This window comes from Polypterus senegalus, chromosome 14 (genome assembly GCF_016835505.1).
Source record: "Polypterus senegalus isolate Bchr_013 chromosome 14, ASM1683550v1, whole genome shotgun sequence".
NCBI classification, from domain to species: Eukaryota; Metazoa; Chordata; class Cladistia; order Polypteriformes; family Polypteridae; genus Polypterus; species Polypterus senegalus.
Genome location: NC_053167.1, coordinates 103,675,041 through 103,747,129, shown reverse-complemented (window position 1 = coordinate 103,747,129; position 72,089 = coordinate 103,675,041). Strand labels below are relative to the sequence as shown.

The following is a 72,089-nucleotide window of genomic DNA, read 5'->3' as shown; positions in this document are numbered from 1 at the left end:
GCACCAGTGCAACTTGCCCCACTTTCCCTGTTGCCAAGTAATGTTAAACCAAGTCGTCACTACGGTGTTCCCAAATCGCACTTTGCTGATAAACTGGCGCACTGAGTTTGCACGGCGCTTTGGTGACTTTGAAGAACAAAAAGTCCGTCTACATGCGGCTCGAACCTTGTGCATGTTTGGTAGCACATATCTGTGTGAGAAGCTCTTCTCAGTGATAAAGACTAACAAAACAGCACACAGGAGTCGCCTCACTGATGAGCACCTGCAATCCATCCTGAGAATCTCCACAACACAGAACCTCACACCAAACATAAAGAACTTGTTGCCAAAAAAAGATGCCAGGCGTCCAGCTCTAAAATGACATATGAGCAAAGACAACTGAATGATTTGATTTGTTATTGCTGAAAGGAACACATTTTATTTATATTTCCAGGTTTTGTTATGCAGCATGTTCATATTTGAATTTGTATAATTTTGACAGGATATATTTTTATGGAGAGCAAAATCTTTTGGGATATTTAAAATCTAAGTTTATTTTTTATATAAAATTACATAAGAGTAAAGAAATTTGAATGTTTGTTCTTTTAACGTTTACTTTATTTCTAACTTGTATAATTTAGACAGGATATATTTTTATGGAGAGCAAAATATTATAAGTTGTTTAAGGTTTGAGTTGATTTATTCACGAATAATATTCCTGTCTGTTTTACCATTCCTACCAAAGATATTTCTGTCGACTAAATAAAAATTCCTTCTATTTAAAATTTAAATAGAACTTGAACAAATCGATAGTTCATAATATCCACGCAGACTTGCACGTAAGAGCGGAGTTATCCGTTTTAACAAGCAGCGTATTGCACTGATCTGAAATAGCTGTGTGTGTATATATGTAGATATGTATGTATATGTATATATATGTTTATATATGTGTGTGTGTATGTATGTAGATATATATATGTATATGTATATATGTGTGTGTGTATATATATGTGTATATTTATAGATATGTATATATATATATATATGTTTATGTGTGTGTGTGTAAATATATATATATATATATATATATGACAGCAACACTCATCACTCACAACAGTGACAAAACAATTACATTGACAATCATGTTACGTTATTTTCAAAATGTTTCCTTTTCTTTTTCATTGCTTCTTTAACACACTACTTCTCCGCTGCGAAGCGCGGGTATTTTGCTAGTATATATATAAAGCAGCAGCCCTCAGCACTGACCCCAGTGGGACTCTTAAGTTTACCCAATTCTGATATGTTTCCTCACACCATCACACTCTGCTTCCTGTACCTGAGCCAATTTTTCACCCATCTACAGACAACACCCTGAACTCCCAATTCTTTTAATTTGATGCCCAACCTCTCATGTGGCACCTTATCAAATGCTTTCTGAAAGTCAAGATAAATAATATCATATACTTGACTTATCATAATATCATATGCCCTACTCCAGAACATAATCAAGTAACATCAATCTTGGGACTGTGGTGGGCTGGCTCCCTGCCCAGGGTTTGTTTCCTGTCTTGCCCCATGTTGGCTGGGATTGGGTCCAGCAGACCACCATGACCCTGTAGATAGGATATAGTGGGTTGGATGATGGATGGATGGATGGATCAATCTTGGGAATGTTTGGGAACAAGTATAATAAGACAAGGCTACAAAGTTGATCATCATGAGACAACAGCTCAGGGCAAAATACAAGCATGTTACAATTCCTAGGTTATAAAGTGTCACAGCTGATATCTATTAAGACAGAAATCTACCAAACAAGAAACTCTTCAAAGACTTCTTAATCACTTTGAAGCAGTCAGAATTTTAAATGGAGGTGGGCAGCTCATTTCACCAGCTACAAACTACACATGAAAAGAGTCTGGACTGAGATTTCAACAGACATTGTTCATCCGTAGACCTGAGTGGGCGAGAAGGAGCACGGGAACTCACAAGTGTCTCCCTATATAGGTGCTGACCCACTGGCTACTCTGTAGGCAAGCATCAAGGATATGATTTTAATATTGTAGTGCTACAAGGAGTCACTGTAGTGACCTTGTCTCCTCCGCTTCCACAAAAATAGAACAATCAGGAACAGGTTTTCTTTTCCTCTGCAAGCAGTTCCCTTGGAAAAATGAGCATCACAACCACACAGATCACACAACCTCAGATGCTACAAGCCATAACTCCAAAATACACAATTACCATTAGAGGATCAATGCAAACTGTAAACACTTAATTTGTTTTTCTTTTAATTTTACTTTCACATTGCGTATGAACGCATTTTCAAACATCAGTCTAAGCAGCTTCAGATGCATGTGTGGTTTTGTGCTATTTTATTTCCTTAGTTAAATGAAAACACCACCCATGACGTCTATTCTGAACAGACAAGTAAAAAGGAATGCATCCTTACCTCAGGAAAAACAGCTCGCTGCTTCAAAGTGGACATTTTCAACAAGTTTTAAGCCTTTTGTTTCCATGTTTGGAACGATGCCCTTTAGATCTCATTTTAAACTGCAAGAACAGAAATGGTATTTTTTTTATTTTTAATTTTTAGTAACTTAACTTTCTATAGCAACTTTCTCTATATGATGATTAGGGAAAAAAACTAACTTGAAAAAATAGCAAACACTTTCATTAACTTTTTCTTTAAGCAAGAATTTGTGTCATGGCTCCAAGTCAGGAGTTTGTTACTGCAATTCGGGGTCTTTACAGAAGGAAAAACAAGAATATTATGTAGAAAGAAACTTTCCAATACTAAAAACAGTTATCTATTTAATGCAACAAGTTTAAGGGTAATAAAGTTTGGCAATATCTATCCGTTTTCATAACCCACTTATCCAGGAGAAGTTCACAGGATTGCTGAAGCCTATATCAGAAATCATAAGGCACAAGGCAGAAACAACACCAAGCCAGGGTGCCAGTCAGTCCATCAAAGCGAGAACACACACATGTAGGACAATATAGCAGTGCAGATTCACCTAACCTGCATGTCTTTTGAGTATGAAAGGAAAGTGGAGAACCTGAAGAAAACCCACACAGGCACAGGGAGAACAAACTCCATGCAGGGAGCACCTGGGATGTGAACCTTTGTTTCAAGGCAGCAGTGCTACCACTGTGCCACTGTGCTGTCCAGTGTGGTAATATATCATTTGCAATTACTTTTTACCTTTACACTCTTTATTCTGATCAACTTGACTATTTACTACTAAATTAGTCGTAAAAAGAAAAATTTAGAGCATTGCTGGAAACTAAGTAAACTTCATCATTTTGGATAGTTGATTGAGAGTTGTTTATGATACAAACACATTATATTGGGATAAGCAATTCTCAGGCATACTTTAAAGTTATAATGATTGAGTGGTGTGTGTGTTTGAAAAGTACATTGACAAGAAATGACACAGATGGACCTTGCTTTGTACTTGATAGCTGTCGTAATAGCCATTTTACCCTGTAATAGAAAAGGTGGCTCAGAAAAATGCATGAATTTTGCCATTACAGGACTATTATACAGTACATGTCATTGTGATGATGTGGGTTCGCTGCATGCTTCCATCTTTCGACCGGGAGCCCTTTAACCCTTCACCATCACAGTCATTTAAATTTTCAAAACCCACTATTTTTGAAGAGCTAGAGCATACTCTGGTAGCCTCAGGGACAAGACAAGAACTAATGCTGGGGAAACATTTCAGCTTGATATACAGTATAATAAGTCAAGTGGCTCAAATGTTACAAAAGAAGATGATAATATATAAAGTTGTAAATCTTTTTTCATAAACCCATGCACTTTTTCTATTAAATTATTAACTGAGAAAATCACTGATCATATGCAATATTTGGGGTACCAACCTGACCACAAACCCACTTAATAATTAACATTAGGACACAAAACAAAACAAATAATCGAGTGCTCATTGTATGTCTCTTTGGTAGGCAGTACAGAAAGCATTGTCTCACTGTGTTGCTTGGGTCAAAAATATGACCTCCATTTCTTGGCTTGCTATTTATATCGTCCCATTCCCGCAATATGCAGGGCTAGGCGTCATCTCCTGGTGACTGCTCTGTGCAGTGCAGGTGGTATTACTCAGCTTATCTGAGGTATCTGAATGGTTGGTCTTGGAACTATACAAGTCCTCTTGTGACAGACCACCTGGATGCAATGAAGTTTGCCTATTGGACAAAGACTGGAGTGGAGTGAATGATGCAATTATCTGTCTGCTCAACAAGGCACAAATCGGGCAGCACTGTGAGGATTATGTTTTTTGATTTCTCCAGTGCCTTCTATACGATACAACCATCCCTGATAAGTGGCTATGTGTCTTGGAGAATGGACTATTTGTCAGGCAGATGGCAGTTTGTGAAACTCAAGGGTTGTGGTTCTGATATGGATGTGAGCAACACAAGGAACAATCCTGTCTCCTTTGCTCTTCATTCTGTACACACCAGACTATAAATATAACACCAGGTCTTGTCAGTTGCAGAAATATTCAGATGATTCTACACTTATGGGGTGTATCGATAAAGGGGATCAGACAGAGAAGTTGGACTGGTCTCGTATTACAGAAGAACTATAAAAGAAAGGGCAGAGCAGACTCTTTTTTATTAGCAGATTGTGTTCCTTTATTGTGAGTAGTGACATCCTTTACATGTTTTACAACTCTGTTTCATTTTGAGAAATTGTTTTTGACAGTTGCTATGCCGTTGTTAGGCAAGGTCAACCAGTAGTGAGCGGGACATAATTTCACCTGGTCAAAGTTATTAAAGGCTGCGTCACATACTTTCTGGTTGTCAGAGATGGCAGAAGATTTGTCAGTGTGTTTTTTCTTTACTTATTCTTCTGGTTAAGGATTCTTAAGAATTTTGGTTTAATGTTTGAGGTTAGACTTCTTAGTTTGTTTTTCTTTTGGTGGTATTGAACTTGGCCTGGCTTTTTGACTACATTTCTGGTTTTCAAGATGTACAAAAATGTGTCTTCACCTTCTGGTGGTGGAACACATCAACACAGATACAGAATAGAAAACAAATTTATGATTTAAAACCAAATCTGTGCCACATAAATGCATCCACTACATGAAAATGAAAATACATATTTAATTTAGCTTTTAAAACTGTGCAAACCAACAAATGTAATGGCTACTCATATTATAAACTTGTTCGAGTTCAAAAGAAAATTAGGATAGTATATTAAATTGTTAAACAGCAATACGCCTGTATAATGCCTCACTGTGACTGTGACTGTGACAGCCAAGTAAGGAGTTTTCTTTCTTTTTAAATTTTTCTTTCCTTTTCAGTCATTCTGGTGTGTGTTCAGACCATAGTGTGTGTAGATAGTACTATATAATACATTAGATAGATAGATAGATAGATAGATAGATAGATAGATAGATAGATAGATAGATAGATAGATGTTCTTTTTATTACTGTCCAGTAATTGGTTGTTTTGGTATACACATACACTGTTTTATTATCATTATCTGAATACTTTTTAGCTTTCTATTGTTAGTAAAACTTCAATATTTGCCCCTGTAAATGCTTATTAGTTATTAATGTTCTCTGGTTTAACTCTGAGAAAGTTTTACTTAGACATTATAGCTATTATGGTTGACAGAAGAAAAATAGGGAAACTTTTTGCAGATCAGGCAGCCAGCACTCAGCAATATGTCTTCAGGCTGGAAAACTGCCATGATGGAGTCTCTAGTTTTCCAGCTCACTCACATTGATTGAACTGTTTCCATAACACGCCAACATTAACACACACTGCTTCCAGGATTCATGTCAAGACTTTAAAGCACCATTAGTTTCCATCTTGCAGTTTAACATACAGCACCTTAACTTTAGGCCTTGGTGCATCAAAAATGGAAAGTTTTTAAATGAAGCAAAATTTGGCATACAGACAATCGTTACTTTTTTTTTTTTGCCGAGATATTTGTTTGGTTTGAAAAAGTAGTAATATCATTCAAACAAAAATCTCAATTACTTATTTGTAGTGTTAAGGTGATAAATGAAATGTTTTTAACACAAATCTGTTTTCATTTGAATGCAAAAAACTAATGTATTTACTTTGATCAAAGATAAGTTAGTTTTTTCGAATCATTAAGAGACATTTCATGAAACAATTTCCCTCTGTCACAAAACTACTAACAGTTTCAAAACTGCAAACCTCAAATGTCCATGTCAAATGTATACACTGTTATCATAAATATATAAAGTACTTTTGGATTAAAATCAGACCTGGCATTCAAACAGCACACACAAGAAATCAAAAGCTCAGAAAATGTATATTAACCAAGACACAGTAGACAGACAAATTAAAACACTACAATAAAAAACTTTTATACCAGTTAAGTCTTGAAATGTATGCCTATTTTTAGATTTATTTACACAGATTTTGATCTAACAAATACATTTGCAGGTATAGTAAAATACTGCAAGTATATTTTCCAAATACTTTATTTGCAACAAAAAAAAGTGATGCTGAGTAGAAATAAGTATATGTAATTGTTTGGTCAAATCCAACTCTTCATGACCTCATGGACTTTAACATGCCAGATCGTTCAATCCAAAACTGCTCCTCAAAGTTCAAAGATCATATGCACAGTCCCAATAATGCTATCTACTTTAAGGAATAAAAGACAACGGTGAGATGATTAAAGATTGTGGCCAACCTTGTATATTTGATTCAAAAATTACAAAACCAGCTAACGTGTAATTGATACTGCTTTTCAGATGCAACAGACTGTCATAAAATGGTGGTGGAAACCTTCAATAGGAAGCCAAGGTGGAAACGGAGGGTTCAGGTCAGAAGTGGCATCAGTTGTCATCACATTGCTGGTTGTCAGATCTGCTGAAGAAAAGGGAGGAAAAGCATTAGACAACAGTACCAACCCTTGACCCAGAGAAGTATTACCATTCGATGAACCTGAAGCTGTCTCCCAAGTGCACATATATGACACTATCTATCTTAGTCTCTGTTGTCCTCTTCTCCTTTTGCTTTCAATTTTCCCCAACATGAGATTCATCTCGAAGGAATCCTGTCTTCTCACTATGCGGCAAAGGTAGCTGAAGTTTTTAAGTACTGATTTGTTGGATCTTCTTGTTATCCAAGGAACTCTCAGTAATCTTCTTCAGAACCAAACCTCAGAAGCATTGATTCTTTTGTGTTCATCTTTAGTGATAGTTCGGCTCTCACAGCCATACATGACTACTGGAAACACCATAGCTTTAACAATACAGACCTTTGATGACAATGTGATGTTTTGGCTCTTTGGTGTCTCGCCTAAATTTGCCATAGCTCTCCAAACGAAAAACAAGCTTCATTTACTTTAATGGCTGCAGTCTCCATCTACAGAAATCTTGGAGCTAAGGAAAACAAAATCTGTTACTGCTTTCACTTCCTCTTTATTAGCAAAGAATCGACAGAGCTGGTTTGACATAATTTTGGTTTTCTTGATGTTGAGCAGAAAGCCATCTGTTGCACTTATAAAGCTGCTTCAAATCCTACTCGTTTTCAACCATTAGTATAGAACCATTTGCATATCTAAAGATGTTTTTTCTTCCAGTAACTTTGATTCCTTTATCCAAGTCTTCTAGACCAGTATTTCACATAATATATTCAAGTATAGGTTAAATGAGTAGGGTGAGAGTGTACAGCCTTGTTGTGCTCTTTTTCCCATCTTGAAAAGGTTTGTTGTTACATGTTCAGTTCTAACAGTTGCTTCTTGATCTGTGTATAGGTTTCTCATGAGGCAGATGAGATGACCTGGTATGCCTGTTGCTTTAATGACGTGCCATAGTTTGTTATGATCCACCCAGTCAAACACTTTAGAGTAGTCAATAAAGAAAAAACTATATAGTATTGTAAACACAATACAATATAACAGTAAAAAAAAATAGCACTGTAACGCTACAGAAATATGGAGTACAGTGTCGGCTATAACTCAAATTACTTTGCATCCTCGGCTTTTATCACCGTCTTGTCTTTGGTCAGGACCAGGCCACAAAAGTTCCTCCATATCACCCTTGTAAGACAGCGAAGGAAATATGCTCGGTTGTGTGTTTAAACAACCCTTCAATTGACTGAAGTGAATTATCCCCATGTGCATCATCCATTGCTTGCAAGAGGTTTTAACAGTCACAGTGGCTCTTGTCATACACCTTTCACTGCCACGCAAAGAAAAATTCCTCAATGGTGTTGAGGAATGGAGAGTCTGCTGGTATAAATCCTAATACACATCTAGGGTGGTCAGTGATCAATTCTCAAACCAGAGCGGCACAGTGAAAAGTAATGTTGTCTTAGATAAAGACATTGCAGGCCTACTCCAGTCACCCTGGCTCTCCTTATTCCTGTTTAATGATGAATTATTCAGGAAATCCAGCAAATGCGTTGTATTGTAGGGGTGTACTGTTGTATGGTGGTGGAGGATGCCATGATGACTGATGGTCGCACACAGCATCACATTGCCTATTTGCTGTCTAGAGACCTGAGCAAATGTACATTGGCAAATTATGTTTTGCTCTTTTTGTCTGCTTTTTGTAATGTTAAACCACATCTCATCAATCAAGATGCATTGTGTGGCTGAACCATGACATCAAGCTCAACAATTTCCTACACAACCAGATACTGTATTTGAATAATCTACTATAAAATAAAACTCTACTGCTTGTGTGTCTCCAATCCTCCAAAGGAATCTGAATGGTCAGTTTGGCTTTTTGGCTTTTGTTGCTCAGTGGTGGGGATGATGACAGGATACCATTGGGGTGTGAAGTTCAATTCAGTTCAATGACAATTTTTTATTTTTACAAAAATGAGTTAAAATGGAGCATATTTCTGCAACAACAGTATTATTAACTTTCCAAGCAACACTAGGTCGCTAAATGCTAACAAAGCACAACACAAGTCACCTTCAAAGGCAGGAAGAATTTGCAAGAATACAAATTATATTTTCACAGCGGCTAATGGAGGCCCATCTACCATTAGTGGAAGTCAAAAGTGCTAGGTGTCTTAAAATGACAGAGTCTGAGAAGCAGGCTTTACCAAAATGCGATAAATAGTGGAAGCACCGGGCAAGAGAGGTTGTGACATACAGAATACCAAGGAAAGCTGTAGAAGGAATGCCAAGAGTAAATGTACAGGTTAGGCAAAATATATCAAATATTTTAAAAATTATTCTTTTACCTGTTTTAGTGCAGTACAAATACTATAATATAAGTATTACTGTACACAAAATGTACTGCAATGAAAAATTTGCTTTGCACTAGAGTACTGTGAAAACACACAATCATATTGTACTCTTGTATTGTACAGTTAGTCCACTACAGAAGTCATTCTCAAACAAGGGGGAGCTGCCCACTAGAGGGCCTCAGTAAACTTCCAGGGGCTGCAAGATGACTGAAAATAATTATAAAATTGTAGCAAAATACCTCATATCATTAAGCTACAGCAGGGATGTCAAACGTATTTGTTCAAAACAGATCTCTTCATCAATATCCAAAATATGTTACATACACCATGTGATGATTGGTGTTTTACTCAAAGACCCATTTTTAACATTTCATAGATTTTATCTGCATATAAATCAGTCAGAATACATTTTCACTTGTTATTAAAATGTTTCTCCAGTACCTGCTTGCATTTACTTGCATAGCACAGCGCACTGCAGCTGGAAACAGGCTGCTCACAATGATCCAAAACAAAAAGGTAAAAAGGAGGTGACACGTCACCTTAGCATAAAAGAATTTAGTGTTTTGGCGTAATCCTAAAGGGGTGATAATCTCACGAAGCACATAGTAGATTGACTTTGCACATGCCATTCCAGCCACTCTGCTCATATTTGTCTTTTCAAGAAGGTCTTCAGCAGAGGTTCTTGGGTGTGTTCTGCTGACTTAATTGTTGTATGTAAAGAGAAAACGATTCACATTTCCACTTGTATTACATGTCACTGTCACTAATGGAAACACTCCAGAGTACAACACACTTACTTCTGTATTAAGCTATGAAAAAAAATACTTTTGATTTTTTTGTTGTCAGAAATATATAATCATTTAATGTTTAGTTTAAAAAGTAATACTTAAGCCAAGTGAGCAGCTTTAGTTATTGAAAATATCTAGAGTGGCAAATTTTGTATTTTGGTAATTACTGGTAAATACTGTATTCTAGATTAGACAGGGATCTCTGTGGAGTATGATGTTTGCTAATGACATTGTGATCTGTAGCGAGAGTAGGGAGCAGGTTAAGGAGACCCTGGAGAGATGGAGATATGCTCTAGAGAGGAGAGGGATTAAAGTCAGTAATAACAAGACAGAATACACGTGTGTGAATGAGAGGGAGGTCAGTGAAATGGTGAGGATGCAAGTAGAGTTGGCGAAGGTGGATGAGTTTAAATACCTAATGTGAATGGTACAAACTAATGGGGAGTGTAGAAGAGAGGTGAAGAGGAGAGTGCAGGCAGGGTGGAATGGGTGGGGAGGAGTTTCAGGAGTAATTTGTGACAGACGGGTATCAGCAAGAGTGAAAGGGAAGGTCTACAGGACGGTAGTGAGACCAGCTATGTTATATGGGTTGGAGATGGTGGCACCGACCAGAAAGCAGGAGACAGAGCTGGAAGTGGCAGAGTTAAAAGATGCTAAGATTTGCATTGGGTTTGGCGAGAATTGATAGGATTAGAAATGAGTACATTAGAGGGTCAGCTCAGGTTGGACGGTTGGGAGACAAAGTCAGAGAGGTGAGATTGCATTGGTTTGGACATGTGCAGAGGAGAGATGCTGGGTATATTGGGAAAAGGATGCTAAGGATAGAGCTGCCAGGGAAGAGGAAGGTTTATGGATGTGGTGAGAGAGGACATGCAGGTGGTGGGTGTAACAGAGCAAGATGTAGAGGACAGGAAGATATGGAAAAGATGATCCGCTGTGGCAACCCGTAACAGGAGCAGCCGAAAGAAGTAGAAGAAGACTGGTAATTACTGTATTCTGTATTTTGGTAGGGTGGCACGGTGGCGCAGTGGTGGCCCTGCTGCCTCGCAGTTAGGAGACCTGGGATCACTTCCCGGGTCCTCCCTGCGTGGAGTTTGCATGTTCTCCACGTGTCTGTGTGGGTTTCCTCTGGGGGCTCCGGTTTCCTTCCACAGTCCAAATACATGCAGGTTAGGTTCATTGGCGATCCTAAATTGTCCCTAGTGTGTGCTTTGTGTGTGTGTGTGTGTGTGTGTGCCCTGCAGTGGGCTGGCGCCCTGCCTGGAGTTTGTTCCTGCCTTGTGCCCTGTGTTGGCTGGGATTGGCTCCAGCAGACCCCCGTGACCCTGTGTTAGGATATAGCGGGTTGGATAATGAATGGATGTATTTTGGTAATTACTGCTCATTATTTAAAAAAAGGCAACTCATTTTATGTTATAATTAAGAAATTGAGTCAGTATTAAAAATAACTTATTTTTTTAATAAAAACACACAGGCTGTTTTTGAAATGTCTTCCTAATTTTGCATTATGCTTTAAAATACACGGGCAGTGTAATAGCATAGCAGCAAATATGATTTTGTTAATAAATGTAAAGGTTTAAAAAAGTACTTTTGTCAAGACTGCAGCAAACGTACTACAGGGCAAAAATCATGTAGGGGGACTTTACATATTCTTATGGTATACTGGGGGGCCTTGAAGGAATAAATCTTAGAACCACTCTATTATAATACACATGTGTAAAAAACTAGAGTGCGTAAGAGTTACTGACCTGCACATACTGAAAGCGCTAGTTTTTAACTTCACTGAACTTCCTTCACAATTGAGCAAGGATTGAATTGTTGACATGGAGATATGATGATCTTCAATGATTCACCTCTGAATTTTATGCAAACGAACTGAAACACTGGCAATGAATATGTGCACCAGGGCTGCCTCTTGGCCATCTGTCAATAGCCATATCCTGCCTCCTGCAGGGAGTCACCTCTGAGTTCTGCAAAAACGATTTGACAGTAGTACTGTAAGCATTCAGCAGCACAGGCTTACAGTAAAGAACATATACAGTCAAGAGTAGAGAAGAATACCTATAATATTACACTTCAGTACAAGGACAGCATGACCCTTCACGGTAGTACTGCAAGCACAAAATGTAACAGTTTCTTGTCTGAAAGCACAGACAATAGATGCAGACGTGTAGTAGCTCATGTCTGTCTAGACTCACCATCCACCTTCTGCCATTGTAAACCCTTGGCCTTATTCTGCAGTCAACCCTCTGGCTTTCACTGGTGGTAACTATTGATCTAAAAAGCATGGACATACCTATGGCCCTATTCATCTCCTTACGTTCTGATTAGTGCGTGAACAATTTTGGTGCTTAGTGTTTACAAATGGAGAAAGGTGTGGTATTGGAGTTCAGGTTGTGATAACTTGAGTTTATTGTATTGATTGCTAGTGATTGCTTGTGCCACCAGTAATACACGAGAACATTTGTTTATAGTGTTTTGAAAGAGATGTTCAACACTTTGTTTTTTGCTTTGAGAATATTGTTGGTTGCACGAGAGCTGAAATAATGATTTAGGGGATTTTGTTAATAGAACCAGTTTTAGTTTGTTAGGAAGTCAAAAAAATTAAATCTCAGGAAAATTAACAATGACTTAGAACATCAAAATATAAGAAATTTGACAAACAAAATGAAAACATTAAGTTCATAAGGCTTGCTTGCTTAGCTAATAACTAAGCTGTCCCCATATGTCATCCAGATACTCCTTAAGGTTGACAAGGTTTCTGCTTCAACTTCATGACTCAGTAGTTTGTTTCAGATTCCCACAACTATTTGTTTAAAGAATTGCTTTCTGGCTGTAGTACCGAAAGCACTTCCACTTAATTTCCAGTGGTGTCCTCAAATACAGGATTCACCGTTTAGTTGAATCTGCTGGATCTACTTTACCCATATGTTTGAGTACTTTGAAGACCTAGATTAAGACTCCACATGGTCTTCTCTGCTTGAGACAAAAAAAGTTTTAATTCTCTGAGCCTGTCAGAGTAGGACATGTCCTTAAGTCCTGGGTTACACCAGGTTACCCTCCTCTGCAAAGCTTTAAGTGCTGTTATGTCTTTCTTGTAACATGGTGACCAGAACTGCACACAGTAGTCCAGATGCAGTCTAACTAATATATTATATAGACGGAACATAATGTTCCTCAATGTAAATTCAACAGATTTTATAATATAGCCTGGCATTTTTATTTGCCTTTTTAAGTGTTTCTGCACATTGCTTAGAGTAGATGATGAAAATGTTGTACCAACATAAACCCCTAAATCCTTTTTGAAGGTTGTTTCCTATATAATAGTATTGCCCATCTTGTACTTAGAACTGAAGTTCCTGTTGCCCACATCTAGCACTTTGCACTCTTCTGCATTAAGCTACATTTTCCAAGTGTTCGCCCAGTTATGAAGAATGTCCATGTCTTCTTGAATTGTTTTTGCTGCCTGCTCAGTGTCTACTATTCCTCTTATTTTTGTGTCATCTGTAAATTTCACAAGTTTACTAACAATACTGAAATCATTGTCATTATAATATAAATCAGAAAAATAACGGTCCAAGGACAGACCCTGAGAGACTCCACAGATGACCTTCCGCCATGTGGAGCGGTCTCCTCTTATCTGTACTCTTTGTCTTCCACTGGTTAACCAGATTGACATATAAAATTAGATTAAATGGAAATTTCATAAAGACAAATAAAAAAAACTACCTTTATTTACCTTCATGAGGCATTTAAGGTCAAACTGGAAATGGATGAAACACAAAATGCTGCAGATTTGTAAATGACTATGGCAGTGAGCACTTTCAATTTCGAGAAGTAGTTCATGGTAAATTATTTGTGGTATGGCAGCCACTTGCAAAGTAATATAAAAAGTATACTAGCTTATTCTACTCTCTCTCCCAAGTCATGTTTTACCAATTAAAAATGTTCAACCATTTTTTTTTCTTTGATCCAATTGGTGCACATTTTGTCAGGAAAAATATCTGCATACCTTTTCAGACCTTGAGTGTACAATGCTCTGTTTTTATTGGTGTGAACTGTGTTGCTCCAGCTTATTTAATCTGATATATCTGGAACTCTGCAGTCGACTAACAGGAAACACAGCTGCAAAAGAAAAAAAAAATAACACTGGAAGGTTTGTGTCCTGAATAAATTCACAACAGACACTGCCTGCTGAGAGGCACTTATCATTTCCTTTGTATCAAACTACCACAAAACAGCTACAGCACACCAAACTAGCAGCAACATGTGACAACAATCCATAATATTTTTGGTGTAACTGTAAATTCCTTTTGCTAATTTTACCTTTGATCTATGCATTTCTTCTGAAAAACTTTAAACAATATGCCCAAATTATGCTCGTTTAGTATGCATGATACTTACAGCTGCCCAGAGATGTAGAACTTAACACATCAACTTACACAAATATAAAACTGAAATTTTCTGTCTTCTAATAGACAGGGCTAAAGAATTTACATTATTACCATCAATAGATAAGCAGTGTGGCATAGTGGCTAGGGCACTGTTTCTTTCATTTACAGCACGTAAAAAAGTATTCACCTCTTGGAATTTTTCACATTTTATTGTTATACAATATAGAGTTGTAGTGGACTTAAATAGAACAGAAACAAATCTTTAATGTCAAAGCAAACACAGATCTCTGTAAAGCAGCTTAAACTAATTACAAATATAAAACACAAAATAACTGATTACATAAGTATTCATTTACCACTTTTACTATGACACCTAAATCATCAGTGGTGAACGCAACTGGTTTTAGAAGCCCTATAAATAACTCAATGCAGATCACCTATCTGGGATTTTAGTTGATTACTGTATAAATGCACCTTATCTGTAGCTCAAGGTCCAGCTTAATTAACATAGTGGTGAGTCAATATGATGGTGAGTCAATATGAAGGACTAACCAACATAAAGAAGACAAAAACAGCAATCCAAGCAACTCCATAAAAAGCATGTCAGGAGTTGGACACAAAAAAATCTCCAAGTCACTGAGTAACCCTTGGAGTCCAGTTAAATCAATCATTTGGAAATGAAAAGGGTACATCAGCACTGTAAATCTATCTAGAATAGTCCATCCGCAAGAACTGAGTGATTCTGCAAGAAGGCCAGTGAGGGAGGCCACCAAGAGACCTAAGATAACTTTGAAGGAGATATAAGTTACATAGGCTGAAACTGGACAGATAGTTCAGAACATGTGCTTTACAAGTTGCTGCCTTAAAAACCCCATGCAACATCTCGGCTAGAGTTTGCAAGAAGGCACATGGGAGACTTTGATGTCAGCTGGAAGAAGACTTTATAGTCTAATGAGACCACAACTGAGCATTTTGGTCATCAGACTAAACACCATATTTGGCGTAAGTCAAGTGCTGCAAATTATCAAAAACATACCATCTCTAACATGCATGGTGGTGGCAGCATGTGAGGATGCTTTTCTATGAAAGGCCATGGAAGGCTTATAAAGTTAAAGTGAATGCAGCAAAATACAGGAAAATCCTAGAGGAAAATCTGATGCAGTCTGCAAGAAACCTGTGTCTTGGGAGAGGATTTGCGTTCAAGAAATACAGTGACCCCAAGCACACAGCCACAGCTACAGAGGAGTGACTAAAGAAGGACACTGTTAATGTCTTGAAGGGTGTAGATCACAATCCGATTGGAATTTGTGGCAGGACATGAAAAAGAATTTTGACTCACGATCCCCAAGCAATCTAAGCTTTAGCAGATTTGTAAAGAATATGAAAAAGTGCAGAGTCCAGATGTACAAATCTGATAGACAGAGACCTGTGCACACAGATCTAAGGTGCAGCTGCTAAACATTGACTTGCTGTGGTGAATACTTGTGTCTTTTAATCACCTTTCATGGAGTTGCTTGGAGTATTCTTTTGTTTTCAGTGTGTAGGTTAATCCACCATACTGACTCACAATAAGTTGGCCCTTCCAGACAGGGAGCATTTAGACTACAATCAATGGAAAGAGCTGACAGGTGATCTCCATTGAACTACTGTAATACCATGACACACAAAAGTAACAAGCTGCACCAGGGATTACACATTATACGTGTGTCATATTAATGGGGGTGAATATTTTTAGGAGATCAGTTATTTAGTGTTTTGTATTTGGAATTTATTTAGACAACTTTGCAGTGATCTGTTTTGTTTTGGCATAAAGAGTCTTTTTGTTGATCAGTGTCAAAAAAGCAAATTAAACCTATATTCAATGATATATCTCTCTATTATAAAAAAAAATCTTGGGGAAGCAGAGTAGGGAGACGAGACATGATCTTCTCAGAAGATGATTTAAAGTCCTGCGAGAGACACTTTAACTTGCTCCCAGCTCTTAAAACAATGACAAGCAACAAGCAAAACACGCAGCTCGCAGCAGATGATCCGACCACTTCTCCTTGCGTGCATTCAGTCACCCTAACCCCCCCCTTTTCACAATGCGAGCAGCAGAAACACGAAATGGCAAAAAGTACAGGCTTTAAAATGATTGACAGGTGGCACAACAGCAGCTGCCCCACCTTTCACAACGCGAGCAGCGTTATACGTCCTGCAAGAAAGAGATTTAACCACGCCCGGGGCTGGAAATAAAGGACAAGTATTGTTCTTACAACATCACGTTAGACAAGGCAGTGAGCCATCATTTAAAGCAAGTCCACGGACATCTAACCTAGCAGTTGTTGGATTGGTTTTGGCAGACACGCATCATGTGCTCCCAGCTCTTAAAACAACGACATGCGACAAGCAGAACAGGCAGCTCGCCAGCAGCAGAAAGACAGCAGATGATCCAACGGCATCTCCTTAGCATGAGTTCAGCCACCCCCCTTCACAATGTGAGCAGCGTTATATGTCCTGCAAGAAAGAGATGTAACCATGCCCAGGGCCGGAAATGAAAGACAAGTATTGTTTTTACAAGTTTTTAAAGCCAAAGTGAAAATAATGCATAGGTAACAATTCCCATGAAAAATAACAATCTCTTTAAAGTGTATATCCGGTAAACCAAACACAGGGGTTGGCGAGCGAGGTTCACTGACAAAAGCGCGATAGACATATGCGCCCCGACAAAACCGCGACGGACAAATGAGCGACGACAAACCCGCTAACTGGTTTTCGACAAATGCGCGCCGACAAAATCGCGAGAGAGGCCAAGAGAGTGGGACGCCCTTGCTGCAATTCTTCCTACATATGCAGGTTGTGATCTTAAGGACTATCTGTGTGCCGTGCTGATGGCATGCTGTGTCTCATAATATTGACTTCTAAAATAAACATTATTATATATGCTTTAAACTAGTAATTAATATTTAATGAAACTTTCGCGATTTTGTCGGGGCGATTTAATCGGCGCGCATATGTCTATTGCGCAAATGTCAGGTCACAGTGAATGAAGCAAGCAGGGGGCAGAGCCCCTAGTAACAATAAAATATGAAATAAATTCAATAGGCACTGCACCATGTTACAAAGAGTATGTCAGTTGACCCATCTTTTCAGTAATTGGAGAAAAAAAGGTAAAAAAAAAAACTTTGTAAGAGAGTAGTACTATGTTGTGATCTTGCAAATCTCCTTGGGTAAATGCATCTAATTAATACACAATAGTATATACTTGTACATGACAAGAGAAAATATATTTTTTACTGATTTTAAAAACAAACTATGTAATTATGCTTCTATTAGTAAAATAATTTGGGAATGTTTGATTATAGATAGCTACCTATTTGGAAAACATGCAAGAAGGAGATTTAAGTTAACAACTGTGAATTTTTAAAGCTTTATAAAAACTGTTTTAAGTACAATCTCAGTTGCATGCATACCTTTCCATGAAATGGAATTCAGGGAATGGTACTGCATTAAATTAGGAGTGGCCTTCAAGTATGGCCCTAACATTGTAACCATTTTCAGATCATTAGGCCTTTAAGTGGCCCTCAGGAGAATTGCCAACTCAAAAAAAAAAAACAAACAAAAAAAAAAACCCTAAAGCTTGTAATACTTTCTCTTTTCAACACAGTAAATTTTCCTTAGCCCAAAAACATTTAAGAATCTTAGTTGGATCTAAATATTTAATTAAAACAAAAGTAAGGACAGCTTTGTACTATCCGTATTTTAGATTAATGTACTCTGCTGGCAAAAAAACATGTGCACTCTTTATAGGTTTTGAAGTTCTCTCACGCATCACAACTAAAATCATTTCCATGATAGTGGCCTTTCATTTATGTCTGCCTGCTCACAGTAATTCACCCAGCTTGTAAATTCCTGTGGGTGCCGAGTTCAAATCCTTAGAAAACTGAGTCAGACATTTGTTTTTTACATAAAAAAAAAAACAATGGTACATATTCCTGTTTCCGTTGTCTGGTTTTACATAATTCTTTTCTTTCTGATTATTTTTTATATAGATTATATTATATATATATATACACACTCATTAATCCCTATGATAAAATGGCGTCTCTGTCTAAGGTTTGTTTGTGGCTTGCAGTACCACACAGTGTGGTTCTCTCAGACTGAACTGGAATAAGCATGTTCAGAAAACAGATGTATAATGGACATATTTATTCAAAGAGATGTAAATGATACCACATGACGGTATGAGTTTCAATAATCTGGTTGAATCAATTACCTTTAAATGCATTTACTATTATGGATATACACAAAAATATAACAAAAACATTCTAATAAAATAGTTTTATTTAAATTCACATGAATTAAATCATGAGCCACATAATCTATTACATAATTTCAAAATAAATACACATGGCAAACAAAGAAACAATTTTCTTCATACTACTCTACCAAGGTAAATGGATCTAGGATATTTCTCCTTTAGGTTAGGCCACTGAACTAAGAAATAATCTGACAAATAATATAATATTTTTCCAGAAAGAGACAGCTTTTCAACTCGACAGATGCTTTCCACATAGACAATCAGAATTCTCTTGATTCCCAAGACTCCAAGAAGAAGAGCTGAAATACACAGTGGGACACACGTTCCAGGTCCATTGCATAAAATCTAAATGGAATAAACACAAAGAAACCAAAGTCAGCAGCTGAAATTAAATATATCAGTAGTTGAATTTAAATATACCACACCATATAACCTTAAACAAAATTCAAAAGAAATTAGACCATATTATCTTCCCATTTTCATATCATTGCATTAGGTTTTCTAAACTATAGCAATTTATTTACAAGGTATGCTTTAACTTATTACACTTACATTTTGTCGCCTGAAGCTAATAAAGAAATAATGGCAAAGACAAGAAGATGGATCTTCTGTTACAGTTTCCAAAGCTCAAAACAAATCAAAACTATTCATACTGTTTAATTAATTGTTGAGATGCATCAGATTTCAGATTATTAAAATTTAACTAAACTAATTCATATCTCTAGGCAACAAATGAGACAGTTTCTAATGTAGTAATTTTCCCTAGGAAATAACACATTTGTATTTGCATGCGAGGCAAGTCTAAAACACATCCTAAAACTCAAGACTGATGAATGCTACTAGTCATAACTGGCAGACAGAAATGCACAAAGGAGCCAGATCTCTATATGAAAACTTTGTGTATTCCTATTATCTGAATGTATGAAACTGATTTCATTTACTTTTAGAAGCTGAAAATGTACATTATATATTTACAAACAGATAAAATAGCAAAAACCAACAATAGCAACCTGAAATATGATTCACTGGGAGATATTTGAGCTAAAAATAATTGATTATTAATTTTAAAGCATTAAAGTTACAAAAAGCAACAATTACTAAAGTGATATTTCCATACTCACTTGACTCTAAAGTTACACAATAGGTCACCATTCAAAAAATAATGAAAATTATTTTTTTTGATATTTCTGCTTTCTGTCTAATAATGATTAATTGCTTCAGTGGGACGGTAAAAAAGATTTTCTGCTTTGTCAGATGGTCAGACACCTATAGACTCTGATCCCTGGAACACACAGAAAAACAGACAGAGCATGGCTCATGTCCAAAGTGTCTGCTCTATTAATTATCAAACTGTTACTTAGGGAACAGCTTTGGCAGACTAAATCCACAGCACAAAACTGTGAGACAACCCAGACATCTGCTTTCAGTCATCTATTTTAATGAATTAAATATATATACCGGTATATATATATTTTTTTTTTTCATAAAAATATTCCAATTGTCTTTCAATGTTGCTTATTACAGGATCTGGAAGTGAAGAAAGGTCTAATATGATTTCCCTTGACTTCAGTCTTTATATCATGATATAACTGAATTTCCAATGGCAGCACTTAGCCTTTTGACATTCATTATATGCATATACTGTACTGTATAATAAATACTTACTTGCATTGAAATATATATAGAAATCCATATGTGTAGGTGTATTACAAAGTGAATAATTTAACCCATATGTTTTGTAAATTGGTATACATGTAAATATGTGCATCTTCTAGCATTTTGATTAATATAATACCAACTATTCACATATAATTTTAATTACCTTAACTCATTAATTTATCCTAACTACAGTATATAATTAACAAAAATGAAACTAAAGTTTCAGTTTTCAATATTGGCATTAGACGAGTGGTAAAGAACCTCAACTTAATTAATTCCAAAGCACATGTTCAACACACAGTCTCTAAAAAATTGCTATAGAATTTAAATTTAATTTGTCACTTGGACTGTTCTGTCTGTTTGTAAAAACCACAATAGCTATCTCATTCAAACACTGCAGACCACCCTAGGACCCAAAGGAAAAGGGGATGATCTAACATTGGAACATTTTACCCACAAGAGTTGAGTATGTGTATATTTTTGATTAACTGTTACAAAATCATTTTTATCTGCTATGAAGCACAATGACTTTGCTTTAAAACTTCACCAGTAATGTAGAAAGAAATGTACAGGCATTTTCTGTTCATGATGTGCTCATTCCCAAATCTGTAGAATGGCACTTTGTTGCAAATTACATTACTACCATGAATAATTTTTTTTTTAATTCTTGATACACCAGTGTCTGAGTTTCAGGTTAAAATATACCACTGCATCATGTTAGCCACTGAACTAAAACTGAAAACCTACAAATATTCTCCTCTTGGTGTTCTACAATTGATGCTGATGAGAACTCATTTAATATTGTACTTTGGTGGCTAGATTCTGTTGCAAAATAATACTGTATACTAATAGATGAGTGATGTTGTTTTATGACATTATTCAGCTGACATTATGTCATCACTGGTGCTGGTAGTCCTATACAATGTGCAATGCAGCGTTTCTCCAACACTCCGTCACACAAGGTTTCCTGGAGGCTAGTGTTGGGAAACATTACTTTTAAAAGTAACTTAGTTACATTATTCATTACATACAGAAAAGCTAACTACATATACTATATAATTACCTGTTAGAAAATATTCTGCATTAAAAATTGTTTGTTATATTATGTTTTCTTCTTTTTTATGAAAACAGCATATTGCACAGTCCAGCATTTGATTTTAAATCTTACACCCAATATGAACCTTCAAGAAACTTGACCAGAAACACAGCCAAATTTGATAATTTTCTTGTGTTTTATAAATATTTGTGGTCTCTCATGTGTTATTAAGTAAATAACATCCATCTCCTTTTTCCATTCCCAAGCGAGCACCAGAAGAATCATGGTATGAACACTGGCTGCTGCACAACCCGATCACACTATTTCAACATATGATGATAATTCTTTGCATTTATATAGTGCTTTTCTCACTACTGAAAGCGCTCAGAAATTGCAGGTTAAGGGCCTTGCTCAAGGGCCCAACAGAGCAGAGTCACTTTTGGCATTTACGGGATCTATAGCTAATAGGTGGGTCAAAACTAAACGGACACTTTATTTACAGGTGTCTGTTTACTAGATGGCCCACAGTACACTGTTCTGCTTGGCTGTGCAATTAAGCCAAGCAAAGGACCAACATACAGTCCACATTTGCTTATTGCCTTACACATAGGTTGTGCTGCGATGATCAATCTTTCCTTGTAACCCTCAACTGGGAAGATTAAATTGATCCCTCGGCACAAGCAAAATGTGAACTTATAATTTAGTTCAATTTTTTTCCATTGATTTAATGCTATGCCTGTGCTTAACCTCTTCCTAACTAGCCCAGATGGCCCGAGCACACAAGTGTGCAATGTTACCGAAAAAACTTTGCAATACTTCTGTAAAATAGCACAGTCTTATTTTTTTTAATTTTTTTTAGAAGTGTCAGGAATAAGCTTTGGTAGCAATGTATGTCTGTATTTATTAAGTAACACAAGTATTTTTATTTCAATAAAACAGGTGCTGCATTAGATTACTCATCTCTCTATTATAAAAAAAAATCCTGGAGAGAAACACAAGGGCGTCGAGACGTGATCTTCACGTTAAGATCACGGACGACATTTAAAAGAAACCACAAGATGAAAGAGATTGGCCACAGAGTGTCTCGCGGGAACCTTAAACATGAGACTTTGTGCCAAGAGACTGACCCAGGACTATCTCACGAGGACATGGAAAATGAGATTCTTGCAAGACATGCCCTACTTACAATCAATATCAAATAAGCCAAGAGGCAGCAAAACATTCAGTCGTCTAAAAGATTTGAGCACACACAGATCCAGGGCTCTCAGCACATATAAAACGTATAAGGACAGTACATTAAAAATGAAACGTCAACGACTAAGCGAAGAATAAAGCAGTGCAGAGAAAAGAGACTCAAAAGCATTGGAGAGAAAAAAGAGCAAAAAAGAAAAAGAATAATCTAGGTGCAAATTCAGAAAATAAGGAAAGTAATTATCAGCCCGGAACAAATGGAACTGAAAAAAAAGCATGTGCAATCCGGCTCAGAATTAAAAGACAAAGTAGAACTTCATAAAGACGTTCACAAACAGCACTAAACACATGCAGAGCAGGTTAGAGATTATGAAAGCAGTGGAATTCAAAAGGCTAAAAAAAAAAAAAAGCGGCGCAATATACATGTGGAGAAAGTTAAAGGATATGAATGTAGAAAAATTAGAAAGTGTAAAAAAAAAAGAAAGTAAAGATCGCAGTAGTGCAAACAAACAAACTGCCTCAATTTAACTATGCACCTGTCTAACTTTGGTTTGGCACAATAATCACTGCACTATTGCACTTTAACACTTAATTCTACTTTATTCACATAATTTTACTTGTTTATTATGTTCTACTATACTGTTATCTTTCAATCTATAACTTTTTGTTAATCTAACTGATATTCTTCTAACTTTGCACAGTTTTTGATAAGTGGATCAGGATGCATTTCACTATGTGTTGTCCTGTATAACTATGCATGTGACAAATAAAGAATCTTGAATCTTGAGAATTTCAAAAACTGAGGTTACCGCGCATGCATTTATTGGTTACTTTGTAAAACATATTATTAACTGTTGATCATGTAGATCATTTTGTCTGTGCTGAAATTCCAAACAGAGAAACCTATCCTGAATTAAGGTACAAAGTCATTAAACACATGTCTCACTGACCTCATTAAAAAGAATCAGCATATTGGGACTCGCAAGATTCCAAATATTGTTTTTACAGAAGTTGTGAAATAAAAGTGAAACTAATGAAACAGCAACAATTCAAAGAAAAAAAAAATCTTAAAAGTGTGTATCTGGAAAACCAAACACGGGGGTTGGCGAGCAAAGCGAGCAGGGGACGAAGCCCGCTAGTTATTTTAAAAACTGAACTAACTACATAACACTTTACTTCTAAATACAACTTTTAACTTGTTATCCCAAACACTGCTGGAGTCTAAATCCTTTCACAGCTAACCTCCAATTCTGTTGTTGCTGCTCTGTCCTTCCAAGAACTACATGGAGTTAGCCTTTAAGGACTAAACAGACTCTCCCATAGATTACTACTTAATTGACATTTTCTTTGTCACAGCCACTGCCTGCACATTCAATTTGGTAATTTCTCATTATACCACTCACTGGAGTCAGAGGCAATAAATCTGCCTTTTAATTTTAATACTACAGTTACAATTTAACTGTACTCACTGATATAATGTACTATGTCTCGTTTCACCATTAGAGGTACACTGTTTCAGATTGTGACAATATACAGTATGAAGTAAAAAGTCCAGATTTTTAATAGCATAAACTCAGATTGGGATGTTATGGATTCCATCTCAACAACCCAGACTTGTAAATTCATTGTTGCGTCACCTGGCACAAGATGTAAAATGAATCACTTTCAAGATTAAATATTTACGATATTTAATAAAGATATTGGCCAGTCATTCTTTCTTAATAAATTGCATTAGAAAAAATAGTTCTTGGGAACACCTTTTCTTTTTTTCTTTTATGTGCGTGCAATGACTAAAATCATTACAGGTGTAGCAACTAGACATCTGTGTCACCATTTCTACTTACTTGTTAAACAATGGGGAAGGCATCCTAATTCATGACTATTCATGTCTCTCCATGAAAATGAGGAGTCTTACTGCTATCTTGCAATGCCAAAGTATAAAAAGGTTATACATTAAAATGCACAAACACTGGGTATGTATGAATATACTTTTAAATGCATGGAAGAGTTTGGAATTGGACATATCACTCACCACCTTATGACATGAATATAAAAATAGCCAATAATCACTATAATTTTCACCTTATTAGCTGGGTATATCATACCCAGCCTCTAGTGGAATAAGAAGATTCAGAAAAACAATACATCAATGCAAGTTAATATGTACTTTTTAAATTGCACAATCACTATATCACACCATTTCAACATATCTGTAACTTCTGAGTATTGTTACATTGATTAGAGAACTTTTCCAAATTTAACACAGGATTAGTATCCCCCATTATTAGTAAAAAATAACTTATTTACTTATTTCCATAACAATGTCCAATGAATGGAATGTGGTTTGGTGCAGCTCTTACGTACAAACGGTACATTAATGCAAACATGCAGCTTTAAGACAATAGTAATTATAATTGCCAAAAAGCTTATAAGCAACAAGTTTAACAAAAAACACACTTAGATATGTTTATTGGATTACTGTAGATAACTTTCAAGGTCAAGAGTTAAATCTTCTTATAGAATGAAGGTAAAATCTTAATAGTCTTCACAGAAGAAAACTAGAAAAATGGAAAGTGAACAGAGAGTGGTGCTGTTGAAGTATTCCCGAAATGATCATAGTTGCTTTACTTTCAGTCTGGATGCACAGTGATGTGGTGACAAGTAATTATTTAAGCACTGTACACCACCCTCTTAAGTCGATTCCAGTCCTAAGCAAACATACTCCCATAGCAAACTAAGATGGACAAGGTCAAAATGTACTCAGTAACAAACAAGATAAGGGTCATCACTGCCTGTCTCATTGTGAACTTCTTTAACTGTCTTGGAAAGAACAGCTTTTTGACAAATACTAAATAACAGATATCTCCTGTGTTAAAGTTCTGGAAATAGTGGTGTCTAGGAAATTCAAATTCTTCAGTAACTCTAAAAGAGTGGCCCTTTGACTCAAAGTTCAGTATCAATATTTTGCTTTCCAATTTATTTTTATATTATTTACGCTATACCATTTGAACAAGTACTTTTGTCTGGGCTATACAAAGATTCATTATAGTTTGCAATGAGACCCACAAAAGAGACCGTGTCTCTAGATATAGGTATACAATCTATATGTGTACAAGGAGTACAAGAATGATAATTAGATGCAATTCTGAGGGTCACCCATACTCAAGCTGAGGGGCTTAAAGCCAACTTTTACCTTCACCACTTACTTTCCCCCAGAAAGAAAATCTAATAGCCGAAAACAGAAGGACTAATTGATATGCCCTGTCTAGCAATTTGTTAAAAAGCTTGACATAATTGCGTACAATATGATTCTAGATGCTGAACAAACTCATGAAGGCACAAGGACATTATGTCCTCCACTGACACTTTAGAAAGGAAGTTGGGTGTGCATTGTTCAAATACCTTCATTATGACCTTTTTATTTCAATTTTCCAAACTTTGTAAGCAGGAAAGAAAATGCTCAACTTTTAGAGGAAAGTGTTGCGCCACCCAATTATTCCTAACACAGTTTAACCAATACTCTACTCTGTTCGTTCAATGAAATCACAGTCAAAGTCTAAATTGGAAATCAGGAAATGCTGGGACTACTACTTCCTCCACAGCAGTGCGGGTGATTTCCTCTTTGCTTTATTAATACAATGGGGGAGCTTTTAACTCAGTTCCCTAGTAATATACCCGTGGTCCTCCACCAAAGTTTTGCTGTCAAAATTGATAAAAACTTGTGAAATGGGGAAAGGGATTTACTTTAAATGCATCAGTCCCAGGATGCATTTTCCATTTACTCTAGTTGCCCTTTGAACCTAACCACTGATTATTCTTTCAGATAATGCATCTGCATTCAGTGACTAATACAGGAAATGTGGAAAAGAATAATCTTCCTCAGGCAGTAAGACAGCATTTTTAAATTTCACGACAAATTTATGACTTCACACCCAGGAACATTTAAATAATTTGAATAACTCCCCATGACGAATTAAAAAATAAAGTTTAATTAATGCCATATTAGAAAAATGGTTTAGTATTATAATGGATTGAGAAGTCACCCTTCACTTCCATTTGTGTACATGACTAAATCAACTTTCTAAGGTACTTTAATATATCTGTATGCACTTTTTTTTTTAAACTGATAGGTTGGTTTTTCTTGTGTTTACAGGTACTTAAATCTGTATACTGTAATTTATACAATTAAGTAACAAAAATAGCTAATATGATTACAAAAATTAAGTACTAATAAGATGCAATAAGATACTAGGATAAATACTGAGAAATTTTAACAGAAATTCACCAAAAACATTTAGCAGATCAAATAGTAAAACTATTAGGAAAAGTGTTGGACAAACAAAGTATGATTAATGAATACATTTAGGACTGTGCTCCCACAGCTTACAGTTCATATTAGTGCACACTAGAACATTGTTACCTCTGTAACTGTGAAACAATACTTATCAAACATTTAAAAAGCCAGAGAGCACAGATACTACTTTACTTATATAAAGTATACTTTTATATATATATATATATACTGCTCAAAAAAAGTTAAAGGAACACTTTTTAATCAGAGTATAGTGAAACTTGTGGGCTATTGATCTGGTCAGTTAAGTAGCAGATGAGGTTATTAATCAGTTTCAGCTGCTTTGGTGTTAATGAAATTAATAACAGGTGCACTAGAGGGGCAACAATGGGACCACCCTCAACACAGGAATGGTTTACCAGGTGGAGGCCACTAACATTTTTCCGTCCTCATCTTTTCTAACTATTTTTTCAATAGTTTTGCATTTGGCTACGGTTAGTGTCACTACTGGTTGCATGAGGCGATACCTGGACCCTGCAGAGGTTGCACAGGTCCAACTTCTCCAGGATGGCACATCAATATGTTCCATTGCCAGAAGGTTTGCTGTATCTCCCAGCACAGTCTCAAAGATATGGAAGAGATTCCAGAAGACAGGCAGTTACTCTAGGAGAGCTGGACAGGGCCATAGAAGGTCCTTAACCCATCAGTAGGACCGGTATCTGCGCCTTTGGGCAAGGAGGAACAGGATGAGTACTGCCAGAGCCCTGCAAAGTGACCTCCAGCAGGCCACTGGTGTAAATGTCTCTGACCAAACAATCAGAAACAGACTTCATGAAGGTGGCCTGAGGGCCCGACATCTTCTGGTGGGCCCTGTGCTCACTGTCTGGCACCGTAGAGCTCGACTGGCATTTGCCATAGAATACCAGTATTGGCAAGTCCACCACTGGTGCCCTGTGCTTTTCACAGATGAGAGCAGGTTCATCCTGAGCACATGTGACAGATATGAAAGGGTTTGGAGAAGCCGTGGAGAATGTTATGCTGCCCGTAACATTGTTCATCATGACCGGTTTGGTGGTGGCTCTGTGATGGTCTGGGGAGAAATATCCATGGAGGGAAGCACTGACCTCTACAGGCTAGACAGCGGCACCTTGACTGCCATTAGGTATTGGGATGAAATCCTTGGACCTACTGTCAGACCCTATGCTGGTGCAGTGGGTCCTGGATTCCTCCTGGTGCACGACAATGCCCGGCCTCATGTGGTGGAAGTATGCAGGCAGTTCCTGGAGGATGAAGAAATTGATACCACTGACTGGCTCCCACACTCACCTGACTTAAATCCAATAGAACAGCTCTGGGAAATTATGTTTTGGTCCATCTGATGCCACCAGGTTGTACCTCAAACTGTCCAGGAGCTCAGTGAAGCCCTGGTCCAGATCCCCAGGACACCATCTGTCATCTCATGAGGAGCATGCCCCGACATCAGGCATGCATACAAGCACGTGGGGGCCATACATACTACTGAGTGCGATTTTGAGTTGCTGCAATGAAATTTCGGCAAAATGGACTAGCCTGCCGCATCATTTATTCACCAAGATTTTCAGGGTGTCTTTAAATTCAGCCCTCTGTAGGTTAATAATTATCATTCCCATCAAACAATGTGGCATCCTTTCATTCCTAACACATTACCCAGTCCATATCAGTATAGATATCCAGCACGTTTTTTTCCCATTGAGATCTGATGTGTTTTCAAAGTGTTCCTTTAATTTTTTGAGCAGTTTAAAAATTTACAAAATAAATAATTGTATTTTTTTCTCCATGGGCTTAGAAGGAATGATTTCCCTATTTCAAAATTCTAATTCACTTTTGCCAAGCAAAAAGATTTAAATTCATACTTAAAGACAAGGCACATACTATAGTATATGGCATTAAGAAAGCAGAGCGAGTAACAGAACATGGATAGTGATATTTTCACTCTAATCTTTTCATCAGTATGTAATAAAATGATAGACAGTTTTACTTTAAAGCAAATTCACCCATCTCCATGCAACTATCTTATACACCAAGCCTATCCCTGACACTGACTTATAACATAGTGCTCCAAAGCAGCTCAGTATTTTAAGAAAAACTGAGATGATCCTGATAAATGCTATACATTTTTAAAATAAATTTAACAAAGGCACATAGAAATCTCACATACAAACTAAGGCATAGTTATTTGCATTTTTTAGTACAATCAATATTTGAAGGCTGTATAAAAAGAACAGACACGGAGACCAAGCATTAGTTATGAATGACAAAACAGGTCATGAATTTAAAAAATGTTTCTTAAAGGATGAAAAGGAAAAAAGTTTAAAAGAATATTATACTGCCAAAAAAGAATTATTTAGGAATCTGTTAAAAGAATCATGCTGTTATGTAACAATTGTTCCTTTATATTGAACTAATACCACAACCATTTTCCACACAAGGAAAACATATATTTTTATGATATTTGAATATGTAGCTTTCTTCAGTATAAAGGTATGGTATTAAGCATAAAGCTCTATCCAGACAACTTAAAAAATTAGATGCCAATGTAAATGACTGCAGTTTTAAAAAAGTTTTAAGATAGGTTTTTAAATATTTGTGAGCACCATATACAATAAAACATAGATTATCCACCACTCATTTAACTGTTGGTCTCTATTAATCATCAGGGTCAAAGAAAAAAAAAATGTGCGCACACAACCAAGTTCCTATTATTGTACTGCTCCTGCTGTGTGGAATGCACATTGGAACAACTCTCCCCTTGTGCTTGTGTGTAGTGTTCTTCCCCAGCACCATGTGTCATGCAGCTTTTTGAAATCACATTACCAGTTATGTACCGTAGGTTTTAATAGCATTTTGTAGCTTTTCTCTTTTGTTATAATTAATCTACTACACATTGTTATGGCTGATAAACATAACCATTTGTTGTTGGAATTTTCACAAAAAAATGTAATTAGTAACATTTATAAAAAAGGGAGAAGTACTTCAAGAACAGCAGTGAATGATATAAAGCATGATGCTGACAAAATTGAAAAATGTGTCTTTCTGTAAAAAGGCTATGTGAGGGGGCAAATTCTGTGAAATAACGAACTACTAACTGTGACTTTGGTACAGTTTCATTTAGCCATCAACTCAGCCATGCATTTTCTAAACTGCTTATCCACTTTTGGAGCACAAATGTCACTTGTAACAAAAACAAAAATACTAAATTTAAATCAAATGATCAAAATGATTATTTCAGCAGTTTTACAATTAATTTAATATTTTTTCCTAAATATTTCATTGCCATTTGACTGTTAAATAATGTTTAGTAATATCAAAAAGTATGAACAGACTTTGACTTGTGTTAACGTATACAATATTTATTTCATGATTACATTTTACTAATACTACCATGTATCCACACATCATCTTATCTACTCATCTAATTTGGAGTCAAGGTAAATATTATAAAAATAATTAAATCATATTAATCAATTAAGATATGTGTTTCATTTGTTCTGCATAAATACAGCAGCAACAGTAATCATTACACAACTCGCATAACTATGTGCTCTCACTGACAGGTTTTATTAATGGTTGAGATCTGTGACATTTCAGAAGGTTGAAAAATAAAGCATTTTATAAAAACAGACAAGCATTTTATGCCATCTGGGACTTATTCTCTGCTTTTGACAATAGAGTAAAGAAATCTCTTCTCATCCACACAGTTATCCATTTTCTGCACCAGCTGATCCCAATGTAGGGATTCAGAGTGTTACGGCCTACTTCAGGCCCATCTGAATAAAGCGGATATCTTATCCTGTATAAGATGTTAGTCCACCTCAAAACAAGCTATTGTACATAACTATGTTGGAGGAAATTTGAGCACCCAGTAAGAACCACTGTACACACAGGGAGAGTATATCAATTTTACACTTGCAGTGAGGGGAGCAAGATTCAGGAATAGGACTCTGGAAGTACTGCTGCCTCAGTCTGCCACATAAATCTATCCATTAAAACACAGTTAAAAAAGCGGTTATGCTGAACATGACTCTTTAACATAATGTCTGATATCAGACAAAAATGAATGCATGCACAGCTAAGACTTCCACTGAAAAATGATATAAAAGAGGTTGCAATCAGTGTTTCTCAGAAATTTGAGCCAAGTGCTTTTACCATCATAATATGATGTTTAAACTGATCTTACATAATGGAAAATTTCTTTTGTCTTTGCTATATAGTCTGAAAAATGTGAACAGTCAATACCTTAATAACCTTTAATTAGGGTGAAAATTAAAACTAAAACCAAAATAAATGCTGCTTAACAAGCACACAGTGACAAAGCATAAGGACAAAAGCCAATGCTTTACATTCCCAGAAGCAGGAAAAGTCTTTATCAGTAAAACAATCTTGGAAAAGCCCTTGCTGGCCAGCATGTTTTAGAACAAAAAAAAATCCACTTCTATTCAACTTCTCTTATTTTCACCTTTTATAATCTATCTTTTCAAGCCAAGCTATTCCTCAAAAACACACCATTAAACAGCATCCAGCTTGTTTTTATCTTAACAGACTTTTTTTTTTTTGCATTTTAATGACTCACCTTTTTAATGAAGACAAACTTAATTCCTATAATTTCACAAGCAACAACAGTTGACAAAGAGAATACTTAACATTACTGTTGGAATCCTAGTATCCAGTAAACAGTATTACGTCTGAATAGATTTAACTTCTCATATGATTTCTTGATACCACTCAGATTTTAAGGTTGGATTGTTAAGGAATGTTAAAGAACTATACAGACATGGGATTAAATAGTAACTAATCTTGCTTTACTGACCAAAAAAACTTTACTTATATAACAAAGATGTCACTATACAACAAAGGGGCACTTTAAAAAGTTTCTGCACTTCTATTCCAAACTAATTTCATGAGGTATCTCACAGAGACTTTGCAGCATTGCAACCCATTAATGAATGGTTTTTGTATACTGCCGCTGTTAACTTTGCTGTTATTTTGCAAGATGCTACAGAGCTGTGAACAGGGCTGCACATTTATCATTGTGCAGCAAAGAATAACAGAAACGTGTTGTTTAATTAATGTTTGCAGAAGGTTTTATAGAGAGCTGAAAGTCACGCACATTTATTCACTCAGTATTGGGGCAAAACTTTAAAATGTTTAGGTGTATAGAAGTACAGTTAGGTCCATAAATATTTGGACAGAGACAACTTTTTTCTAATTTTCGTTCTGTATATTACCACAATGATTTTAAATGAAACAACTCAGAAGCAGTTGAAGTGCAGACTTTCAGCTTTAATTCAGTGGGTTGAACAAAAAGATTGCATACAAATGTGAGGCAATTTTTAACACAATCCCTTTATTTTAGGGGCTCAAAAGTAATTGGACAAATTAAATAACTGGAAATAAAATGTTCATTTCTAATACTTGGTTGAAAACCCTTTGCTGGCAATAACAGCCTGAAATCTTGAACTCATGGACATCACCAGATGCTGAGTTTCCTCCTTTTCAATGCTCTGCCAGGCCTTTACTGCAGCAGCTTTCAGTTGCTGTTTGTTTGTGGGCCTTTCTGTCAGAAGTTTAGTCTTCAACAAGTGAAATGCATGCTCAGTTGGGTTAAGATCAGGTGACTGACTTGGCCATTCAAGAATTTTCCACTTCTTTGCTTTAATAAACTCCTGGGTTGCTTTGGCTGTATGTTTTGGGTCATTGTCCATCTGTATCATGAAACGCCGCCTAATCAATTTGACTGCATTTAGCTGGATTTGAGCAGACAGTATGTCTTTGAACACCTCAGAATTCATTCGGGTCCTTCTGTCCTGTGTCACATCATCAATAAACACTAGTGTTCCAGTGCCACTGGCAGCCATGCATGCCCAAGCCATCACACTGCCTCCTCCGTGTTTTACAGATGATGTGGTATGCTTTGGATAATGAGCTGTTCCACGCCTTCTCCATACTTTTTTCTTGCCATCATTCTGGTAGAGGTTGATCTTGGTTTCATCTGTCCAAAGAATGTTTTTCCAGAACTGTGCTGGCTTTTTAGATGTTCTTTAGCAAAGTCCAATCTAGCCTTTCTATTCTTGAGGCTTATGAGTGGCTTGCACCTTGCAGTGCACCCGCTGTATTTACTTTCATGCAGTCTTCTCTTTATGGTAGACTTGGATATCGATACACCTACCCCCTTGGTTGGCTGTTGTGAAGGGGTTTCTCTTCACCATGGAAATGATTCTGCGATCATCCACCACTGTTGTCTTCTGTGGACGTCCAGGTCTTTTTGCGTTGCTGAGTTCACCAGTGCTTGCTTTCTTTCTCAGGATGTACCAAACTGTAGATTTTGCCACTTGTAATATTGTAGCAATTTCTCGGATGGGTTTTTTCTGTTTTCGCAGCTTAAGGATGGCTTCTTTCACCTGCATGGAGAGCTCCTTTGACCGCATGTTGTCTGTTCACAGCAAAATCTTCCACATGCAAGCACCACACCTCAAATCAACTCCAGGCCTTTTATCTGCTTAATTGACATAACGAAGGACTTGCCCACACCTGCCCATGAAATAGCCTTTAAGTCAACTGCCAATTACTTTTGAGCCCCTGAAATGAAGGAATTGTGTTAAAAAATGCTTTAGTTGCTTCACATTTTATGCAATCTTTTGTTCAACCCACTGAATTAAAGCTGAAAGTCTGCACTTCAACTGCATCTGAGTTGTTTCATTTAAAATTCATTGTGGTAATGTACAGAACCAAAATTAGAAAAAGTTGTCTCTGTCCAAATATTTATGGACCTAACTGTAGATTGATGTGTCATAAAATGATCATACAAGGTTAAAAGGATGGAAAGCACTCAGGGTGTTTGTCAGAATCAATCACTGATGACAAGTGGATCAAATGTGGTCTCTCTTTCTCAGTGACAAGACAGCAACAGTATAGGACAACGCATAATACTTCTGAGTGACTGTTAATTTGTAGAGAATCCACAAGCAAGAGAAGCTTTGTATAACTGGCTTTGTACTAAACCAAAAATAATGAAATTGTAGACAGCTTGTATAAATGTGCTAACATCTTGGAGACTTTGCTGAAAAGTTCTAAATTTAAAATACTGTATCTAATGCATTTTTATATAGAAAAATTTGTACAGCCCTTGTAAATAATTAATAAAGTAAGCTGCTAAAGTAATCTTACATGATAATTTTGTTCCCATATATGGCAAAGTTGCCAGTGTTAAATTAACACTTGGCAGTGTGTACATGAAAACAGTGTCCCTATAAACACATTTTTAAGGGTTTATTTGGCAGTGTGTACATGAAAACAGTGTCCCTATAAACACATTTTTAAGGGTTTATTTTGCTCTATATAGATTAATTTAACACTGGATTTTTGCTGTGTACTTTTCTTTTTTCTTTTTTGATTTTATTTACATTTATTCTTCTGTGCAACTTTGTAGTTTATTAAAAAATGACCAAAGAAAAATACTGTTTAAACAATGTATTTTAAACAAGGTAATTGATAATGGTGCTTGTAAAACATGAATGAATATGAATAATTTTCTACTCCATTCTATTCAATTATTCTTGTAATTTGGTAGGATGTTATTAAAAAAATACCCAGTTTTAGCCTACGCTTACAAAACAGCTGCAGTATTGTTAACAATTTGAAATGAATGTAGTTCCATGATTGGTTTATACATTTATCCATAAAAAACAAGCCCTACATAGTTTAAATAAAAATTATACATTTTATTGAATGCAGTTTTTTTTTTTATTTGGCAATATAATGAATACTGAAATGATCCACAAGACAGGCATAGAAACAGCACCACACATTTTGAAAAATAATGTACTAACTTCTAAAATGTAATACTATGACACATAGCAAAACAGTCCCACAGAAATTTTTAAAACTTAATTTTGATTCTAGCAAGTCCCAGCTTGTGATATTCAGGTTCATCGTTTCTGCCTGCATTTCTGTTTTAGGGAAACCAAATGGGGGGTCTGGACATATTCATCACAATACGGTGTGAACCATAATGATGGTTAGATGTAATAGGGTAAAGATATTTTTTTGTAATAATAAAGGTATTAAGTGAAGTAATATCCTGCACAAAAGATATATTGATGATTGTGTTGGTGCTGCCTCTTGCTTCAGAAGCCACTTACAGGAATTCATTAATGATTTTGCTAGTTCCCACCCATCTCTCAAGTTTACAGCTTACGTTTCCACTATAAATCTACTATTAATAATCAGCCATTCTGTCAGCTTTCCAGGATATTAAACTTCTCTCTATTTAAAACCAACTGACTCACCGTTACCTTCTCTACAGTTCTTCAAGCCAACATACTATAAAAACTCTTCCTCTATCTCAGTTCCTTAGACTCTGTCACCTCTGCAGTGAGGTTGAATTCTGTAATTAAACACTCAAATGCTTCACTGATAGAGTATACCGTTCTCATATTGTGGAAAGGGCCCTTAACCAAGCTAGGAGTAGACCTTCTAACACTCACTTTGAAAGCAACCCAAATAATGAAACACATTTCTCTGGTCCTCTCATTCCACCCTAATGCTCACTCTCTCCCACAGGTCATCAAACAAAATTTCCCAATATTGCAGACACATCCTTCCCCATGGGCCTTTTCTCCTCACCCTCACTTGATCATCTTCCTTCGACCCCCTAACCTGAACAAACCTCTCATCCCACAGCTCACTCCACAGTGGAGGGGCCACATTCTTCACCAGACACTTTCAGCTGTAACCAAAACTGCTGTGTCACTTGCAAATAACACCCTTTTATCTAGACCCCCCTAGTAAATTCAATGTTAAACAACAACCCCCCTTGCCAGTCTAAAAATCATATTTAGTACACTGGGGGATGTTTTAAGGAACCTACATAGGTGAAGCAGGAAGACAGCTTGCAGACCATTTTAGGGAGCACTTTCAAACTGTTAAAATCAAAATCTTATTGTAAAAACATAAATTAAAACATACTGTGGAACACTGCACATCCCTTGATCACAGTCACATTGATCTCTATTTGTGTTCACATGGCTTAAAAAAACACTTTTCAAAACAAAATAGAAAAAACTAACCTTATTTTAAGCTTGGGATCACATATTTAAATAATAATCTTTTTATGTATCAGTCTACTATATAACAAAACACGTGTGTGCGTTAGGTCCCTCTGAGCACTGGTATAAGAGGAATGCTGCAGGTACACATAAGACAGGAGAGATTGAGACACAAAAAGATATGGAGGATAGACACAGAAGGAATGCCATTTTTAAATTTAACTTTGATTAAGCGTGGTTAGTTACATATAATTTAGGACTGTCATATGTGTCAAGCAGTGTCGACTAGAAGCAACAGTACTGCATTTTAAAATGAAGTGTTTACTTTTATGTTCTTGCTTGCGACTTACTGTATAACCTTTAACAAGACTCTTAACTGTCTGTGCTACAACTGAAAATAAAGTATTTTTACTATGGTTCTGTGTTTGTAAAGTGTTTAGAGATGTCTTTCACTATACAAAAATAAAGGTTGTAGACATCATCTGAAATATTTTTTCATGTTATTATCAAAAATAAAATAGTCAAGTACATCATTTTAATGCAAAAGGCTTAGACAGTATACATAGCAACCAAATAATGTAATACTAGCCAAAGAATTTGGGGTACAAACTTTATGGTTGCAGGTTAAATATCCATTAATTATTTACAGAACCCTGTACACTTAACATATCAGGGCCCCAAGGTTAAAAATATGAATACAACTGCACTGTGTAGGTTTCTACTGTCAAATGTGCTACATAAAATAAAGTGTGTCCACCGAGTATAATTCATAAAATTACTACCGTCCTGTTACAGGGTAAACCTTATGTAACGGACAAAGAATTTGGTCCCAAAACAACACGTTTTAAATGGCTTTATTTAAAATATTATTTACAGTAGTGATAAGGATAACAAACTTTGAAGACTAATTATGCCAAAAGTTTTTGAAAAGTATGAGTGAAAAGAACTAATACAGTAAGCTCTTTTTGGCTGACATAGCCTGTACACTTTAAGAGACAGAAGCATGTAGTTCATGATCTCATTGAAATGACCATATATGGTAAACACATGTCTGAGAATGTAAGATTCCCTCTTACTGGTCGGCAGTTTATTCCCACCCCTGCTACTCTGGAATGCACTACAGCTTTCAAACATCTGTAAGCCTGGCTGCAACCATCCTGACTTTTGGTAAATGACAATAAAATTTTAAAAATGCTTAAAGAAATGGAAAAAGCCCTCATTAACTAATTACCACACTGGATATAAGTGTTAAAACCTAAAGGTTACATATTTTAACTGTTGGTGGTTTTAGTCTCTTTGATTTTAAAGAAAAATGCTTAGGAAAAAAATAAGTCAAAAGTAATTAGTTTAATTCAACTGCAAGTGAAAGCACTTAAGCCTTTTGTTTAACTCTGCTGTAAACACAGTAGAACAAGTATGCAGATTAGTCATCCCAACCTTTGATTTTTTAAAATAAATACTGTTTTTCTACATAGCTTTTAAATTTAAAAAGGGTTGTAATTAATTGTAGTGTATTATGATCAGTGATGTTATAGTTTGCAAAAAATTACAAAATTAAATTCCAATATGCCCTGTTACATGCTAATGTCTTCATTGGTGGTTGTGGCCATGAACTGTCTGCCCTTACAACAGTCCAGTTTCCTATGACCCTGTATTTCATAAGTGTATCACAAAGTTGATGAAAATGCTTCTATCTATACTAATAAAAGGGAAAGCACTGACTGACTGACTGACTGACTGACTGATTCCTTACACTTACTTACTCACTCACTCACTAACCAAAACCGATGTACTCGGCTGCCATATTGAACTCAACTTCCCGTAGGTAGAAGGCTGACCCCATCTTCACGAAATTTGGTGGCGGCTTCCCTGCGCTAACCAAACCGATGTACACACTCCCGTTTACTCTCCAGTTTTGATGTCATTACTTGACTTTAAAATTCTGCTTATGGTTTATAAAGCCTTAAATAATCTCCCTCAACTTCCCGTAGGAATTCGCCAGGCTGAGGTTTTTATAACTTCAATCTAACTTAATTTAACTTAACCCTGATACTCTGTATGTTCAATTTCCTCAGGCTGAAATTTGGATTAGGCAGGCCCTTCCGTTATTCCTTACAGCATACTTACAAAAGTTAAGCAGGTTTCATTTAGAAATTTTACGTTTGTATGAAAATGTGCTATAACAGTCATAACGGCACAACATCCTCCATGTTGAACTTTCTTATTTATGGCCCCATCTTCACGAAATTTGGTAGGCAGCTTCCCTGCGCTAACCGAAACCAATGTACGTACTTATTTTGGTGGTATGACGCCACTGTCGGCCGCCATATTGAACTTTCCAACGGTCTTTGTTACTTATGGGCCCATCTTCAAGAACTTTGATATGCACGTTCCCAACGCTAACTGAATTTACATACATATATACGTCCATAGCCTGCAGCTTGGTCACCGTGTGAGGCGGCGTTGGGTCCCCCATCCCAACACCTCCCACTTTGTTGGCTGCCTCCTTTATAAGGCCATCCGTTGCTCCGGTCTCTACATTCCCTTCCTTCGCCACGGGATTCACGTCTCCCTGCTGATAACTACAGCCTTTTTATTTAATCCACGGCTTCTCTGCTGTTTTATTGTTCGTTTATTACGATTGTAGTTATTGTGTAGGTATTTTAGACCTACTTTACATTGTTCAGGTTCCCATTTCCTTTATCGTTCCAACCGTACCCCCATTAACATGTCTATCGAGGAGATGGCACCTACCTTTTCCATTCTCTTTGTTACATACTGCACAGCCATATCAGGCTCACTCTTGATAATCGAAGGAACATTGTGTGTTATGTATTGAATGACTGAGACAGGTTCAAAGTGTGGACTGATGACGGTACAGGAGATAATTATACTACACAGGAGCACTATAAGAGTGAAATGCTTAAGCCCTTCACCTATGGTTCTGCATGCGAGTTGAATGCTACCGCTGAATTGTTCGGTTGTCGCTTTCAAGTGTAGCGAAATGGCCAAATATTTTATACCTTTCGACAACCGCCAATGCCTCTTAAACATCTTAGATTGACAGGTGATGATTTCAGTAGTGGACACTTTGATGTTTATGAATGTTTAAACTCTCAAAAGCTGGATGTGAAGTTATCGATGAAACCGGTTGTATACTTACAGCGCTTGACAGATGCCGAATGTCTCTTCAACACAAGTCCTACAAATACTGTCGTAATTGAAACAAACCATGAAACTCAAACCGATTATGACAGCAGCAATCCAAGTTGTGAGATTTGAAACAAGATTACTGTTCACATGGCCAACTGTACGTTGCATGCTCAAGAGTAAGCTCAGTGCACAGCTCGTTCATATTACAACCGGAGGGCCGAACTGACAATGTGGTATACAAAGAGATCCTTAACAAATAATTATTGGTAAATTTTCCCTCAGTTTAAAAGGTTTAATTTTCTTCTTAATAAAAATTTTAAGGCAGTACTTGCTGCGGCCTTGGTATTTTGCTAGTATATATATACTGTATATATATATATATATATATATATATAGCATTTTTAATGTAGGTAGATCATTTCGACCTGGTTTTAATGTAGGTAGATCATTTCGACCTGGTAATTTTAAAACTGAGATATTAGGTAAACCCACAACTCACTCATTGTTGTTACATTAAAATTTGCTGTATAAAAAAATTGACCTAAGCAATAAAGTAAGATAAATTTTATTAACCGTATATATCTAAGTGTCAGTTTGCATGAATGCTCTGGAAACATACTATAAATGTTTGTTTTTTAAAGTTTCACAGTAAAAGCAACACATAAGAAATGTAGGATGTACCCAACATGTCTTTCCTTCTATTACAGGAAAGTCAACACACTTTAAATCATATAAAGCGTCAGAAGTAATGCAGTATAATTCCATATGTTAAGCATAAATTTCCAACATAATGTGAACATTGTTTATAAATGCCAGAATTCATTTCAATGCTGTAATAGACAGACAATTGTTCCCATAGAATCTGAAGATCAGGAAAGGTGGCAGGTTCATAGAAGAAAGATAATTTAAGATCAGTATTTCCCAAATGTAAGGACATAACAGTTTTATGCATACTAGAAAACCCCTGTTATGTGCTGTGTAGCTCTAAGTTTTTTATAAAGAAGTACACATTTGGAGGAAAAAAAAAAAAATCACCCTTTAAAAATCCAATTGTAATGCTCACACAGCAACAGTAAAATATAGTACCACATGCATAAAAAGAAAAACAAACAAAAATGAATATGGCAAGGAGTACAGTGACATAAATAAATTAATAACAGCACACAATGTATGCATCATCATGAGAGCATAAAAGGTCAGCTTGAAAATAAAATTAACCCAATTTAAAACACAACTAAAAATGTAATCTGAGTAAGGCAAATTTTGTGACATATTAGCAAACATTACATTTTTCTCAGTTGTGAAAATGGCAAAAAATGTAAACCCATATAATACTTAGATATTTCTCAGACTAAACCCTGCATATTGAGATGAGGATTGACTTTTTCAAACTAAAATATCTATTTTTATGTCATTGTTCCTTTGACAAGGCAGAAAGAGCCGTCAATTGGTACATAAAATTAACAAGCAATACAGCAATAGCCATTTCAGCATAATTAGCTTCAGTTTGGGAGATGCTACTGTGTCTATAGAAATAAAGTGGAAAGTTGTTTTAGAATATGAATAATATTTGTAAAGCTTTAAAATTATGAACATGCAAAAATGTTCCATGATTGAACCCTGAACCCTTTTTGGAATTATTTTGTTGCAAATCTTATCCACCCATAAAATACTCTTTACTTTACTAAAATCATTTAAAAAGTCCAAATTGTAGGTTACATAATAGCTTTGGCACGGAAATGTATGGCTTACACATCCAGTCTTAGGAGGACAGCAAATAATGGATTTAAAACAAAACAGTCAGGCACTTACAGCTCTTTACTCCCCCTTGTGGATTGAATAAATATTGCTATTCTATTGCTATGTGAACAGCACCACCAGGAGTTAAAAAGTACTAAAGCACAACATTTTATTGAAATGATAAACTGCTTTTGAAGTGAAACACCTGAAGGTGAATTCATACCACTGGGGAGAACGTCACAAAAGATGAAGTATGGTGGACACTCTGCAATCTTGTATGTTTGAGAGAGACAGATTTTGAAATAGTGTGAATTAAATACTGTCAACAGAATGATTTTAAAGCAAGCAGTAAAACCCTATTATTTAAAGTTAAAGGTAGAATGTGGATGGTTTTGACTCAGCACTATTAGCAACTAAAGAGTTCTCTGTGAGTGGTCACATTCAAATCACTCTTAAAATTTCTTTATCTCATCTCATTTATATTTATGACTACTGAATTCTATTCTAACTGTAGTTTTCCCTACCCAATACACTAATCCTGATCCCACTGTATCTACATCATCAATCTACCTTTATTGACTACTAGCTATGTTACCTGGTTTTGTCCAGGAAATTTCCTAAGACAATGGGTCAGTAAGTAACTACTACTCTGTAAACATCATTTGTAGTTTTTTTAAACCAGAGGCTAATATTATTAGTTCACTGGAACCAATTTCCTAAGACAATGGGTCAGTAAGTAACTACTATTCTGTAAACAACATTTGTAATTTTTTTAAAACAGAGGCTAATATTATTAGTTCACTGGAACTCCTTATTGTTGAACATGCTATATATAATTGCCCATGAGTAAAAACATTTCACGGTAGATGAATTCCTGCTTTGCCTAATGACTGACCTGGGGTTCTATTGATGGTCACTACAAAACAGTTTTACAGGAAACTAGGTAGAATATTATTATTGACAAATATCAAAAAGAACACGTGTTAGCTCATTTTTTTCTATGACATCACCAAATTTCAATGAAATCAGTCAAATCATTTCTTAGCTTTTGGCATACACTGTATTTAGATTTTCTATAGTAGGGTTGGTTTTATCCCCAAATGTTGATATCAGTATCAGTATGTCCTTTCTTAGTGGATTCCTATGGACCTAGAAATTCAATCCTGCCAAATTTCAGGTTTTAACCAAAATGGGAAACAGTGCTTTTGTTCATGAGTACATGAGTGAGCCAGACAACTTCGCATTTTATATATATCGATTAGTTAATAACTACTTATATAGACACTCCTGTATAACTATATGTAATTAATCACACTTATTGATCTTATAATTTACCTCATTGCTCTGAGCTGTACTTGCTTGTTTTGTAAAAGCCGTTCTAATTACTTACTCCAGCGAAGTACGCTAAATAAAATTATGAACACAGAATTAAACAAAGAGAAAGACAGAATGATCAAATAGATGTTCAGAGTTTCACTGAAGGAAAGGAAGACAAGTGTGGTGCTCAGAAGACTTACCGTATATACTCGCATTTAAGTTCTCTGCGTATAAGTCGGGGCCTGATTTTACCGTATAATTTCCAGTATTTTATAATGTCGGTCGTATGAGTCGAATGTGGAAAAATCACGCTATTGGTCCATGAGATTATGATATGCTAACGCCCACCTGAGAAAGTAATCACAGACCACACTGCCTTTTTTTTTGATGTATTGTACCTACTTGACCCCACAGTAATATCCAAACTATTCCGAAGTGACGTTTGCACTGTTTTGTGTTTTTGTATCTCACACCCTCATACATCTGTATTGTAAGAGCATCCCTTGAGCGTTCAATCAGAAGAAAATAGGAAACTGGTTTTAAATTAAAAGTCGCTGAAGTGGCGAAAGAAATTGGCGCCGCTGCAACAAAATTCGATGTGTCTGAGAAACTGGTACAAGTTTAGAGGAAGCAAGAAGATGTAAAAAAAAAAATCTAAGTGTCATATTTTTGAACGGGCATATAAGATGGGGTCTGATTTTATGATCAATATTTTCAGGTTTCAAGACCCGTCTTATACGAGAGTATATATGGTATGTAGAGGGAATTTGGATATTGCAGTGAAGAATGAAATACATAGACCAAAAATGAAGAAAATAACTGCATGAACTGGGTACTGTGAAAAAGCCAGACAGGACAGGACCAAAAGAGAGGCTAAAAACAGAAATGGATAGAAGGGATGTTGCGATGATGTGAGAAGAAATTCTCAATGTTAAAGGAATGCAGAATAATACAAAACTGAATTAATTTTGCGGTCAAGTGGACATCCCCAGTATATCCCCAGAAATGAAACTACATGTTGTTGAAATAATACGCCTGGTTAGATTCTAGTAATAAACTCAGTCGTTTTTGTTATTTCTTAACAGATAAAATTCGATATTCTAACTTAATAATCTTTCACTTTTTTGCTTTGTGAACGTCTTTACCATTATCCTACTTCTGAGTATGTTTTAGCTTTAAATTCCAATCTTTGCAATCTAAAATATTTTATTTCAAATCCCACATTATTTTCTGTATTACATCTGAAAAATTTAAAAATCTTGCCATGTATTTTTTAAAGTCTGAAATGATTTGTGAGAAATTTCCTGACAGAGTGAAGGACTCTAAAAGTGAAAAGCTATCAAGCATCTATGAAATGCTACAAAAAAAACAATATATATTGTACATACCAAATCAGGCTTCAGTGTAAATACCAGAGGCCCAGAGTACAACAGAGAATGCAAGGTAGTCAGCAGAGTTGAGCTCCAGGACTGGTGGACTTCACGGCTTCTGGGTATTTTATGAATGGTGTACTTAAAACAAATAATAGATCATATGCTGATTAGAAAAATTAAGACATCAAATCAATTTAGATAATGATAAACAAGAAAAATGCCCATACACAGTGCACCTCAATTCCATTATGATTATGACTTGCAAAATGTGATCTCCATGATGTTTTTTAAATAAAATTTCTGAAACTCAAGTTCAATTTTCAGAGTTACACTAAGTAAAATGTACCTGATTGATATTCCATCCATCCATCCATTTTCTAACCCGAGTACAGGGTACACTCCCAGCCAACACAGGGCACAAGGCAGGAACCAATCCTGGGCAGGGGGCCAACCCACCGCAGGACACACACAAACACACCCACACACCAAGCACACACTGTACGCTCCACCTAACCTGCATGTCTTTGATTGTGGGAGGAAACCGAGCCCGGAGGAAACCCATGCAGACACGGGAGAACATGCAAACTAAGGACCCGGAAGCGAACCGGTGCACAGCGCTACCACTGCGCCACCGTGCCAGTCTGATTGATATTATAAAACCTAAGTGCAAATTGAACAAGGCTTAAAAAAGTGATAATACAAATCACTGAGAAACAGAGCAGGAAAGTTTCATTTCAATTTAAGTAAATCTTAAAAATGTATTTGAAGAAATACTTGCTGGCATACACAGCTGGACTTGCAAGAAAACATACATACAATTCTGAACAAAAGGGTAAGAAAACAGCCCTCTGCAGCTCAAATTTTATCACTGTTGTTAACAAAGATCTTTGTTAATAATCTAATGTGATGTCATCTGTCCAGGTTCTTGTTCACTACAGCATGGTAGGTGTTTCTGAGAACTGCCAGTTAAAATGCAAGGGTTGGACATAGGCCAATTGCAAATATATGTTTAAACAGCTGAAACTGTATAATAAAAAAAGGATTTGTGCCATATAGCTGTCTTCTACACTAGTATTACTTAAATAGGCTTTAATTTTTAAACTGCAATGTACTCCACAGGGTGCAAAAATTACTAAATTATGAAATGTGGTGGTTCCTAAATTATGTGTGACTTTATATGCGAAAAAGGAGTATATAAGAAGCAGCTCTAAAGTTAAATGTAACCCAGTGATGTGATTTAATATCTGGAGGTACCTGTACTTAGTCATACATCTAATTCTAGCTACAATCTTTGCTGTTATGTATTGAATCAGCTATAATGTAGTAAGTAAACCATTTGAACAGCTAGACTGTGAAGCAACAGAACAGTCAATTCTGCTTAAAAATAAAAATAAATGAACTAGCTTTTCAAAACCAGAAAAATTATGTTTCTGTATTTTTGCAACTTTTCAACTTTTGCAAGCTGGAGAAAGATGATTTTAGAAGGTGCAGAAATGTAATACCCAAAGGGAAGATGCTCTTCAAAGATATTTCCTAAATTCAAATGGCTTCAGCCAAAGTGACATGTAAGACTTATGAGTTTTTAAATACTGAACTTTAAACACTTACTATTCAGAGAGTTACTACACACTCTAAGAATTAACTTTTTTCCGAGAAATGAGACACAAGCAATTACATATTAATTGTTATATATAGATTTACTCATTTAATAAGACTAATAAATTAAAAACAATTTAATGGGCATAATTATCTCATAAGCCTAAAAACATGAAATTTAATTCAAATTACTGACAATAACATGCATCTTAGTTTTAACATGTTGAAAACAGAAAACAATTCAGAAGATACTGAAACAGCTCTTACTAACTGTCAGCAAAGAGCTACATTGCTGCCAAAAACTTAAGGCTGAGGATATGCTCCTTTCTGCCACTACATTACCTTGCCTTTATATTACAGTACAGAGGAATGAACCGCAGTATATAAATTATTCATTTGCTTCAGCAACCCTCTTTGGTGCATGTTTCACAAAGTAAACCCATCAACTGATACAAAGGGCGAGAACAGAAGGCTTGCCAGATGTATATTCGTCCAAAGGCAGAACAGGATGCATAATATAAACTTTGCATATTCCATTTATGATTTAGCAAGAAGTGTCTATAACAATAACAGACACATCACATACAATCACAATTAATCTATAATTAAATAAGTGTGAAGTATTTACTGAAACCATACTGGAGAATATTACGTGACACTTAAGTTTAACATTTATTAATGGAGTTTATTATTCTAAACTGCTCTGATGTATGGATGCACATATATAAATATACATACATACACATACACACACACACACACACACACACACACACACACACACACACACACACACACACAGTGGTACCTTGAGATACGAGTGCCCCAACGTACAAGTTTTTTGAGATACGAGCCGTCACTAGGTCGATTTTTTGCCTTGACTTACGAGCCAAAATTCGAAATACGAGCCATCAAAGAGCTTGTCGCCGCACATTCCGAGGAACTGACGACAGGGGAGTTGACGGAACTACAGACACGGCAACATATGGAGGTTCTGCAGGAGATCGGTATCGCGGAGGAGGTTATCTCTTAAAGTGAGATAAAGGAAGTGTTTGCAACTTTAAAGAAAACAAACACCCTTCTAAAGTTAAACTTTAGCACTATTTAATGATACAAACACCTGACTTCCCTGAAAAAGTTGTAACTGATCGTGCAGCAGCTCTATTTAATGACACATGCCTAACACTTGACTTTATTGAAAAGAAACACCCTGAAAAAGTTGCAACTGATCGTGCAGCAGCGCTCTTGCCTAACATTTGAATGAAAACAAACCCTGAAAAGTTGCCTGGTCGAAGAGCGCTATTTAATGACACTCAACTCATTTCAGAAACATTCTAAAGGGGAGGGCTAAACAAAGCTCCTTGGATAGGTTTCTATTGAAACGCCCTGCGAATGAAAGTGACGAAAGCGTGTCAAAAAAGAAAATTAAGTTAAGCAAAAGTGAAGTAAAAGAAAAAAATATTACAATATGCTAATCGGCTTTGCCTGCATCTGTTTATTTCTTTAGATTCTCTTTTATGCGTTAGGTTTTATTTTGTTTGTATACAATATTTGTTCATTATAAATATATTTTTCTTATGTTGAAAACATTTAACAAAAAATTGGGGTGGTTCTTTGGGGCCTGGCACAAATTAATATCATTTCAATTAATTTCAGTGGGGAAAGCTGATTTGAGATACAAGCATTTTGACTTACGAGCTCGGTCACGGAACGAATTAAACTTGCATCTCAAGGTATTACTGTGTGTGTGTATATATGTGTATATATATGTGTATATATATATATATATATATATACACACACACACACAAGTTTGCATGGAATGGTGGTGTAATGGTCAATGCTTCACTTTCACTGCTACAGGGACCTGGATTCAACCCAGAAACAATGCAGAAGTTATACAGTATGTTCACCTGATGTTTGCCTGGGTTTTTGCTAGGTGCTTTGACTTCCTCCCATATCTTAAAGACAATATTTATTTTGATTCATAACTCTAACTAAATTCTGTATGACTGAATGCGAGTGTGTGTTGGCAGAACTGTGCCCTGTGATATGTTCTTGATTTGTGCCTGATACCGTCAGACTTGGCCTGGGCTTCCTGCAGATTTGTAATGGAAAAAACAGGCTTGGATAATTGAATGCTGTATTAACATATAAAAGACATGTTTAAAAGATTTTTGGAAATACAAATGTTTTTATCATTATTTCTCACATATTATCATTCCCAATCAATGCCATGGAGGAGTTTTAATATTGTATTTTATGTAAGGAGATTCACTACCAAATGGTGATGCTAAATTGACCCTAATGTGTGTTTGGTGTGTGGGTTTTCACCCTGCAATGGACTGTCTATGGTATGTTTCTGCCTTGTTTCCTATGCTGACAAAAATGATGAGATACACTACCATTTCTTTGCTAGGGGGATTGGAGGCAAACATTATTTTCTATCTGCCTAAGCAGTACAATATTTGCCTTGCTACATCCACACCACCACTAACTGTTATCTATAATGGCATCATACTGCTGATAGGATCCAATCTTCAATTCTATTCTTGTACAATACTTTCTATTTAGCACACTTGTCAAAAGTAATGTAAAAGTCTATAGTCTCTCAATATGTTCTTCTAGGGGGTCTCTGTTCTGTTTCAGCCTGGCTACGAAGAACTCTACCTCTCTCCAAACCAATGAAAAATATGTTATCAGTTACTGCTCCCAGACTCTGAAATCAGATGTGGCTAATAATCAAAACTAATTCCATTCTACTAATATTAGGTTTGCTCTAAAGACACACCAAATCAGAAAACACATCTGGACTCATAACATTTAACTCTCTGGATATTCGTGATTTATTATGACTCTGTCAATATTTTGATATTGAAGTTTAGCTTCTCAGTTAGTTGTACACCATTTTTATAAGTGCCCTTGGGTAAAAGTATCTGCTGTACAGACAATAATAATAATAATAATAATAATGATGATGATGATGAAGTGTGAACAATGAGTCAGTGACATAACCTAATTCTTTCTTACCTCTTGTTCAGCATATTTGTATTTCCTAGAAACTTCCAGACAGCAGATTTTATCTTTGCTCATTGTATCAGTTTCAGCAATAACATAATGTCTCGGATTGTAACATGGAGAAAGACTTTCCATCAGCCTAAGAATCTCTGTTGTGTGACCTCCTAGACAAAAAAAAATAAGTTCCAGAAGATTATTTCTATTGTACAACAAATAAGTCTAATAAAATGTATTATACCTATATCAGTTCTGTACAAACTTCTCTACTAAGACTACTGTATTCTTATAATTTTGTTAATTTGCTAGTACTCCCACTTAATTAACCATAAGCATGAAATACCTGTACTGTTAGCAATCACAAAAACATTTTCGATAGAAATATTTAAATTAATAATAAATAACAGGGCATTAAGGGAATTTTTTTGTATCTCAAACCCCAATGTCACTTCTTATAGCATTAATTTACCCTAATAAGAAAACAATAAATCAAGGAGCCAACAACAAAATGACAATAACCAAAGAATTAAAAAGAAAACAAAATGATAATGAAACACAAAAACAAGAGAATGACTACACAGAATAAACATAAACCAAAATTCAAAAACAACAAACACAAAATGTTACAAACTGAGAAAAAGAGAAAGTACATGGAAAAGTAAAACTTTCAGCTCAGTTTTGAAGGAAGAGAGGAAACAAAAGTCTTGAATTCATTGAAGAGGCAAGGTCCAGAGATTGGGGGCCATGGCACTAAATGTCATGTCACTCTTGGAATAGAGTTTTTACTGAGGAACTTCAAGCAGTCCAGTACCAGAGGACTGGAGTGCTTGTGCAGAGGTGCAAGAAAAAAGAAGCTGAACTAAATATGTGAAGGTAGACTGTGCAAGATTTTGAAAGTGGCAAGCATAAGTTTGTATTTTATACACATAGAGTCTGCTAGTCAAAGTAGCTGATCAAGAAAAGGTGTGGTATGATCTTTATGCTTATTGTATAACAACAATTGAAACAAAGGTCTAAATAAACTGAAATCTAGTGAGTTTTCAGCTATGAGATCAGTGAATTATAATAAATCGAGCTAGGAATTAATGAAAGCATGAACCAGCCTTTAAGCATCTTTCTTGTCATGTAAAAGACAAGCAATGTCTCAGGGTTTGAAAAAATGTAATTTTAGCAAGTGAAATAGTGCTCTTTTAAAAATGTGTCATTTACATTAAACACACAAGTCTACACAGTTAAGACTGCATTATTTCCTGTGTCTTTGTAAGTTTTTCATGTTTTATGTTTCTTGATATCTCATATATACATGTTAAGTCAAACTAAAGGTTCCAAGTCAAACAGATGACAGTGAGTATGGGTCTTAGGAAGAGTGAAGAGGTACCACTAGGTCTGGTTCCTGTCTTGCCTCCAGGGCTAATAAGATAGGCATCAGTTTAACTCTTAATTGGATTAACTGAGATAGAAAATGCATGGATGGATATAAAACAATTATGAAGACATATATTAAAATAACTAATACCTAAAGCATAAACAGACACTGACAATTATTCTAAATAAAAGGACTGTGCAACTTATGAAATATTAGACTTCACTATACTCTTTTGTATTTAATTATGTGCTTTGAAAATTTCTAAATATAAAGCAAAAGGCCGGAGAATATTCATAAACCACTCTGAGAGAAATACTATGTACTTTCATTTGAATGAACAAAATACCTAGTTAGGCCATTAATTTACACCACAAAACAATGTGTAAACACATCTCAATGATGATTAAGAGAATGACTGAGCCAAAATTCAAGCATCATAGCAAAAGGTCAGAATACCTTTTCAGTATGATAGTTTTTAATTTGAAATACATTTTCCCTTTGTCATTCTGAGAAATTAAAGTGTTACTTGACAAGGGGGAAAATGAATTCAGGATATGACTGCAACATAGCAAAATGTGAAGAAGTGAAGGGATCTGAAAAGTTTCTGAAAGCACTCTAGCATGATGTGTACAGTATAAATGATGGGAAATTATGCTTCAGCTTTATAAAGGACTAGCAAAATACCCGCGCTCCACAGAGGAGAAGTAGTGTGTTAAAGAAGTTATGAAAAAGAAAACATTTTAAAAATAACATAACATGATTGTCAATGTAATTGTTTTGTCACTGTTATGAGTGTTGCTGTCATATATACACTCACTAAAGGATTATTAGGAACACCATACTAATACGGTGTTTGAACCCCTTTCGCCTTCAGAACTGCCTTAATTCTACGTGGCATTGATTCAACAAGGTGCTGAAAGCATTCTTTAGAAATGTTGGCCCATATTGATAGGATAGCATCTTGCAGTTGATGGAGATTTGTGGGATGCACATCCAGGGCACGAAGCTCCCGTTCCACCACATCCCAAAGATGCTCTATTGGGTTGAGATCTGGTGAATGTGGGGGCAATTTTTGTACAGTGAACTCATTGTTATGTTCAAGAAACCAATTTGAAATGATTCGAGCTTTGTGACATGGTGCATTATCCTGCTGGAAGTAGCCATCAGAGGATGGGTACATGGTGGTCATGAAGGGATGGACATGGTCAGAAACAATGCTCAGGTAGCCCGTGGCATTTAAACGATGCCCAGTTGGCACTAAGGGGCCTAAAGTGTGCCAAGAAAACATCCCCCACACCATTACACCACCACCACCAGCCTGCACAGTGGTAACAAGGCATGATGGATCCATGTTCTCATTCTGTTTACGCAAAATTCTGACTCAACAGAAATCAAGACTCATCAGACCAGGCAACATTTTTCCAGTCTTCAACTGTCCAATTTTGGTGAGCTTGTGCAAATTGTAGCCTCTTTTTTCCTATTTGTAGTGGAGATGAGTGGTACCCGGTGGGGTCTTCTGCTGTTGTAGCCCATCCGCCTCAAGGTTGTGCGTGTTGTGGCTTCACAAATGCTTTGCTGCATACCTCGGTTGTAACAAGTGGTTATTTCAGTCAAAGTTGCTCTTCTATCAGCTTGAATCAGTCAGCCCATTCTCCTCTGACCTCTAGCATCAACAAGGCATTTTCGCCCACAGGACTGCCGCATACTGGATGTTTTTCCCTTTTCACACCATTCTTTGTAAACCCTAGAAATGGTTGTGCATGAAAATCCTAGTAACTGAGCAAATTGTGAAATACTCAGACCGGCCCGTCTGGCACCAACAACCATGCCACGCTCAAAATTGCTTAAATCACCTTTATTTCCCATTCTGACATTCAGTTGGAGTTCAGGAGATTGTCTTGACCAGGACCACACCCCTAAATGCATTGAAGCAACTGCCATGTGATTGGTTGATTAGATAATTGCATTAATGAGAAATTGAACAGGTGTTCCTAATAATCCTTTAGGTGAGTGTGTATATATATATATATATATATATATATACACACACACACACACACACACACACATATAAACATATATACATACTGTATATGCATATCTACACATACACATATCTATATATCTATCAATATATCTATATATATATCTATATATATATATATATACACACACACATATACACATCTACATATATATATCTCAACATATATATACACATACACATACATACACACACACATATACATATATACACACATACATTTTATATATATATATATATATATATATATATATATATATATATATATATATGCAAAGTGTGTATGGAAAGTATTCAGACCCCCTTCAATTTTTCACTCTTTGTTATATTGCAGCCATTTGCTAAAATCATTTAAATTATTTTTTTTCCTCATTAATGTACACACAGCACCCCATATTGACAGACAAAAAAAAGAATTTTTGAAATTGTTGCAGATTTATTAAAAAAGAAAAACTGAAATATCACATGGTCCTAGGAAAGCCACACACCTGTCTATATAAGACCTTACAGCTCACAATGCATGTCAGAGCAAATGAGAATCATGAGGTCAAAGGAACTGCCTGAAGAGCTCAGAGACAGAATTGTGGCAAGGCACAGATCTGGCCAAGGTTACAAAACCATTTCTGCTGCACTTAAGGTTCCCAAGAGCACAGTGGCCTCCATCATCCTTAAATGAAAGACATTTGGGACAACCAGAACCCTTCCTAGAGCTGGCTGTCTGGCCAAGCTGAGCTACCGGGGGGAGAAGAGCCTTGGTGAGAGAGGTAAAGAAGAACCCAAAGATCAGTTTGGCTGAGCTCCAGAGATGCAGTCAGGAGATGGGAGAAAGTTGTAGAAAGTCAACCATCACTGCAGCCCTCCACCAGTCAGGGCTTTATGGCAGAGTGGCCTGTCGGAAGCCTCTCCTCAGTGCAAGACACATGACAGCCCGCATGGAGTTTGCTAAAAGACACCTGAAGATTCTCTGGTCTGATGAGACCAAGATAGAACTTTTTGGCCTTAATTCTAAGCGGTATGTGTGGAGACAACCAGGCACTGCTCATCACTTGTCCAATACAGTCCCCACAGTGAAGCATGGCGGTGGCAGCATCATGCTGTGGGGGTGTTTTTCAGCTGCAGGGACAGGACGACTGGTTGCAATCGAGGGAAAGATGAATGCGGCCAAGTACAGGGATATCCTGGACAAAAACTTTCTCCAGAGTGCTAAGGACCTTAGACTGGGCCGAAGGTTTACCTTCCAACAAGACAATGACCCTAAGCACACAGCTAAAATAATGAAGGAGTGGTTTCACAACAACTCTGTGACTGTTCTTGAATGGCCCAGCCAGAGCTCTGACTTAAACCCAATTGAGCATCTCTGGAGACACCTAAAAATGGCTGTCCACCAACGTTTACCATCCAACCTGACAGAACTGGAGAGGATCTGCAAGGAGGAATGGCAGAGGATCCCCAAATCCAGGTGTGAAAAACTTGTTGCATCTTTCCCAAGAAGACTCATGGCTGTATTAGCTCAAAAGGATGCTTCTACTAAATACTGAGCAAAGGGTCTGAATACTTAGGACCATGTGATATTTCAGTTTTTCTTTTTAATAAATCTGCAACAATTTCAAAAATTCTTTTTTTTGTCTGTCAATATGTGGTGCTGTGTGTACATTAATGATGAAAAAAAATAATTTAAATGATTTTAGTAAATGGCTGCAATATAACAAAGAGTGAAAAATTGAAGGGGGTCTGAATACTTTCAGTACCCACTGTATATATACATACATACATACATACATACATACATATATATATATATATATATATATATATATATATATATATATATATATATATATATATATATATATATATATATATATATATATACACTCACCTAAAGGATTATTAGGAACACCTGTTCAATTTCTCATTAATGCAATTATCTAATCAACCAATCACATGGCAGTTGCTTCAATGCATTTAGGGGTGTGGTCCTGGTCAAGACAATCTCCTGAACTCCAAACTGAATGTCAGAATGGGAAAGAAAGGTGATTTAAGCAATTTTCAGCGTGGCATGGTTGTTGGTGCCAGACAGACCGGTCTGAGTATTTCACAATCTGCTCAGTTACTGGGATTTTCACGCACAACCATTTCTAGGGTTTACAAAGAATGGTGTGAAAAGAGAAAAACATCCAGTATGCGGCAGTCCTGTGGGCTTAAAATGCCTTGTTGATGCTAGAGGTCAGAGGAGAATGGGCCGACTGATTCAAGCTGATAGAAGAGCAACTTTGACTGAAATAACCACTCATTACAACCGAGGTATGCAGCAAAGCATTTGTGAAGCCACAACACGAACAACCTTGAGGCGGATGGGCTACAACAGCAGAAGACCCCACCGGGTACCACTCATCTCCACTACAAATAGGAAAAAGAGGCTACAATTTGCACAAGCTCACCAAAATTGGACAGCTGAAGACTAGAAAAATGTTGCCTGGTCTGATGAGTCTCTATTTCTGTTGAGACATTCAAATGGTAGAGTCAGAATTTTGCGTAAGCAGAATGAGAACATGGATCCATCATGCCTTGTTACCACTGTAATAATAATAAACTAATAATCCTTTAGGTGAGTGTGGATATATATATATATATATATATATATATATATATATATATATATATATATATATATATATATTTATATATATATATATATATAGTGAACACGGCCCGGACACAGACAGACGGACATGTTGTTCTTCAACCACCACACGTTTATTTACACTATATACAATAATAATAATGGTCACTAAGACCCCAGTTCATTGGTCACACAGACCCAGTCACGTGCACAAACCCCAATTCACACACAGTCCTGGCCACAATGCCTTGTCTTCCTTCCACCCGACTCTAGCCTCGAATGAATGGAGACGGCCCCTTTTATTCAGTACCTGGATGAGCACCAGGTGTTCCCGGCATTCCTCCTCTGGCCACGCCCCAGCGTGGCGGAAGTGCCGGCTGTCCTCCCGGCTGCTCTCCGGGCGCCGTCATAAATCTTCTCCCCAGCACTTCCTGGTGTGGCGGAAGTGCTGGGGTAATAGGTCCCCAAGGCATTGGGGCGCCTCCTGGCGGTGACCACGGGCCCCTACAGGGTAGGGCTTCCATAAATTTTTATTAAGAAGAAAAGAAAACCTTTTTAAACTGAGGGAATATGTACCAATAACTATCTGTTAAGGATCTCTTTGTATACCACGTTGTCAGTTCAGCACTCCAGTTGTAATATGACCAAGGTGTGCACTGAGCTTACTTTTGAGAATGCAACATATAGTTGTCCAGGAGAAAAGCAATGTTGCCTCAAATCAATGGCAACCTTTTGTAGGGTCTGTCCCTGAGACTTATTAATTATCATCGCGAAGCAGAGCCTTTCTGGAAATATGAGGCATTTGAATTGAAATGGGAGATTAGAGTGTATAATGGTGATGTGAGGAATACATTCAGTGTCGCGCTCTCCGTTTTTTTTTGTGTAGCTGCCTTCACACAGCTTCTCCGCTGCTTTATAAACAAACGCCATATAAAGCCGTTGTTTCTCCTTGCTTCGCGGTTCTGTACTGTTTTATTGTTCGTTTATTACTATTGCTATAGTTATTGTGTAGCTATTTGAGACTTACTTTACTGTTCAGGTACCCATTTCCTTTATTTAATCTGCCGCTTGTACACTATTTTTTGTTCGTTTATTACGATTATAGATATTTATTGATTCCCTTCAAGTATAAAGTATTCGACGAAGGCATGACAAACGGCAGCGGGAGCGTGTCCATAAACTTAATTTAAACTTACGGTTTACACCGTGCTTTGTTTCCGCAGTAGCTGCATTTATGAATAAGCTTGTATGCGTTTTTGTTCAGCGCTCTTTGGGAGTTCTTCCTTCTTTTCTACGTACTGCGTTCACAGTCAGTTCACGTGATTACGTGGGAGGCCTGATGATGTGACACGCAGCTCCGCCCTCCACGGCCATCGAGCTAAAGTCCATTATAGTATATGGAGAACAATAGGTTCCAGTTATGACCATTACGCTTAGAATTTCGAAATAAAAACCTGCCCAACTTTTGTAAGTAAGCTGTAAGGAATGAGCCTGCCAAATTTCAGCCTTCCACCTACACGGGAAGTTGGAGAACTAGTGATGAGTGAGTGAGCCAGTGAGGGCTTTGCCTTTTATTAGTATAGATTAGTTAGGACTTATCTGAAAGACTTAGCAGGGCTAGGTAAAGGCTAGCGAAGGGAGACTAGGCTGACTACAGGACTGTGATGTATGAGTTATGAAGAAAAGTGAAGTGAAGAAGTGACATGGCTGATGTGCTAAAAACACTGAAAGTAATTAGCATGGTGGATCCCAGTTGTTCATTTAAATTAAGGGATACGGATGGACACTTGTTACAGGAAACTTTTGGACAAACTTTAAAAGGCTCTTCTTCACACAGACAAAACATAGGTATATGGAATAAATTAAAAAGTAGTGTAGTGAGTTTTAAGGACTTTAAAAATTTGACTTGATGTTATTTAAAAAAAAAAAACGCAAACAGAATTGGAGAACTTTGTTGGGCTAAATGGTCTGTTCTCATCAAAATAGGTATTCATTTTTTAGATCATCTTTTTGAAAGGGATAAACAGTTCGGTGTTCAGATTTGGAAAGAATAAATAAGTTAATGTGGAAATTCATTCACTTCCTAATCTCTTTACACAGTGCAACATGGGAAACAACTGACAGATTGTCAGTCTATTGTTTACGCACAGTCATATTGGTATATCTTTGACTAACCTATTAGACTAAGGTAACACATGTGTCTTTGGGATATGGGAGGAAAATCAAAACATGCAGTCATGTGAACATGCCTGCCTGTGTTTGTACAGGTATGAAAACCCTAGGGACTTTAGAAACAGAAACACATACTCCCTGTGCAATATCCTAGCACCAATAAATCTTACTGAAAAGGCATTACTTAGTGAATTGTTATGCAAGTGAATTTGAGAATTAATGTATGAAAGAAAAAGTTCCTTTTAAAATATTTTTAATTCTAGACAATGTTCCTGGACATCACCTGTTTATAGGGGATCTCGCTCCCAACATAACCTCACTTATCCAACCCATGGATCAAGGGGTTATTGCAGCTTTCAAGTACTATTATCTAAAAAAGACATTTTAACAAGCAGTTACTGCAGCTGATGAAGGTACAGTGCATCCGGAAAGTATTCAAAGAGCATCCCTTTTTCCACATTTTGTTATGTTACAGCCTTATTCCAAAATGGATTAAATTCATTTTTTCCTCAGAATTCTACACACAGCACCCCATGATGACAACATGAAAAAAGTTTACTTGAGGTTTTTACAAATTTATTAAAAATAAAAAAATTGAGAAAGCACATGTACATAAGTATTCACAGCCTTTGCCATGAAGCTCAAAATTGAGCTCAGGTGCATCCTGTTTCCCCTGATCATCCTTGAGATGTTTCTGCAGCTTAACTGGAGTCCACCTGTGGTAAATTCAGTTGATTGGACATGATTTGGAAAGGTACACACCTGTCTTTATAAGGTCCCACAGTTGACAGTTTATGTCAGAGCACAAACCAAGCATGAAGTCAAAGGAATTGTCTGTAGGCCTCAGAGACAGGATTGTCTTGAGACACAAATCTGGGGAAGGTTACAGAAAAAATGTATGCTGCTTTGAAGGTCCTAATGAGCACAGTGGCCTCCATCATCCATAACTGGAAAAGTTCGAAGCCAACAAGACTCTTCCTAGAGTGGGCCGGCCATCTAAACTGAGCGATTGGGGGAGAAGGGCCTTAGTCAGGGAGGTGACCAAGAACCCAATGGTCACTCTGTCAGAGCTCCAGAGGTCCTCTGTGGAGAGAGGAGAACCTTCCAGAAGGACAACCATCTCTGCAGTAATCCACCAATCAGGCCTGTATGGAAGAGTGGCCAGACGGAAGCCACTCCTTAGTAAAAGGCACATGGCAGCCCGACTGGAGTTTGCCAAAAGGCACCTGAACGACTCTCAGACCATGAGAAACAAAACTCTCTGGTCTGATGAGACAAAGATTGAACTCTTTGGTGTGAATGCCAGGCATCACGTTTGGAGGAAACCAGGCACTGCTCATCACCAGGCCAATAACATCTCTACAGTGAATCATGGTGGTGGCAGCATCATGCTGTGGGGATGTTTTTTGGCAGCAGGAACTGGGAGACTAGTCAGGATAAAGGGAAAGATGACTGCAGCAATGTACAGAGACATCCTGGATGAAAACCTGCTCCAGAGCGCTCTTGACCTCAGACTGGGGTGACGGTTCATCTTTCAGCAGGACAACAACCCTAAGCACACAGCCAAGATATCAAAGGAGTGGCTTCAGGACAACTCTGTGAATGTCCTTGAGTGGCCCAGCCAGAACCCAGACTTGAATCCGATTGAACATCTCTGGAGAGATCTTAAAATGGCTGTGCACCAACGCTTCCCATCGAACCTGATGGAGTATGAGAGGTGCTGCAAAGAGGAATGGGCGAAACTGGCCAAGGAAATGTGTGCCAAGCTTGTGGCATCATATTCAAAAAGACTTGAGGCTGTAATTGCTGCCAAAGGTGCATCAACAAAGTATTGAGCAAAGGCTGTGAATACTTATGTACATGTGATTTCTCAGTTTTTTTATTTTTAATAAATTTGCAAAAACCTCAAGTAAACTTTTTTCACGTTGTCATCATGGGGTGTTGTGTGTAGAATTCTGAGGAAAAAAACGAATTTAATCCATTTTGGAATAAGGCTGTAACATAACAATATGTGGAAAAAGTGATGTGTTGTGAATGCTTTCCGGATGCACTGTATTAGAAAGTCACTCATACTATTCTTAAAAGAGTACAATATTTATCACTGCTGCTTTGGTGTGGGATGACGTAACTAGGCAGTGTATAAATGGCAACTGTAAAGACACTGAAAAGAGATAATGACTTTGAAGGCCATGAAAAAATGAGCTATTGTTGAGTTGGCAACAACTTGAACCTTGAAGAGGAAGAAAAGGATACAGGAGAGCCAATAGAAACTGTTCTAGAAAAACTGACCAGTAAAGAAATACTTGAATTGGATGAGCAGCATGTTGTATAAGAACAAGCAAGAAAAAAGATAATTGGACAAGAAGAACCAGAAGAGGTGCCAAACGATTCACTGTGAAATATCTAATAGAAAGTGCACAGAAGACATGGATTCCAATGCAAAATGGTATTAATTAATATAGAGGAAAGTGAATGAAATATTCACGTGCTATAAGCAAATTTATGAAGACACAAGGAAACAAACTAAGCAACACACATTACACATTTTTCATATGAGACCAACAGTTTCATTCAAGTACTGATACAGAAAGTGACATTGTCATATTTGATAACTAGCTCTGTTAAACAGGAAAGATTTTTAAGACAATGGGGGTTTGATATAGTTCTGTCAGTTAACTCTGTATATCAGAAGCACTAACCAACTAACATGGTGCTTTTCTGTATACAATATTTGTAGTTATTTTGCTTTTCTTTTTACCAAGGGCTATTATTATTGGTAGGAAGTGTGTGGTCATAGTTAAGGCTTTGGACATAGAACTTCAAACCCTGAAAATACAAATACAAATCTTGGTACTGCTACTGTGTGGCCATGTGCAGATCACTTCACCTGCCACTGCTTCAAACAGAAAAAAAAGAAATGTAACCTATTGTATCTTAAATATTGTAAGTTGCTTAGGATAAAGGCATCGGTCAAATAAACAATAATAATAAAAAAAAATCACAGTAGGTCACTAGAGCTGCTTACTCTTGTACATGCTTGAGGAAAAATTCCTGCATTAGATTATTTCCTGCTTTTCCTACTGGCTTGGCTTTTGTTGATCATTCCAAAGCAAAATTTTACAGGAAATTCTATTCTTTTAAATTGAAAAGGGAAATCAGTAGTAATAATGTAAAATCTGAGTATATATTATCTTTATTAGATTTTATGATTGCCATTTTTTACACCATTGTAAGCACAAAGTTTCTTTTTGTGTTTTTTATCAGTTGTATGTATTTCACCTTTTTTAAAGTCTGGGATGGGAATACAGATGTACAGTATATATGCATAAGCAAAGCAGTACTTGAAGTGGATATGTGCCGGTATCCTATCCAGCAATTCAAGCACCTATCCAAAACCCACGTTTCTCCCTTTGAGTCTGCAGCACTATGATCAAAGAGTGGGGAAGGGTGGGTTCTCCATTAATGTTCTGATTGTCACAGTCAAACAGTGTGTTTTATTTTATTTTTTTTCAGCCACCACCAGGAGTTGGAAGTTTACAGAGTGAAACAGACAACCAAGATGAAAGTCAGTATGCAGTGCCAGCAGCAAAAAGCAAAACACAGTGCTGGCCAAATATTAGGCTTTGCCAAACTTTTTCTTTACATTTCACAACATGATCACATCTCTCTGTCCAAGACATCGCCCGGCCTTCAGTCGTCTGTCCATTCTATTGGTTAGTGAAGCTATTCGTGTGGCGTATCAATCACTTCCAGTGTCAATCATTTGCATAAAGCATGCTCTCTGTGCAGTGCATGCAAGTTACTATAAAATTAACAACTATTGGCAAATGTTCTATCAGACGGTTGTGGCAAGCACCTTCTTCTACGTGGTGGTGTGCTGGGGAGGCAGCATAAAGAAGGAGGACACCTCACGCCTGGACAAACTGGTGAGGAAGGCAGGCTCTATTGTAGGCACAGAGCTAGACAGTTTGACATCTGTTGCAGAGCGACAGGCGCTGAGCAGGTTCCTGTCAATCATGGAGAATCCACTGCATCCACTGAACATGATCATCTCCAGACAGAGGAGCAGCTTCAGCGACAGACTGCTGTCACTGTCCTGCTCTACCGAGACTGAGGAGATCGTTCCTCCCCCACACTATGTGACTCTTCAATTCCACGGGGGGTGGGGTTTAAACGTTAACATTATACAACGTTATTGTCTGTTATACCTGCCTCACACTCTCCACCTTGCATTTTTTAACTTGCACTGCATTTTTATCACTCTTTAATTAATATTGTTTTTATCAGTATACTGCTGGAGTATGTGAATTTCCCCTTGGGGATTAATAAAGTATCTATCTGCTGTGTCAGCTAATTTTCTTTTTACAATGTCACCAAATCGGTCAAGGCATTTTTGTTTCAGGGGGAGTGTTAACCCTAAATAATGATATATATCAAAATGTCCCTTAATATTGGATACCTTCTGACCTAGATGTAACATTATGTCAAATTTCAGCTTTTTAACTAAATGGGAAATCTTTTTGTTAATGATTAAGTGAATAAGTCAGTCAGCTTTGCATTATAAATATATGTTTAGGGTACAGCCTGGAAAGTGGATAAACCTTCCATTACCTGGGTAAAGCTCAAGGTTTATCCAATTTTCAGGCTTTACCTGTAAGAACATCCAAATAAAAAAATACTTTACGACCAACACCTCCCTAACCCCACCTTACTAATCCCCACACCTCTTACAACCTCACCCTCCAACTGCTACATATTGCCTTTGGCTCCTGTATGTCTAATCTTTTTCTCTGATGATGACACCCTGGCAGGTTGTCAAAAGCTTAGGAATAAAAAAATAATTTAAAATGCGTGCCCCATTTTCTTCCTTTGTGGATCTCTAGCTACAAATAGCAAACGTGTATCACAAATCTTCGGTTCCATATATATTATGCTAAAGTCATGCAAATAACTGAGACTGAAAGAATCCCAATGGAAGATTGACTGAAGAAGTGCTCTGGATGAACTTTAAGTTTGAAAATCAAAGAAAAAATGAACGGTTATAACTGTTAATATCGAAAACAAATATTCAGTGATTGTTGTTGTTTTAATTGGATTTGTCGAAGCCAATACTGGGCAGAACAGTACAGTCGCCACAGAACTTTGCAGCAGTCTTCTTATTGTACAACAAATCAGCTCTTGCCCTGGCAAGTACACCTACAGTTTCAAAACTATCATTACCTGTACAATACTGCATTATTACTTAATTGCAACATTTCGGAGTGTTAGACGGTGCAGTATCTATATAGAGATTTGCTAAAACATGTGTGATACTATTTTACCTTATGCTGTACAGTATATCAGACCTCTCCTATGTCCAAGTTGACTTGTATCCCCAATGCTGGAACGTAACGCGAACCCAACTCGGTGGATAAACTTGCATAAACCTAAGTAGTCAAGACGTCGGAGAAACTGCCTTGAAAACTCACCATTATTTGGGCAGCTGAATTACACCTATATACGTATTTTACACCTCATAATGGAAAGCTAATGCAGTGGAAAACTTTGTAAGTGTAATCTGACGTGACAGAGAAAGCAGACTGGCTTTAATACAAGCGTCCATTCTAAATGGCAGACGAACAACTTGCGTGGCTTGAATAACTCCGCTTCTGCTCTCAAACGCTGTAATCGTGACACGCGGCTTAACATTTTTTTACGCATTGCGCATCTTCCGATTCCAGACCCGGAAGTGCGAACTCTTACCTGACCCTGCCACCACCAAAACGCGTACAGATCCGCTTTTCCCAGGCTTGTATTCTTCTTTGTGTTTTACTAAAATTATCATACGACATATAATTGCTAATGCGATAAAGAAAGAAAGTCCTAAAAACGAGGCAGCACAAACAAGGAGCATGTTGCCCGACGCTTATTTACATGATGACCACGCCCATACTACAGTGGTCTGTACAGGACAAAATAATCGGCTGCGCTTTGTCTATGCTAAGGACGGACCTGTCGCAAACCTAGTAAGAGGATCGATGGATTTATACCCTCTTGCTTTTCTAAACATTTCCGATATTTTTTAAATACACTTGAGGTATTGACCAGTAGTCATGACTTTAAACGGGACATATGTATTTAATTATTCAAAGTTCAGATTTAATTGCTTTTCTTGGATGCCCTAGTAAAAACCATATTCTCACCAACTCATCAGTTTCGAAATGGCGCATCCATTTATGATTTTTTTTTAATCTATTGTATCATTTTTTGATTAGAATGAAAGTTCTATTTATAAAGAAAAAGAAAATGCTGCACAGTAGATAATTAATACGGCTACATGTCTTACATAGTGAAATGTACAAAACCTTCAATTAACGAGTGCGCGTGCGTGAATAGAGTGCTCAACGATGGAGGAGGCTGTAATTTTTGTCTTAAATTGTACCGGAGCTACAAGAAAAAGGTCTAGATGCAAGGAATCTCTAAAATACGATTGCTCAAAATAACAAAATGAAAGGATTACAAATTATTTTTAATCATTTGAAATCGTCACGCCTGCAGCCTGATTGTCCTCTACAGGTTTAAAACAGCGGTGGACAGTCTGTCCTGAAGTGCCACACTGTTTAGAGAATTTCATTATTTAATGCTGCTGAAGCATTTATTAGTTATGCAACCTTTTATTATTACTTTTAGTTGTCTCACTCCTTTCAATTCCTCACCCTTACTTTCTTATTTTAATCTTAAACTGCTGCATTCACTTTTATTATGAATAATAATTAGTAGCATCTTATTAATTATTTGCATCATATTAGTAATTGGATACAAATGACAAAGGCACATTTCTCCATGTAACTCATTTACACCTGTTTGTAGTCATCATTTACATTATACTTATTTGGCTGATGCCTTTGTCCAAGGCAACTTACAACATGTATGCTCAGGGTCACACAGAGTCAGTAGCAGGATGTGAACCCACAGCCTCAGAGTATGAAGTCTAAAGCCTTAACCACCACACCACACTGCCTGCCACTGGTTTTAGCAAATATTTGAAAAAGAAAAAGGCGAAGGACTGAGAATTATTCATCAGCAATAGGCTTCAAATTATTTGGAAGATATCTTTTGAAAAGAAAAAAAATCTGCAATATAAGAAAGACCTGACATGGCAGAATGAAAGCACAAACAAGCCATAAAATTAAATATGATCTGTTATTGCCAAGGAATATTCTTTAATTAAGTGATCGTGTTGCAACTAAAACTGCAGCTGCTATGGCCCTCCAAGACCAACTTTGCCCACCACTGGGTTAAAAAGTGCCAAAATCTATCCTGAACTCATAACACACAAGGCAGGACAGAGTTTTGATTAGAATATAAGCCATTCGTTAAGCACAATCATGCATATCATCATCATCAGTGGTCACTCAAAATTGTATATAAGTGTCCTCCTTCTGGGCCCTAGTTCCTATAAGTCTTCAGATGGGTAAGGAGGCTGATCCAAGGCCCACATATTCCTTTGCAGTCTAGATACAGGACAATGCTGGTTACTAATTGTATCTTTTGGCAAGAGATCTCTCCTTTCTAAACCTGTCCTTGATTTCTGCAGTAGATTCTGATTTTAACATGCAGTACCCACACAAAGAACTTTTCTCCAGATCGCCCTGTCAGTTGCTGATGCCTCCCAACTGTTAAGATCTGTGCAGAATTTTGTGATATTTGTCTTGATATTCCTTGTATCTCTTCTTGTGACTTCCTTGTGCACATCACCCAGTAAGAGGTTGGGATAAGATAACTCGTTTAGACATGCATGAGTCTAGCATTCGGATGACATGGCCAGTCCTTGTGTTAAGCAGTAGTGACAATGACAGTAGGAATGCCATCCTCTTCCAGTGCATTGGAGTTTGTACATTTGTCCTCTTAGCTGAAATTTGAGGATTTTTCTAAGGCATCTTTCTTGATATGTCTCAAGAGCTCTAATGTGCTTGCTGTATATTGTCAAGGATTTTGAGATGTAGTGTAACAGCAATAAAGATGGAGAAACGGTTTGGAGCAATGACAACTTATACACACCCATGCACACTCAGTCTTACCAGGTCAGTTCACATTATTAGTTTTTCATACACATCTTTAGGATGTGGGATGTAACCAGTACCACATATTAGTAGAACTGACAAACTCTGCATACTGTAAGTTATGGATGGGTTAGGAATGAAGCATAGTCCTCAGGAACCTTTAGGTAATTAGTTTTAATAATTGGGGCACATGACTATCAGCCAAATACATTTTTAAAAATGGCCAGTTGTTTCTGTGACATAATCAGTTAAGTGTACCACAGATCATTAGCAGCCATCATCTGGAAACACAGCATTTCTAAATAAAGTTCATATCCTTTTTTGAAATAAATTACAATTTGAATTAAACTCTTTTAGTTTCTATGCTGTAAAATATGGAACAATATACAAGTACCTACTGAATAGAGATGCGTCAGGCCAGCACATTACAATTGTTTAAATCACATCTTAAAACATACTTTTTCAATTTAGCTTTTTGTTAAATTTGTGACAAATCAGATTTTTTGTCTTTTGTTTTCTCTTCTTTGTATGTGATGGCTGCCCTGTGCTACCACCTTTTAGATGAAATTCCCTGAAGCTGGTTGAAAGAAGAAGAATACAGGGGTCCTGTCCTTGGTGGCATCTGCACTGCACTGGCTGACTGTTGTTTTATTCTTTTTATTTATCTTACATATACAATAGAATGCCCTGTGACACCTGGGCAGGCTTTTAGTTTTTTCTTTGTCTTTTTTTCTTTGTTTACCATTCCTCATTGACCCTCTGAATTATATTTTGTATTGGAATAAATATTTTTGTTTCTGATGGTAGTGCAAATCAGAACATTGTTAGGCATAAGTCAGGAACCAACCACGAATGTGATTCTAGTCCATTGCATTGCATACTTATGGACAACGCACACAGACTCTCTTATATATGAAACATCCAGAGCTGCCAGTTAACCTAACATGTACTTCTTTGGGACGTAGTTGGAAAATCAGAGTACAAATCCCTCGCTATATCGCACTTCGACTTTCGTGGCTTCACTCTATCGCGGATTTTAAATGTAAGCACATCTAAATATATATCACGGATTTTTCGCTGGTTTGCGGCTTTCTGCGGACAATGTGTCTTTTAATTTATGGTACATGCTTCCACAGTTTGTTTGCCCAGTTGATTACATACAAGGGACGCTATTGGCGGATGGCTTAGAAGCTACCCAATCAGAGCATGTATTACATATTAACTATAAACTCCTCAATGATATAAGATATGCTTCCCGCGCGGTGCTTGCTTGTTTGCTTCTCTCTATCTCTCTCACTCTCTCTGCCTGACGGAGTGGGTGTGAGTAGGGGGGCTGTTTGCACAGAGGCTGTTTGCCTAGAAGATACAGACGCTCCTCTACAAAATGCCGCTTTATCGCCGATGCTTCTGCATACATAAAAGCACGTATTGATTTTTTGATTGTTTGCTTTTCTTAGCGAGCGCTCTCTCTGACATTCTCTGCTCCTGACGGCGCTCATTTGAAGAGAAGATATGTTTGCATTCTTTTAATTGTGAGAAAGAACTGCCATCTCAGTCTTGTCATGGAGCACAGTTTAAACTTTTGAATGAAGGGTGTTATTTCATGTCTAGAGGGCTCTAATAATGTTAACAGTGTGGGAGAGTTTATAAGGGCTTAAAATATATAAAAATAACCATACAAACATATAGTTTCTACTTCGTGGATTTTCACCTATCGGGGGGTCTGGAGATCGAGGAGGGATTACTGTACCTGGAAAAAGTCACATAGACATTGCATGAATGTGCAAACTCCAGGGTTTCAGATGTGTGAGGTAGCGACATTAAATACTGTGCCTGTGTGCCACCCTAATAAATAACAAGTCACCCTAATTTTAGATTATCTACAGTTGAGTATCTCTGAAGAACCCTTAAAGATGGCACAGTGGCACTACTGCCTTACCTCTTGCAACCTAAATTCAAGTTCAAGTGGATTGTTTCACCTGTAACAATAGCTTTCAGATTATTGTCACAAATACAGAGTTAAGTAAAATTTTTATTTGCATGTCTGGAAAACATGTTAACACTGTACAGCCTTATGATCTGCAAGTACCGTATTAATCAAATGTGGACCTTACCTTGAAACATGTGGATTTTACCTTTCCAAAAGTGAATAGTTTTAAAAGTAACCTGAAAATCTCAGAGATATTGGGCAACAAGTGAAATAAATGTAGCATTGAAAATAGGATTTATTATAGAGGTAATTTTTTTTTAATGAGACATTCTTTGGAATCACTATTCTGTATGTAAAATCTGGTCATGTTACCTACAGTTTAATATCCTCATCCAGTGACTGCCTGTGTGGTTTCTTGTTACACTTTGGTTTCCTCTCATATTCCAATGGCATTCATGTTAACTGGAAGATATAAGCTGGCCTCACTTGAATAGGTGTTTTTAGCATGCCTTACAAATAATATGGTATCCTTGCAGCCAATACTGCTGGAAATGTCCAGACTTCTTACAAGTCTTTTACAGTAAAGCTAGTTTAGAAAATCAGTGGATGAAGACGTAAACAGCGTAAAACCAAGTAGCCATATACTGTAATTGAAGAAATGCTTCTTGTGTCACTGTGGTTGACTATACTTAAGAGTTCCTACTGGTCTGTCATTAATGCATTTTTTTATTTTTGCTGTGTTTTTGCATAATAGTGTTTTTTTTAAAAAAAAAAGGGTGCCAGGATGGTTAATTTTGTTTTTAAGTTTGAAAGCATGCCTCACTACTAATACCTTAATTTTTGAAATATGTTTAATTGCATACATTATGGGCATATTTTTACTTTTTTGTAAAATGTAAAAGAAATACAATGGAATTTGTTATTATAAAATAAATTGAAGGCATTTATTCATTCACAGAGCAGCTTTTTTAGATTCAGTTTTTAGCTCTGAAATGCAATGCAAGGGGACACCCAAGTGGCATGCTCACTACATGCTTAAACCTCCTCCCCTAGTTCACCTTTTCTATCCAGGACTGCAGAAGCCCCAACTTAGATCTTCCTAGCAGGTCAAACTGCAACCCAGTGCTGCAGCTCATTTCAGTTTTCTGTACTCAAAATCTTATTCTCCTAATCATGATCCATACCATGTGATCATAGGTGAGGACAAGCACATACACTAAGTTCAGGTTCAACGTTTTGTCATGTGAATGTACAAAATACAGATAAATTCTTACTTGCTTATCTCCCAAATACTAATAGCAGTATTGCAATGTAAACGACAGACCATGAAAGAATAAAAACTGTCCCTGAAGCAGGTGGTTTGTGTACTAATCGATTCAGTAGCACTTGGAAGAATGTGTTTCTATCAACACCCTCCAAAATAGCAGAAATTGGAGGTGACCACAAGAACAAATGTAGCAAAAAATAAAGTCAAATAATAATAATAATTCAAAAAACACAACGAATGTAGAAAAACACACAGAATCATTACAAGTGCATGGAAGTGACCCTGAAAATTCTTTGCTTTTGTTGTACTTCTAAATAATACAGGTGTGACCTGTGGGGAGCATCTCAGAGCCCCAAACCCCCCACACATCTGCACAAACAGAAGTTGCAGGTTCAAATGATTATTTACTTTGTGAGAGACCTGGGTTTGCTTCCTGGGTCCTCCCTGTGTGGAGTTTGCATGTTCTCCCCGTGTCTGCGGGTTTCCTCTCATAGTCCAAAGACATGCAGGTTAGGTGCATTGCCGATCCTAAATTGTCTCTAGTGTGTGCTTGGTTTGTGGGTGTGTGTGTGTGCCCTTGTGGTGGGCTGGCATCCTGCCCGGGATTTGTTCCTGCCTTGCGCCCTGTGTTGGCTGGGATTGGCTCCAGCAGACCCCCGTGACCCTGTGTTAGAATATAGTGGGTTGAATAATGGATGGATGGATGGAGAGGTGATGGGTATAACAGAACAAGATGCAGAGGACAGGAAGACATGGAAAAAGATAATCTGCTGTCGCAACCCCTAACGGGAGCAGCCGAAAATTGATAAAGAATTGTAAAAACATACTGTACCACAGGTTTGTTCTTCAATTTCATTCAAGCACATAATTCTTTTTTTCCTTCTTTTCTCATTCAGTCTTTTACAGACGAGTGTTGTCATTCTCCTCTTAAAACTCCAACACCTTTGGGCAAGGTGAAGTGGCTTTCTTTATATAGAACTTGGGAGTACTTCCAATGCCAACATACTGTACCCAGGAAGCAATTCGAAGTTAGGCAGAACCTTTTTAAGATAAAGAGTTCTCCTCCCCACTGATACCCCTTGTTATGTTTTAGTCAAAGTCCCCCAGGGCTGGGGTTCAAATGCCCCTTTTTTTGTATGTTTTGTTAATTTTTCATGTTAATGTTGTTATGTCTAAGTATTTTTTTCTAAGAACAGGGTCACCAGTTCATCCCTGTCAAGGGATTGCCCTCAGCCCTATAAATTCTGAGGAAAACCTGCAGTCGCTTGTGGTTTGTTGAATGCTTTGGTGTTGTAAGTTTGTCATGGGGATTATTCTGTGCTTTTGTAAATTCTTGAAATTTTTGACCATCCTTAGGATTTGTATATTGGGAGTTGTTTGCCTTGGATTGCCTTTACCTTTTCAGGCAACTCCTGCAGTGCATTTTGTGCTCACTGTTTATAGAACATTTTTGTTTATGAAGATTCAGTGTTTGCCCTTGTGTTACTAAACATGGTTGACAGTTCCTCATTTCCCTGTGTGCATTTTGAATAATTTAATGAAGCTTTTATACTTGGGAACTACCAGTTTACATCACCTCTACTGGCTTCCAAGAATCTGAGCAAGGCAACTCCCATGCAGCCCTGCAGGTGTGCACATGGGACAGCCACCTGTGGGATGCTGTCATCTATTATTTTGGGGAGCACATTGTCCTAAGAGGCTGCTTTCCTCCATTTATCCATCATATGTTCATCCCATGCATGAAGGGGAACATTGTCCATCACAGCCAGGTTGCCCATCTGTCTTTGCGGACTATCAATTATAGATGTCTCTTGACTGGGTAAGGAACCATCCAGCCTGTCTGGGATGCCAACCAATCCATGTTTTCTTTGCCAACAGGTCATAGAGTCAAAAACCTGTGAAAATCTCTAATGCCCTAAAATACAAGCAAAAGGAGAATGTTAGTCTGCTCCTCACTGGACTTGATGTTCAATTATCAGCTAGAAACTCCATTCCAGGACACTAGGGAACATGTCAAACTGGTTATAATTAGTTCCTCTTTGGCATTTCTAAAAACCATCTAGCTATGTACCTTAGTTTCTTTGCACTTGTTAATTTTGTCCCAAATACATTTACATGCAGTAGGGGGTTGTAGTAAGCCAGAGGTCATTGCTGCATTCAAAAAACATGACAAAAACTACATGTCATAATAAAACAGTAGACTCAGTATTACTTTTTAGGTCTTTGAACTGTTGGAAGAAAGACAGATTCGTAGAGGGAGACCACCCAAACTTCACATACTGTACTTTAATCAGGTTACAAATATTGTGAGATGGCAATACTGCCTGCTATGCAATCCTGGTGCATTGCCCCTGTGGTATGCCATTCTCTGCAAAAGTATTCTCAGTCAATCATGCATGCACTCATTCTCAATTTTGTTGATGCTGCTTTAGGTAGCTATAAAGTAAGACCAACTGGTTATTAAAGAAGTGTCTGAGGTTTGCACGCTCCATATACCTGCTCACGCACAGCACTGGTCGACCACATCTGGCATCACGGAAAAAAATTAAATATGGTGATGAATGTGTGTCTCGAGCCGACCGCTGCGTAAACCTTAGCCGCATTCCCGCAAGCTGCAGGACCCTAGAGCTATGGCGATGCGCTCAGTGAACACGCCGTTAAGAAGGAGGGTCGTCAATCCTAGAAAGGTCTCTTTAAGAAGTTTCCGGTAATTTGACACTTGGGGAAAAAAAAGCTCTCTGCCTTGCAGTTACCCAAGCCGACAGTGCAGTATCCAGCATCAACTTGAAATCGCATCGCACCATAAAGAGTATAGCTGTTATTTTTATAGCAGGAGATTGATTTTTTTTTAATGTGAAGCATGCGGCGCCAATAGCAAAACCAGTTGATACTAAATTAGTGTTTTGTGTTTACAGCCGCATGCAGCTGCAAGGGCGTGCTGCCCGAATGATGACAACATGAAGGATCTTTAATATCTTATGGAGCATAATGCTGTCAAAAGAAGCGGCACTGCGCTGCGGTTGATACACATACTAATATACATTTTTTCTTCGATGAAGGAGGAGCGGTGAGTATTGAAAACCAGGCTCGTCATATCTGCGCCGGATTCGCGCAATGCATGTTCGCATCTGCACGCGGGCTAAGCGGGGCAGGTTGAGCTGGCCTAGTGGGGATGCACTGAGGGCTGCCTACGGGGGGCTTATTTATTTGGGTGGATATGCATGCACATATTGCCACGAGCGGATTATTATAAAACGTATGTATATTAAAAAATATATATATTTACAGTATTGCAATAGCAATCCGCAACCGTTCGGTGAACAGTGACTCTTTGCAAAAGACGGAATCGATCCTATAAATAACGATTGGTCTTTTATTTCATTGTTTTTCTTGGGGAACTGGTTGAGCACGTAGGCTGCATACAAAGTTGTGTAAAGCATATCTGTGTATTGGTATCCCAAGTGTTAAAGTGAATACAAGAATGATACAGTTTATTATTGCCATGTCTTCAATTGCCTAAACAATATTTTCGTTCATTTTTCGGTACATTATTATTATTATTATTATTATTATTATTATTATAAAATGATTTATATTTTGAATACTGTTTCAGGAGGTACAGTCGCAGTTAAACCATGGAAACGGGTGGGCTGCAATGTAAGAGCGTTGTTGAGGAGCTTTGGAACCCCATGGAATGGTAGGCATGTGCTTTTTTTAATACATCAATTGTGATAAATGGATTAGTGGTGCATTTTCTTTAACCTCATATTATCCATAGTTAGTAAATGATTTATAACAGTATTTTATATTGTGCACAATCTATCAATTTTTATATCCGCAAATGCAGTTCCGGTGCCAGTCCTGGTAGAACTGGACTCTACCGTGCGCGAACCAACTCTGGACGAGGCGCTAGTTCATTATCCTGCTTGTCTGCATTCGCACAGTCCCCGTAGGATACTGGAGGAGATTAGTAACATTTTACAAATGCTGTAATTTCACATTTCTGTTACTTTCTTAATCAGCATTCATTTTCTTTTTCATCCCCTTAATTATTCTTAGTTATTTTCTAATTATGTTTGAGCCCAGATTTTATCAATCTGTGACCCTTTTATGTTTTTAGGATTTTTGAACATCCTTTTGTTTTGAATTATTTATCAATCTGCATTTAAATAGTTTGTTATTATTCAGTTTTATTATCAAGTAATACATATATATCTAGAAAAACATTTTTATTATTAAATAATATGAAAACGTAAAATGCTTACCTCGTTGGATGCATTATACCATTTTCATATACTGTATATGGATGCAATATAAGGAAGCCTTAAACTGTTTAATTTTATGTATCTTTTTACACAAAGAACTTTGTTCCGCTACCGATAAAAATGAATTAATTATCAAAACCCATCTTACTGTATTTATCATATAAAATTAGCCCAATCCTTCATTCAATTGCACTAATTGTAAATGAAGTTCGGCGCAATGTTTATAATAAATGATTTCAGTAATTCACAGA

The 72,089-nt window shown here is 37.0% G+C and overlaps 2 protein-coding genes across 6 annotated transcripts in view; one reads left to right on the top strand and one right to left on the bottom strand.

Moving 5' to 3' along the window:
* Positions 1-18,680: 18,680 nt before the first annotated feature.
* alg14 (ALG14 UDP-N-acetylglucosaminyltransferase subunit) lies at positions 18,681-62,270 on the bottom strand. 3 transcript variants are annotated; one of them, XM_039735737.1, is made up of 4 exons: positions 62,077-62,270; positions 48,145-48,296; positions 43,534-43,656; positions 18,681-19,020 (listed from the first exon to the last, which is right to left on the bottom strand). In XM_039735737.1, exons 1-4 carry the CDS (start codon positions 62,225-62,227, stop codon positions 18,790-18,792), a joined length of 657 nt encoding a protein of 218 aa, XP_039591671.1. In that variant the 5' UTR covers positions 62,228-62,270; the 3' UTR covers positions 18,681-18,789. The 3 variants fall into 3 exon arrangements, with proteins under 3 accessions (XP_039591671.1, XP_039591673.1, XP_039591672.1); XM_039735739.1 differs by lacking the exon at positions 62,077-62,270 and adding an exon at positions 61,656-61,936; XM_039735738.1 differs by lacking the exon at positions 62,077-62,270 and adding an exon at positions 54,473-54,509.
* Positions 62,271-70,133: 7,863 nt separating this feature from the next.
* The window catches only part of tlcd4a (TLC domain containing 4a), a 99,944-nt gene continuing 97,988 nt past the window's right edge, over positions 70,134-72,089 (top strand). Inside the window, exons 1-3 of one of the 3 annotated variants that reach the window (XM_039735719.1) lie at positions 70,134-70,382; positions 70,489-70,640; positions 71,187-71,270. The gene's annotated coding sequence lies outside the window, so the exon portion shown is untranslated. Of the gene's footprint in view, positions 70,641-70,693; positions 70,830-71,186; positions 71,271-72,089 lie in introns of those variants that run through there. The other 2 variants (XM_039735718.1, XM_039735720.1) reach the window with 2 other exon arrangements.

Bases quoted from the DNA above. Each gene is read 5' to 3' on its own strand.
- alg14 (XM_039735737.1), bottom strand. From the start codon at position 62,227: ATGCTCCTTGTTTGTGCTGCCTCGTTTTTAGGACTTTCTTTCTTTATC. The intron at 43,657-48,144 runs GTAAGAAAGAAT...ATTTGTTTTAAG, and splicing joins ACAAATATGCTGAACAAGAG to TACACCATTCATAAAATACC. The intron at 19,021-43,533 runs GTATGTACAATA...TATTCCATTTAG, and splicing joins TTACACTGAAGCCTGATTTG to ATTTTATGCAATGGACCTGG.